Source organism: Kogia breviceps, chromosome 9 (genome assembly GCF_026419965.1).
Source record: "Kogia breviceps isolate mKogBre1 chromosome 9, mKogBre1 haplotype 1, whole genome shotgun sequence".
NCBI classification, from domain to species: domain Eukaryota; kingdom Metazoa; phylum Chordata; class Mammalia; order Artiodactyla; family Physeteridae; genus Kogia; species Kogia breviceps.
Window position 1 is genome coordinate 89,209,523 of NC_081318.1, and position 72,089 is coordinate 89,281,611.

Consider the following 72,089-nt stretch of genomic DNA (forward strand, 5'->3'; position numbering starts at 1 on the left):
TGATAACACTCGTCCAAAAACATACTGAGGTAAGGCCACGAAGGGGATTTGAACGCAAGGCAGAATTGCACGAAACGGAGTTCAGGAGGTAGATGGGAATGGCCTTCCCAGCACAGGAAAAGCGGCAGAACGTGGACAATGATGCAGTTGGCCAAAAAGGGCGTATGCGTTTTTTCCTGAATATATTCAGGAAAAAACGCATACGCCCTTTTTGGCCAACCAAGCACCCGGGGAGAGCAAATCGGCACTACAAAGAAATCTCACTCCCCCTCCCGGGCAAAAGAGCCATCCGGAAAATGTCTAAAAACCAGAAAGGCAGGACAGGCCAAGGAGATAAGGGAGCCTTGTTCAGTTGCCGGGAGGGACGCAAAATGCCAACAGCCACTCTGGAGAAGCGTATGCTCGTTCCTAAAACACGTACAGAACAGAACCACAGAGCATAGGGCACCTCCACACGTGGGCCTATATCTTGGGAAAACTAAAAATCAACCAGACGCAGGCACCCCAAAGTTTAGGGCTTCTCTCTTTACAACAACCTCGACTTCGGGACACCCTTCAAATGCCGGGGAAGAGAGAAATGGAGCAAGAATTTGTGCTACTTAGGTACGAGGGAATATCCCTCAGCCATGGAATCCATGTCATAAGGCTGCTTCCAGCATAATGAGTGGATTGAGGTACGATGATGCTAAGTGAAATCTGTCCCACAGAAAAAGAAACTTGGGATATCACTTAGAGAGGGAATGTACAAATCGCTACCCACGACCCGAATGACAAAAGAGAACAGACTCACGCTTTTCGAAAACACACTTAGGCCTGCTTAAGCGGAAAGGTGAGGTGGCGTGATGCATACAACACGACTTGGAAATGAGCACAGATACCGGTCGGAAAAGCAAATATATAATAGACACCACCTACTCCTTGCTCAGTGAACAGGACTCAACAGCTCCTATTCATCACAGAAGAATATATCAGACTCGTAAGCATCTGAAAACCTAAGTATTGATATCTCTCTGTAAGTGAATCAAGTGTGTGTCAAGCGGCATCAACACAGCACTGAAAATCAGCTAAAGCCCATTCTAAAAATACATTTCCAAAACACAGAAGAAAGAAGCACGGCGAGAGGGAGGGAAATTCTGCCAAAAAGCGTGCAGGGGCTGTGATGCAACCAGGATTGACCACATCGACACCCACAGCGGCAGAAGACATAAGGCTGGATACTCCTCAGGCTGAGAGGATTGCTGAGGTTGGAGGAGCAAAGGCAGAGCCTCTAGAGTTATCCTGCGTGCTACCCATTCCATGGGTCCCACCTCTCCAGGTTCAAGGCAACTTTCCTACAGCCAAACCACTCATGGGAATCCCAGGGGATGGTACACCGTGTGATCGGGAAAGCTTTCGAAAGCGCACCTCATTTTTCACCTCCGGGTGCTAGCGTCCGCCATTCCAGCCGCTTGACTAACAATTCCCCCACTTGCAGGATCAGCGTCTTGACACTCCTCTTTCGTAGGCTCTGCAAGTGGTCCGAAGGATGACCTGGAAGACGGGGAACCAATGAGAGACCAGCTGGCGGTGTTCGGACAGGCCCACGTCACTCTAATTTCCCATCACGAAGAGGAATTCACCAAAGGCTCGGCCTGCCTCGCCGCAAGCACAACAGGGCCTGAAGCAATCTGGCGCTATTGCGGCCAGCTCACACCAAAGCGAGCTGCCAAACGGAGCTCTGGGGCACTGCACTTCACAAACCTGCCGAGCTCTAAATGATAACACTCGTCCAAAAACATACTGAGGTAAGGCCACGAAGGGGATTTGAACGCAAGGCAGAATTGCACGAAACGGAGTTCAGGAGGTAGATGGGAATGGCCTTCCCAGCACAGGAAAAGCGGCAGAACGTGGACAATGATGCAGTTGGCCAAAAAGGGCGTATGCGTTTTTTCCTGAATATATTCAGGAAAAAACGCATACGCCCTTTTTGGCCAACCAAGCACCCGGGGAGAGCAAATCGGCACTACAAAGAAATCTCACTCCCCCTCCCGGGCAAAAGAGCCATCCGGAAAATGTCTAAAAACCAGAAAGGCAGGACAGGCCAAGGAGATAAGGGAGCCTTGTTCAGTTGCCGGGAGGGACGCAAAATGCCAACAGCCACTCTGGAGAAGCGTATGCTCGTTCCTAAAACACGTACAGAACAGAACCACAGAGCATAGGGCACTTCCACACGTGGGCCTATATCTTGGGAAAACTAAAAATCAACCAGACGCAGGCACCCCAAAGTTTAGGGCTTCTCTCTTTACAACAACCTCGACTTCGGGACACCCTTCAAATGCCGGGGAAGAGAGAAATGGAGCAAGAATTTGTGCTACTTAGGTACGAGGGAATATCCCTCAGCCATGGAATCCATGTCATAAGGCTGCTTCCAGCATAATGAGTGGATTGAGGTACGATGATGCTAAGTGAAATCTGTCCCACAGAAAAAGAAACTTGGGATATCACTTAGAGAGGGAATGTACAAATCGCTACCCACGACCCGAATGACAAAAGAGAACAGACTCACGCTTTTCGAAAACACACTTAGGCCTGCTTAAGCGGAAAGGTGAGGTGGCGTGATGCATACAACACGACTTGGAAATGAGCACAGATACCGGTCGGAAAAGCAAATATATAATAGACACCACCTACTCCTTGCTCAGTGAACAGGACTCAACAGCTCCTATTCATCACAGAAGAATATATCAGACTCGTAAGCATCTGAAAACCTAAGTATTGATATCTCTCTGTAAGTGAATCAAGTGTGTGTCAAGCGGCATCAACACAGCACTGAAAATCAGCTAAAGCCCATTCTAAAAATACATTTCCAAAACACAGAAGAAAGAAGCACGGCGAGAGGGAGGGAAATTCTGCCAAAAAGCGTGCAGGGGCTGTGATGCAACCAGGATTGACCACATCGACACCCACAGCGGCAGAAGACATAAGGCTGGATACTCCTCAGGCTGAGAGGATTGCTGAGGTTGGAGGAGCAAAGGCAGAGCCTCTAGAGTTATCCTGCGTGCTACCCATTCCATGGGTCCCACCTCTCCAGGTTCAAGGCAACTTTCCTACAGCCAAACCACTCATGGGAATCCCAGGGGATGGTACACCGTGTGATCGGGAAAGCTTTCGAAAGCGCACCTCATTTTTCACCTCCGGGTGCTAGCGTCCGCCATTCCAGCCGCTTGACTAACAATTCCCCCACTTGCAGGATCAGCGTCTTGACACTCCTCTTTCGTAGGCTCTGCAAGTGGTCCGAAGGATGACCTGGAAGACGGGGAACCAATGAGAGACCAGCTGGCGGTGTTCGGACAGGCCCACGTCACTCTAATTTCCCATCACGAAGAGGAATTCACCAAAGGCTCGGCCTGCCTCGCCGCAAGCACAACAGGGCCTGAAGCAATCTGGCGCTATTGCGGCCAGCTCACACCAAAGCGAGCTGCCAAACGGAGCTCTGGGGCACTGCACTTCACAAACCTGCCGAGCTCTAAATGATAACACTCGTCCAAAAACATACTGAGGTAAGGCCACGAAGGGGATTTGAACGCAAGGCAGAATTGCACGAAACGGAGTTCAGGAGGTAGATGGGAATGGCCTTCCCAGCACAGGAAAAGCGGCAGAACGTGGACAATGATGCAGTTGGCCAAAAAGGGCGTATGCGTTTTTTCCTGAATATATTCAGGAAAAAACGCATACGCCCTTTTTGGCCAACCAAGCACCCGGGGAGAGCAAATCGGCACTACAAAGAAATCTCACTCCCCCCCCGGGCAAAAGAGCCATCCGGAAAATGTCTAAAAACCAGAAAGGCAGGACAGCCCAAGGAGATAAGGGAGCCTTGTTCAGTTGCCGGGAGGGACGCAAAATGCCAACAGCCACTCTGGAGAAGCGTATGCTCGTTCCTAAAACACGTACAGAACAGAACCACAGAGCATAGGGCACCTCCACACGTGGGCCTATATCTTGGGAAAACTAAAAATCAACCAGACGCAGGCACCCCAAAGTTTAGGGCTTCTCTCTTTACAACAACCTCGACTTCGGGACACCCTTCAAATGCCGGGGAAGAGAGAAATGGACCAAGAATTTGTGCTACTTAGGTACGAGGGAATATCCCTCAGCCATGGAATCCATGTCATAAGGCTGCTTCCAGCATAATGAGTGGATTGAGGTACGATGATGCTAAGTGAAATCTGTCCCACAGAAAAAGAAACTTGGGATATCACTTAGAGAGGGAATGTACAAATCGCTACCCACGACCCGAATGACAAAAGAGAACAGACTCACGCTTTTCGAAAACACACTTAGGCCTGCTTAAGCGGAAAGGTGAGGTGGCGTGATGCATAAAACACGACTTGGAAATGAGCACAGATACCGGTCGGAAAAGCAAATATATAATAGACACCACCTACTCCTTGCTCAGTGAACAGGACTCAACAGCTCCTATTCATCACAGAAGAATATATCAGACTCGTAAGCATCTGAAAACCTAAGTATTGATATCTCTCTGTAAGTGAATCAAGTGTGTGTCAAGCGGCATCAACACAGCACTGAAAATCAGCTAAAGCCCATTCTAAAAATACATTTCCAAAACACAGAAGAAAGAAGCACGGCGAGAGGGAGGGAAATTCTGCCAAAAAGCGTGCAGGGGCTGTGATGCAACCAGGATTGACCACATCGACACCCACAGCGGCAGAAGACATAAGGCTGGATACTCCTCAGGCTGAGAGGATTGCTGAGGTTGGAGGAGCAAAGGCGGAGCCTCTAGAGTTATCCTGCGTGCTACCCATTCCATGGGTCCCACCTCTCCAGGTTCAAGGCAACTTTCCTACAGCCAAACCACTCATGGGAATCCCAGGGGATGGTACACCGTGTGATCGGGAAAGCTTTCGAAAGCGCACCTCATTTTTCACCTCCGGGTGCTAGCGTCCGCCATTCCAGCCGCTTGACTAACAATTCCCCCACTTGCAGGATCAGCGTCTTGACACTCCTCTTTCGTAGGCTCTGCAAGTGGTCCGAAGGATGACCTGGAAGACGGGGAACCAATGAGAGACCAGCTGGCGGTGTTCCGACAGGCCCACGTCACTCTAATTTCCCATCACGAAGAGGAATTCACCAAAGGCTCGGCCTGCCTCGCCGCAAGCACAACAGGGCCTGAAGCAATCTGGCGCTATTGCGGCCAGCTCACACCAAAGCGAGCTGCCAAACGGAGCCCTGGGGCACTGCACTTCACAAACCTGCCGAGCTCTAAATGATAACACTCGTCCAAAAACATACTGAGGTAATGCCACGAAGGGGATTTGAACGCAAGGCAGAATTGCACGAAACGGAGTTCAGGAGGTAGATGGGAATGGCCTTCCCAGCACAGGAAAAGCGGCAGAACGTGGACAATGATGCAGTTGGCCAAAAAGGGCGTATGCGTTTTTTCCTGAATATATTCAGGAAAAAACGCATACGCCCTTTTTGGCCAACCAAGCACCCGGGGAGAGCAAATCGGCACTACAAAGAAATCTCACTCCCCCCCCCAGGCAAAAGAGCCATCCGGAAAATGTCTAAAAACCAGAAAGGCAGGACAGGCCAAGGAGATAAGGGAGCCTTGTTCAGTTGCCGGGAGGGACGCAAAATGCCAACAGCCACTCTGGAGAAGCGTATGCTCGTTCCTAAAACACGTACAGAACAGAACCACAGAGCATAGGGCACCTCCACACGTGGGCCTATATCTTGGGAAAACTAAAAATCAACCAGACGCAGGCACCCCAAAGTTTAGGGCTTCTCTCTTTACAACAACCTCGACTTCGGGACACCCTTCAAATGCCGGGGAAGAGAGAAATGGACCAAGAATTTGTGCTACTTAGGTACGAGGGAATATCCCTCAGCCATGGAATCCATGTCATAAGGCTGGTTCCAGCATAATGAGTGGATTGAGGTACGATGATGCTAAGTGAAATCTGTCCCACAGAAAAAGAAACTTGGGATATCACTTAGAGAGGGAATGTACAAATCGCTACCCACGACCCGAATGACAAAAGAGAACAGACTCACGCTTTTCGAAAACACACTTAGGCCTGCTTAAGCGGAAAGGTGAGGTGGCGTGATGCATACAACACGACTTGGAAATGAGCACAGATACCGGTCGGAAAAGCAAATATATAATAGACACCACCTACTCCTTGCTCAGTGAACAGGACTCAACAGCTCCTATTCATCACAGAAGAATATATCAGACTCGTAAGCATCTGAAAACCTAAGTATTGATATCTCTCTGTAAGTGAATCAAGTGTGTGTCAAGCGGCATCAACACAGCACTGAAAATCAGCTAAAGCCCATTCTAAAAATACATTTCCAAAACACAGAAGAAAGAAGCACGGCGAGAGGGAGGGAAATTCTGCCAAAAAGCGTGCAGGGGCTGTGATGCAACCAGGATTGACCACATCGACACCCACAGCGGCAGAAGACATAAGGCTGGATACTCCTCAGGCTGAGAGGATTGCTGAGGTTGGAGGAGCAAAGGCAGAGCCTCTAGAGTTATCCTGCGTGCTACCCATTCCATGGGTCCCACCTCTCCAGGTTCAAGGCAACTTTCCTACAGCCAAACCACTCATGGGAATCCCAGGGGATGGTACACCGTGTGATCGGGAAAGCTTTCGAAAGCGCACCTCATTTTTCACCTCCGGGTGCTAGCGTCCGCCATTCCAGCCGCTTGACTAACAATTCCCCCACTTGCAGGATCAGCGTCTTGACACTCCTCTTTCGTAGGCTCTGCAAGTGGTCCGAAGGATGACCTGGAAGACGGGGAACCAATGAGAGACCAGCTGGCGGTGTTCGGACAGGCCCACGTCACTCTAATTTCCCATCACGAAGAGGAATTCACCAAAGGCTCGGCCTGCCTCGCCGCAAGCACAACAGGGCCTGAAGCAATCTGGCGCTATTGCGGCCAGCTCACACCAAAGCGAGCTGCCAAACGGAGCTCTGGGGCACTGCACTTCACAAACCTGCCGAGCTCTAAATGATAACACTCGTCCAAAAACATACTGAGGTAAGGCCACGAAGGGGATTTGAACGCAAGGCAGAATTGCACGAAACGGAGTTCAGGAGGTAGATGGGAATGGCCTTCCCAGCACAGGAAAAGCGGCAGAACGTGGACAATGATGCAGTTGGCCAAAAAGGGCGTATGCGTTTTTTCCTGAATATATTCAGGAAAAAACGCATACGCCCTTTTTGGCCAACCAAGCACCCGGGGAGAGCAAATCGGCACTACAAAGAAATCTCACTCCCCCCCCCGGGCAAAAGAGCCATCCGGAAAATGTCTAAAAACCAGAAAGGCAGGACAGGCCAAGGAGATAAGGGAGCCTTGTTCAGTTGCCGGGAGGGACGCAAAATGCCAACAGCCACTCTGGAGAAGCGTATGCTCCTTCCTAAAACACGTACAGAACAGAACCACAGAGCATAGGGCACCTCCACACGTGGGCCTATATCTTGGGAAAACTAAAAATCAACCAGACGCAGGCACCCCAAAGTTTAGGGCTTCTCTCTTTACAACAACCTCGACTTCGGGACACACTTCATCTGCCGGGGAAGAGAGAAATGGACCAAGAATTTGTGCTACTTAGGTACGAGGGAATATCCCTCAGCCATGGAATCCATGTCATAAGGCTGGTTCCAGCATAATGACTGGATTGAGGTACGATGATGCTAAGTGAAATCTGTCCCACAGAAAAAGAAACTTGGGATATCACTTAGAGAGGGAATGTACAAATCGCTACCCACGACCCGAATGACAAAAGAGAACAGACTCACGCTTTTCGAAAACACACTTAGGCCTGCTTAAGCGGAAAGGTGAGGTGGCGTGATGCATACAACACGACTTGGAAATGAGCACAGATACCGGTCGGAAAAGCAAATATATAATAGACACCACCTACTCCTTGCTCAGTGAACAGGACTCAACAGCTCCTATTCATCACAGAAGAATATATCAGACTCGTAAGCATCTGAAAACCTAAGTATTGATATCTCTCTGTAAGTGAATCAAGTGTGTGTCAAGCGGCATCAACACAGCACTGAAAATCAGCTAAAGCCCATTCTAAAAATACATTTCCAAAACACAGAAGAAAGAAGCACGGCGAGAGGGAGGGAAATTCTGCCAAAAAGCGTGCAGGGGCTGTGATGCAACCAGGATTGACCACATCGACACCCACAGCGGCAGAAGACATAAGGCTGGATACTCCTCAGGCTGAGAGGATTGCTGAGGTTGGAGGAGCAAAGGCAGAGCCTCTAGAGTTATCCTGCGTGCTACCCATTCCATGGGTCCCACCTCTCCAGGTTCAAGGCAACTTTCCTACAGCCAAACCACTCATGGGAATCCCAGGGGATGGTACACCGTGTGATCGGGAAAGCTTTCGAAAGCGCACCTCATTTTTCACCTCCGGGTGCTAGCGTCCGCCATTCCAGCCGCTTGACTAACAATTCCCCCACTTGCAGGATCAGCGTCTTGACACTCCTCTTTCGTAGGCTCTGCAAGTGGTCCGAAGGATGACCTGGAAGACGGGGAACCAATGAGAGACCAGCTGGCGGTGTTCGGACAGGCCCACGTCACTCTAATTTCCCATCACGAAGAGGAATTCACCAAAGGCTCGGCCTGCCTCGCCGCAAGCACAACAGGGCCTGAAGCAATCTGGCGCTATTGCGGCCAGCTCACACCAAAGCGAGCTGCCAAACGGAGCTCTGGGGCACTGCACTTCACAAACCTGCCGAGCTCTAAATGATAACACTCGTCCAAAAACATACTGAGGTAAGGCCACGAAGGGGATTTGAACGCAAGGCAGAATTGCACGAAACGGAGTTCAGGAGGTAGATGGGAATGGCCTTCCCAGCACAGGAAAAGCGGCAGAACGTGGACAATGATGCAGTTGGCCAAAAAGGGCGTATGCGTTTTTTCCTGAATATATTCAGGAAAAAACGCATACGCCCTTTTTGGCCAACCAAGCACCCGGGGAGAGCAAATCGGCACTACAAAGAAATCTCACTCCCCCTCCCGGGCAAAAGAGCCATCCGGAAAATGTCTAAAAACCAGAAAGGCAGGACAGGCCAAGGAGATAAGGGAGCCTTGTTCAGTTGCCGGGAGGGACGCAAAATGCCAACAGCCACTCTGGAGAAGCGTATGCTCGTTCCTAAAACACGTACAGAACAGAACCACAGAGCATAGGGCACCTCCACACGTGGGCCTATATCTTGGGAAAACTAAAAATCAACCAGACGCAGGCACCCCAAAGTTTAGGGCTTCTCTCTTTACAACAACCTCGACTTCGGGACACCCTTCAAATGCCGGGGAAGAGAGAAATGGAGCAAGAATTTGTGCTACTTAGGTACGAGGGAATATCCCTCAGCCATGGAATCCATGTCATAAGGCTGCTTCCAGCATAATGAGTGGATTGAGGTACGATGATGCTAAGTGAAATCTGTCCCACAGAAAAAGAAACTTGGGATATCACTTAGAGAGGGAATGTACAAATCGCTACCCACGACCCGAATGACAAAAGAGAACAGACTCACGCTTTTCGAAAACACACTTAGGCCTGCTTAAGCGGAAAGGTGAGGTGGTGTGATGCATACAACACGACTTGGAAATGAGCACAGATACCGGTCGGAAAAGCAAATATATAATAGACACCACCTACTCCTTGCTCAGTGAACAGGACTCAACAGCTCCTATTCATCACAGAAGAATATATCAGACTCGTAAGCATCTGAAAACCTAAGTATTGATATCTCTCTGTAAGTGAATCAAGTGTGTGTCAAGCGGCATCAACACAGCACTGAAAATCAGCTAAAGCCCATTCTAAAAATACATTTCCAAAACACAGAAGAAAGAAGCACGGCGAGAGGGAGGGAAATTCTGCCAAAAAGCGTGCAGGGGCTGTGATGCAACCAGGATTGACCACATCGACACCCACAGCGGCAGAAGACATAAGGCTGGATACTCCTCAGGCTGAGAGGATTGCTGAGGTTGGAGGAGCAAAGGCAGAGCCTCTAGAGTTATCCTGCGTGCTACCCATTCCATGGGTCCCACCTCTCCAGGTTCAAGGCAACTTTCCTACAGCCAAACCACTCATGGGAATCCCAGGGGATGGTACACCGTGTGATCGGGAAAGCTTTCGAAAGCGCACCTCATTTTTCACCTCCGGGTGCTAGCGTCCGCCATTCCAGCCGCTTGACTAACAATTCCCCCACTTGCAGGATCAGCGTCTTGACACTCCTCTTTCGTAGGCTCTGCAAGTGGTCCGAAGGATGACCTGGAAGACGGGGAACCAATGAGAGACCAGCTGGCGGTGTTCGGACAGGCCCACGTCACTCTAATTTCCCATCACGAAGAGGAATTCACCAAAGGCTCGGCCTGCCTCGCCGCAAGCACAACAGGGCCTGAAGCAATCTGGCGCTATTGCGGCCAGCTCACACCAAAGCGAGCTGCCAAACGGAGCTCTGGGGCACTGCACTTCACAAACCTGCCGAGCTCTAAATGATAACACTCGTCCAAAAACATACTGAGGTAAGGCCACGAAGGGGATTTGAACGCAAGGCAGAATTGCACGAAACGGAGTTCAGGAGGTAGATGGGAATGGCCTTCCCAGCACAGGAAAAGCGGCAGAACGTGGACAATGATGCAGTTGGCCAAAAAGGGCGTATGCGTTTTTTCCTGAATATATTCAGGAAAAAACGCATACGCCCTTTTTGGCCAACCAAGCACCCGGGGAGAGCAAATCGGCACTACAAAGAAATCTCACTCCCCCTCCCGGGCAAAAGAGCCATCCGGAAAATGTCTAAAAACCAGAAAGGCAGGACAGGCCAAGGAGATAAGGGAGCCTTGTTCAGTTGCCGGGAGGGACGCAAAATGCCAACAGCCACTCTGGAGAAGCGTATGCTCGTTCCTAAAACACGTACAGAACAGAACCACAGAGCATAGGGCACTTCCACACGTGGGCCTATATCTTGGGAAAACTAAAAATCAACCAGACGCAGGCACCCCAAAGTTTAGGGCTTCTCTCTTTACAACAACCTCGACTTCGGGACACCCTTCAAATGCCGGGGAAGAGAGAAATGGAGCAAGAATTTGTGCTACTTAGGTACGAGGGAATATCCCTCAGCCATGGAATCCATGTCATAAGGCTGCTTCCAGCATAATGAGTGGATTGAGGTACGATGATGCTAAGTGAAATCTGTCCCACAGAAAAAGAAACTTGGGATATCACTTAGAGAGGGAATGTACAAATCGCTACCCACGACCCGAATGACAAAAGAGAACAGACTCACGCTTTTCGAAAACACACTTAGGCCTGCTTAAGCGGAAAGGTGAGGTGGCGTGATGCATACAACACGACTTGGAAATGAGCACAGATACCGGTCGGAAAAGCAAATATATAATAGACACCACCTACTCCTTGCTCAGTGAACAGGACTCAACAGCTCCTATTCATCACAGAAGAATATATCAGACTCGTAAGCATCTGAAAACCTAAGTATTGATATCTCTCTGTAAGTGAATCAAGTGTGTGTCAAGCGGCATCAACACAGCACTGAAAATCAGCTAAAGCCCATTCTAAAAATACATTTCCAAAACACAGAAGAAAGAAGCACGGCGAGAGGGAGGGAAATTCTGCCAAAAAGCGTGCAGGGGCTGTGATGCAACCAGGATTGACCACATCGACACCCACAGCGGCAGAAGACATAAGGCTGGATACTCCTCAGGCTGAGAGGATTGCTGAGGTTGGAGGAGCAAAGGCAGAGCCTCTAGAGTTATCCTGCGTGCTACCCATTCCATGGGTCCCACCTCTCCAGGTTCAAGGCAACTTTCCTACAGCCAAACCACTCATGGGAATCCCAGGGGATGGTACACCGTGTGATCGGGAAAGCTTTCGAAAGCGCACCTCATTTTTCACCTCCGGGTGCTAGCGTCCGCCATTCCAGCCGCTTGACTAACAATTCCCCCACTTGCAGGATCAGCGTCTTGACACTCCTCTTTCGTAGGCTCTGCAAGTGGTCCGAAGGATGACCTGGAAGACGGGGAACCAATGAGAGACCAGCTGGCGGTGTTCGGACAGGCCCACGTCACTCTAATTTCCCATCACGAAGAGGAATTCACCAAAGGCTCGGCCTGCCTCGCCGCAAGCACAACAGGGCCTGAAGCAATCTGGCGCTATTGCGGCCAGCTCACACCAAAGCGAGCTGCCAAACGGAGCTCTGGGGCACTGCACTTCACAAACCTGCCGAGCTCTAAATGATAACACTCGTCCAAAAACATACTGAGGTAAGGCCACGAAGGGGATTTGAACGCAAGGCAGAATTGCACGAAACGGAGTTCAGGAGGTAGATGGGAATGGCCTTCCCAGCACAGGAAAAGCGGCAGAACGTGGACAATGATGCAGTTGGCCAAAAAGGGCGTATGCGTTTTTTCCTGAATATATTCAGGAAAAAACGCATACGCCCTTTTTGGCCAACCAAGCACCCGGGGAGAGCAAATCGGCACTACAAAGAAATCTCACTCCCCCCCCGGGCAAAAGAGCCATCCGGAAAATGTCTAAAAACCAGAAAGGCAGGACAGCCCAAGGAGATAAGGGAGCCTTGTTCAGTTGCCGGGAGGGACGCAAAATGCCAACAGCCACTCTGGAGAAGCGTATGCTCGTTCCTAAAACACGTACAGAACAGAACCACAGAGCATAGGGCACCTCCACACGTGGGCCTATATCTTGGGAAAACTAAAAATCAACCAGACGCAGGCACCCCAAAGTTTAGGGCTTCTCTCTTTACAACAACCTCGACTTCGGGACACCCTTCAAATGCCGGGGAAGAGAGAAATGGACCAAGAATTTGTGCTACTTAGGTACGAGGGAATATCCCTCAGCCATGGAATCCATGTCATAAGGCTGCTTCCAGCATAATGAGTGGATTGAGGTACGATGATGCTAAGTGAAATCTGTCCCACAGAAAAAGAAACTTGGGATATCACTTAGAGAGGGAATGTACAAATCGCTACCCACGACCCGAATGACAAAAGAGAACAGACTCACGCTTTTCGAAAACACACTTAGGCCTGCTTAAGCGGAAAGGTGAGGTGGCGTGATGCATAAAACACGACTTGGAAATGAGCACAGATACCGGTCGGAAAAGCAAATATATAATAGACACCACCTACTCCTTGCTCAGTGAACAGGACTCAACAGCTCCTATTCATCACAGAAGAATATATCAGACTCGTAAGCATCTGAAAACCTAAGTATTGATATCTCTCTGTAAGTGAATCAAGTGTGTGTCAAGCGGCATCAACACAGCACTGAAAATCAGCTAAAGCCCATTCTAAAAATACATTTCCAAAACACAGAAGAAAGAAGCACGGCGAGAGGGAGGGAAATTCTGCCAAAAAGCGTGCAGGGGCTGTGATGCAACCAGGATTGACCACATCGACACCCACAGCGGCAGAAGACATAAGGCTGGATACTCCTCAGGCTGAGAGGATTGCTGAGGTTGGAGGAGCAAAGGCGGAGCCTCTAGAGTTATCCTGCGTGCTACCCATTCCATGGGTCCCACCTCTCCAGGTTCAAGGCAACTTTCCTACAGCCAAACCACTCATGGGAATCCCAGGGGATGGTACACCGTGTGATCGGGAAAGCTTTCGAAAGCGCACCTCATTTTTCACCTCCGGGTGCTAGCGTCCGCCATTCCAGCCGCTTGACTAACAATTCCCCCACTTGCAGGATCAGCGTCTTGACACTCCTCTTTCGTAGGCTCTGCAAGTGGTCCGAAGGATGACCTGGAAGACGGGGAACCAATGAGAGACCAGCTGGCGGTGTTCCGACAGGCCCACGTCACTCTAATTTCCCATCACGAAGAGGAATTCACCAAAGGCTCGGCCTGCCTCGCCGCAAGCACAACAGGGCCTGAAGCAATCTGGCGCTATTGCGGCCAGCTCACACCAAAGCGAGCTGCCAAACGGAGCCCTGGGGCACTGCACTTCACAAACCTGCCGAGCTCTAAATGATAACACTCGTCCAAAAACATACTGAGGTAAGGCCACGAAGGGGATTTGAACGCAAGGCAGAATTGCACGAAACGGAGTTCAGGAGGTAGATGGGAATGGCCTTCCCAGCACAGGAAAAGCGGCAGAACGTGGACAATGATGCAGTTGGCCAAAAAGGGCGTATGCGTTTTTTCCTGAATATATTCAGGAAAAAACGCATACGCCCTTTTTGGCCAACCAAGCACCCGGGGAGAGCAAATCGGCACTACAAAGAAATCTCACTCCCCCCCCCAGGCAAAAGAGCCATCCGGAAAATGTCTAAAAACCAGAAAGGCAGGACAGGCCAAGGAGATAAGGGAGCCTTGTTCAGTTGCCGGGAGGGACGCAAAATGCCAACAGCCACTCTGGAGAAGCGTATGCTCGTTCCTAAAACACGTACAGAACAGAACCACAGAGCATAGGGCACCTCCACACGTGGGCCTATATCTTGGGAAAACTAAAAATCAACCAGACGCAGGCACCCCAAAGTTTAGGGCTTCTCTCTTTACAACAACCTCGACTTCGGGACACCCTTCAAATGCCGGGGAAGAGAGAAATGGACCAAGAATTTGTGCTACTTAGGTACGAGGGAATATCCCTCAGCCATGGAATCCATGTCATAAGGCTGGTTCCAGCATAATGAGTGGATTGAGGTACGATGATGCTAAGTGAAATCTGTCCCACAGAAAAAGAAACTTGGGATATCACTTAGAGAGGGAATGTACAAATCGCTACCCACGACCCGAATGACAAAAGAGAACAGACTCACGCTTTTCGAAAACACACTTAGGCCTGCTTAAGCGGAAAGGTGAGGTGGCGTGATGCATACAACACGACTTGGAAATGAGCACAGATACCGGTCGGAAAAGCAAATATATAATAGACACCACCTACTCCTTGCTCAGTGAACAGGACTCAACAGCTCCTATTCATCACAGAAGAATATATCAGACTCGTAAGCATCTGAAAACCTAAGTATTGATATCTCTCTGTAAGTGAATCAAGTGTGTGTCAAGCGGCATCAACACAGCACTGAAAATCAGCTAAAGCCCATTCTAAAAATACATTTCCAAAACACAGAAGAAAGAAGCACGGCGAGAGGGAGGGAAATTCTGCCAAAAAGCGTGCAGGGGCTGTGATGCAACCAGGATTGACCACATCTACACCCACAGCGGCATAACACATAAGGCTGGATACTCCTCAGGCTGAGAGGATTGCTGAGGTTGGAGGAGCAAAGGCAGAGCCTCTAGAGTTATCCTGCGTGCTACCCATTCCATGGGTCCCACCTCTCCAGGTTCAAGGCAACTTTCCTACAGCCAAACCACTCATGGGAATCCCAGGGGATGGTACACCGTGTGATCGGGAAAGCTTTCGAAAGCGCACCTCATTTTTCACCTCCGGGTGCTAGCGTCCGCCATTCCAGCCGCTTGACTAACAATTCCCCCACTTGCAGGATCAGCGTCTTGACACTCCTCTTTCGTAGGCTCTGCAAGTGGTCCGAAGGATGACCTGGAAGACGGGGAACCAATGAGAGACCAGCTGGCGGTGTTCGGACAGGCCCACGTCACTCTAATTTCCCATCACGAAGAGGAATTCACCAAAGGCTCGGCCTGCCTCGCCGCAAGCACAACAGGGCCTGAAGCAATCTGGCGCTATTGCGGCCAGCTCACACCAAAGCGAGCTGCCAAACGGAGCTCTGGGGCACTGCACTTCACAAACCTGCCGAGCTCTAAATGATAACACTCGTCCAAAAACATACTGAGGTAAGGCCACGAAGGGGATTTGAACGCAAGGCAGAATTGCACGAAACGGAGTTCAGGAGGTAGATGGGAATGGCCTTCCCAGCACAGGAAAAGCGGCAGAACGTGGACAATGATGCAGTTGGCCAAAAAGGGCGTATGCGTTTTTTCCTGAATATATTCAGGAAAAAACGCATACGCCCTTTTTGGCCAACCAAGCACCCGGGGAGAGCAAATCGGCACTACAAAGAAATCTCACTCCCCCCCCGGGCAAAAGAGCCATCCGGAAAATGTCTAAAAACCAGAAAGGCAGGACAGGCCAAGGAGATAAGGGAGCCTTGTTCAGTTGCCGGGAGGGACGCAAAATGCCAACAGCCACTCTGGAGAAGCGTATGCTCGTTCCTAAAACACGTACAGAACAGAACCACAGAGCATAGGGCACCTCCACACGTGGGCCTATATCTTGGGAAAACTAAAAATCAACCAGACGCAGGCACCCCAAAGTTTAGGGCTTCTCTCTTTACAACAACCTCGACTTCGGGACAACCTTCAAATGCCGGGGAAGAGAGAAATGGACCAAGAATTTGTGCTACTTAGGTACGAGGGAATATCCCTCAGCCATGGAATCCATGTCATAAGGCTGGTTCCAGCATAATGAGTGGATTGAGGTACGATGATGCTAAGTGAAATCTGTCCCACAGAAAAAGAAACTTGGGATATCACTTAGAGAGGGAATGTACAAATCGCTACCCACGACCCGAATGACAAAAGAGAACAGACTCACGCTTTTCGAAAACACACTTAGGCCTGCTTAAGCGGAAAGGTGAGGTGGCGTGATGCATACAACACGACTTGGAAATGAGCACAGATACCGGTCGGAAAAGCAAATATATAATAGACACCACCTACTCCTTGCTCAGTGAACAGGACTCAACAGCTCCTATTCATCACAGAAGAATATATCAGACTCGTAAGCATCTGAAAACCTAAGTATTGATATCTCTCTGTAAGTGAATCAAGTGTGTGTCAAGCGGCATCAACACAGCACTGAAAATCACCTAAAGCCCATTCTAAAAATACATTTCCAAAACACAGAAGAAAGAAGCACGGCGAGAGGGAGGGAAATTCTGCCAAAAAGCGTGCAGGGGCTGTGATGCAACCAGGATTGACCACATCCACACCCACAGCGGCAGAAGACATAAGGCTGGATACTCCTCAGGCTGAGAGGATTGCTGAGGTTGGAGGAGCAAAGGCAGAGCCTCTAGAGTTATCCTGCGTGCTACCCATTCCATGGGTCCCACCTCTCCAGGTTCAAGGCAACTTTCCTACAGCCAAACCACTCATGGGAATCCCAGGGGATGGTACACCGTGTGATCGGGAAAGCTTTCGAAAGCGCACCTCATTTTTCACCTCCGGGTGCTAGCGTCCGCCATTCCAGCCGCTTGACTAACAATTCCCCCACTTGCAGGATCAGCGTCTTGACACTCCTCTTTCGTAGGCTCTGCAAGTGGTCCGAAGGATGACCTGGAAGACGGGGAACCAATGAGAGACCAGCTGGCGGTGTTCGGACAGGCCCACGTCACTCTAATTTCCCATCACGAAGAGGAATTCACCAAAGGCTCGGCCTGCCTCGCCGCAAGCACAACAGGGCCTGAAGCAATCTGGCGCTATTGCGGCCAGCTCACACCAAAGCGAGCTGCCAAACGGAGCTCTGGGGCACTGCACTTCACAAACCTGCCGAGCTCTAAATGATAACACTCGTCCAAAAACATACTGAGGTAAGGCCACGAAGGGGATTTGAACGCAAGGCAGAATTGCACGAAACGGAGTTCAGGAGGTAGATGGGAATGGCCTTCCCAGCACAGGAAAAGCGGCAGAACGTGGACAATGATGCAGTTGGCCAAAAAGGGCGTATGCGTTTTTTCCTGAATATATTCAGGAAAAAACGCATACGCCCTTTTTGGCCAACCAAGCACCCGGGGAGAGCAAATCGGCACTACAAAGAAATCTCACTCCCCCCCCGGGCAAAAGAGCCATCCGGAAAATGTCTAAAAACCAGAAAGGCAGGACAGGCCAAGGAGATAAGGGAGCCTTGTTCAGTTGCCGGGATGGACGCAAAATGCCAACAGCCACTCTGGAGAAGCGTATGCTCGTTCCTAAAACACGTACAGAACAGAACCACAGAGCATAGGGCACCTCCACACGTGGGCCTATATCTTGGGAAAACTAAAAATCAACCAGACGCAGGCACCCCAAAGTTTAGGGCTTCTCTCTTTACAACAACCTCGACTTCGGGACACCCTTCAAATACCGGGGAAGAGAGAAATGGACCAAGAATTTGTGCTACTTAGGTACGAGGGAATATCCCTCAGCCATGGAATCCATGTCATAAGGCTGGTTCCAGCATAATGAGTGGATTGAGGTACGATGATGCTAAGTGAAATCTGTCCCACAGAAAAAGAAACTTGGGATATCACTTAGAGAGGGAATGTACAAATCGCTACCCACGACCCGAATGACAAAAGAGAACAGACTCACGCTTTTCGAAAACACACTTAGGCCTGCTTAAGCGGAAAGGTGAGGTGGCGTGATGCATACAACACGACTTGGAAATGAGCACAGATACCGGTCGGAAAAGCAAATATATAATAGACACCACCTACTCCTTGCTCAGTGAACAGGACTCAACAGCTCCTATTCATCACAGAAGAATATATCAGACTCGTAAGCATCTGAAAACCTAAGTATTGATATCTCTCTGTAAGTGAATCAAGTGTGTGTCAAGCGGCATCAACACAGCACTGAAAATCAGCTAAAGCCCATTCTAAAAATACATTTCCAAAACACAGAAGAAAGAAGCACGGCGAGAGGGAGGGAAATTCTGCCAAAAAGCGTGCAGGGGCTGTGATGCAACCAGGATTGACCACATCCACACCCACAGCGGCAGAAGACATAAGGCTGGATACTCCTCAGGCTGAGAGGATTGCTGAGGTTGGAGGAGCAAAGGCAGAGCCTCTAGAGTTATCCTGCGTGCTACCCATTCCATGGGTCCCACCTCTCCAGGTTCAAGGCAACTTTCCTACAGCCAAACCACTCATGGGAATCCCAGGGGATGGTACACCGTGTGATCGGGAAAGCTTTCGAAAGCGCACCTCATTTTTCACCTCCGGGTGCTAGCGTCCGCCATTCCAGCCGCTTGACTAACAATTCCCCCACTTGCAGGATCAGCGTCTTGACACTCCTCTTTCGTAGGCTCTGCAAGTGGTCCGAAGGATGACCTGGAAGACGGGGAACCAATGAGAGACCAGCTGGCGGTGTTCGGACAGGCCCACGTCACTCTAATTTCCCATCACGAAGAGGAATTCACCAAAGGCTCGGCCTGCCTCGCCGCAAGCACAACAGGGCCTGAAGCAATCTGGCGCTATTGCGGCCAGCTCACACCAAAGCGAGCTGCCAAACGGAGCTCTGGGGCACTGCACTTCACAAACCTGCCGAGCTCTAAATGATAACACTCGTCCAAAAACATACTGAGGTAAGGCCACGAAGGGGATTTGAACGCAAGGCAGAATTGCACGAAACGGAGTTCAGGAGGTAGATGGGAATGGCCTTCCCAGCACAGGAAAAGCGGCAGAACGTGGACAATGATGCAGTTGGCCAAAAAGGGCGTATGCGTTTTTTCCTGAATATATTCAGGAAAAAACGCATACGCCCTTTTTGGCCAACCAAGCACCCGGGGAGAGCAAATCGGCACTACAAAGAAATCTCACTCCCCCCCCGGGCAAAAGAGCCATCCGGAAAATGTCTAAAAACCAGAAAGGCAGGACAGGCCAAGGAGATAAGGGAGCCTTGTTCAGTTGCCGGGATGGACGCAAAATGCCAACAGCCACTCTGGAGAAGCGTATGCTCGTTCCTAAAACACGTACAGAACAGAACCACAGAGCATAGGGCACCTCCACACGTGGGCCTATATCTTGGGAAAACTAAAAATCAACCAGACGCAGGCACCCCAAAGTTTAGGGCTTCTCTCTTTACAACAACCTCGACTTCGGGACACCCTTCAAATACCGGGGAAGAGAGAAATGGACCAAGAATTTGTGCTACTTAGGTACGAGGGAATATCCCTCAGCCATGGAATCCATGTCATAAGGCTGGTTCCAGCATAATGAGTGGATTGAGGTACGATGATGCTAAGTGAAATCTGTCCCACAGAAAAAGAAACTTGGGATATCACTTAGAGAGGGAATGTACAAATCGCTACCCACGACCCGAATGACAAAAGAGAACAGACTCACGCTTTTCGAAAACACACTTAGGCCTGCTTAAGCGGAAAGGTGAGGTGGCGTGATGCATACAACACGACTTGGAAATGAGCACAGATACCGGTCGGAAAAGCAAATATATAATAGACACCACCTACTCCTTGCTCAGTGAACAGGACTCAACAGCTCCTATTCATCACAGAAGAATATATCAGACTCGTAAGCATCTGAAAACCTAAGTATTGATATCTCTCTGTAAGTGAATCAAGTGTGTGTCAAGCGGCATCAACACAGCACTGAAAATCAGCTAAAGCCCATTCTAAAAATACATTTCCAAAACACAGAAGAAAGAAGCACGGCGAGAGGGAGGGAAATTCTGCCAAAAAGCGTGCAGGGGCTGTGATGCAACCAGGATTGACCACATCTACACCCACAGCGGCAGAAGACATAAGGCTGGATACTCCTCAGGCTGAGAGGATTGCTGAGGTTGGAGGAGCAAAGGCAGAGCCTCTAGAGTTATCCTGCGTGCTACCCATTCCATGGGTCCCACCTCTCCAGGTTCAAGGCAACTTTCCTACAGCCAAACCACTCATGGGAATCCCAGGGGATGGTACACCGTGTGATCGGGAAAGCTTTCGAAAGCGCACCTCATTTTTCACCTCCGGGTGCTAGCGTCCGCCATTCCAGCCGCTTGACTAACAATTCCCCCACTTGCAGGATCAGCGTCTTGACACTCCTCTTTCGTAGGCTCTGCAAGTGGTCCGAAGGATGACCTGGAAGACGGGGAACCAATGAGAGACCAGCTGGCGGTGTTCGGACAGGCCCACGTCACTCTAATTTCCCATCACGAAGAGGAATTCACCAAAGGCTCGGCCTGCCTCGCCGCAAGCACAACAGGGCCTGAAGCAATCTGGCGCTATTGCGGCCAGCTCACACCAAAGCGAGCTGCCAAACGGAGCTCTGGGGCACTGCACTTCACAAACCTGCCGAGCTCTAAATGATAACACTCGTCCAAAAACATACTGAGGTAAGGCCACGAAGGGGATTTGAACGCAAGGCAGAATTGCACGAAACGGAGTTCAGGAGGTAGATGGGAATGGCCTTCCCAGCACAGGAAAAGCGGCAGAACGTGGACAATGATGCAGTTGGCCAAAAAGGGCGTATGCGTTTTTTCCTGAATATATTCAGGAAAAAACGCATACGCCCTTTTTGGCCAACCAAGCACCCGGGGAGAGCAAATCGGCACTACAAAGAAATCTCACTCCCCCCCCGGGCAAAAGAGCCATCCGGAAAATGTCTAAAAACCAGAAAGGCAGGACAGGCCAAGGAGATAAGGGAGCCTTGTTCAGTTGCCGGGAGGGACGCAAAATGCCAACAGCCACTCTGGAGAAGCGTATGCTCGTTCCTAAAACACGTACAGAACAGAACCACAGAGCATAGGGCACCTCCACACGTGGGCCTATATCTTGGGAAAACTAAAAATCAACCAGACGCAGGCACCCCAAAGTTTAGGGCTTCTCTCTTTACAACAACCTCGACTTCGGGACACCCTTCAAATACCGGGGAAGAGAGAAATGGACCAAGAATTTGTGCTACTTAGGTACGAGGGAATATCCCTCAGCCATGGAATCCATGTCATAAGGCTGGTTCCAGCATAATGAGTGGATTGAGGTACGATGATGCTAAGTGAAATCTGTCCCACAGAAAAAGAAACTTGGGATATCACTTAGAGAGGGAATGTACAAATCGCTACCCACGACCCGAATGACAAAAGAGAACAGACTCACGCTTTTCGAAAACACACTTAGGCCTGCTTAAGCGGAAAGGTGAGGTGGCGTGATGCATACAACACGACTTGGAAATGAGCACAGATACCGGTCGGAAAAGCAAATATATAATAGACACCACCTACTCCTTGCTCAGTGAACAGGACTCAACAGCTCCTATTCATCACAGAAGAATATATCAGACTCGTAAGCATCTGAAAACCTAAGTATTGATATCTCTCTGTAAGTGAATCAAGTGTGTGTCAAGCGGCATCAACACAGCACTGAAAATCAGCTAAAGCCCATTCTAAAAATACATTTCCAAAACACAGAAGAAAGAAGCACGGCGAGAGGGAGGGAAATTCTGCCAAAAAGCGTGCAGGGGCTGTGATGCAACCAGGATTGACCACATCTACACCCACAGCGGCAGAAGACATAAGGCTGGATACTCCTCAGGCTGAGAGGATTGCTGAGGTTGGAGGAGCAAAGGCAGAGCCTCTAGAGTTATCCTGCGTGCTACCCATTCCATGGGTCCCACCTCTCCAGGTTCAAGGCAACTTTCCTACAGCCAAACCACTCATGGGAATCCCAGGGGATGGTACACCGTGTGATCGGGAAAGCTTTCGAAAGCGCACCTCATTTTTCACCTCCGGGTGCTAGCGTCCGCCATTCCAGCCGCTTGACTAACAATTCCCCCACTTGCAGGATCAGCGTCTTGACACTCCTCTTTCGTAGGCTCTGCAAGTGGTCCGAAGGATGACCTGGAAGACGGGGAACCAATGAGAGACCAGCTGGCGGTGTTCGGACAGGCCCACGTCACTCTAATTTCCCATCACGAAGAGGAATTCACCAAAGGCTCGGCCTGCCTCGCCGGAAGCACAACAGGGCCTGAAGCAATCTGGCGCTATTGCGGCCAGCTCACACCAAAGCGAGCTGCCAAACGGAGCTCTGGGGCACTGCACTTCACAAACCTGCCGAGCTCTAAATGATAACACTCGTCCAAAAACATACTGAGGTAAGGCCACGAAGGGGATTTGAACGCAAGGCAGAATTGCACGAAACGGAGTTCAGGAGGTAGATGGGAATGGCCTTCCCAGCACAGGAAAAGCGGCAGAACGTGGACAATGATGCAGTTGGCCAAAAAGGGCGTATGCGTTTTTTCCTGAATATATTCAGGAAAAAACGCATACGCCCTTTTTGGCCAACCAAGCACCCGGGGAGAGCAAATCGGCACTACAAAGAAATCTCACTCCCCCCCCGGGCAAAAGAGCCATCCGGAAAATGTCTAAAAACCAGAAAGGCAGGACAGGCCAAGGAGATAAGGGATCCTTGTTCAGTTGCCGGGATGGACGGAAAATGCCAACAGCCACTCTGGAGAAGCGTATGCTCGTTCCTAAAACACGTACAGAACAGAACCACAGAGCATAGGGCACCTCCACACGTGGGCCTATATCTTGGGAAAACTAAAAATCAACCAGACGCAGGCACCCCAAAGTTTAGGGCTTCTCTCTTTACAACAACCTCGACTTCGGGACACCCTTCATCTGCCGGGGAAGAGAGAAATGGACCAAGAATTTGTGCTACTTAGGTACGAGGGAATATCCCTCAGCCATGGAATCCATGTCATAAGGCTGGTTCCAGCATAATGAGTGGATTGAGGTACGATGATGCTAAGTGAAATCTGTCCCACAGAAAAAGAAACTTGGGATATCACTTAGAGAGGGAATGTACAAATCGCTACCCACGACCCGAATGACAAAAGAGAACAGACTCACGCTTTTCGAAAACACACTTAGGCCTGCTTAAGCGGAAAGGTGAGGTGGCGTGATGCATACAACACGACTTGGAAATGAGCACAGATACCGGTCGGAAAAGCAAATATATAATAGACACCACCTACTCCTTGCTCAGTGAACAGGACTCAACAGCTCCTATTCATCACAGAAGAATATATCAGACTCGTAAGCATCTGAAAACCTAAGTATTGATATCTCTCTGTAAGTGAATCAAGTGTGTGTCAAGCGGCATCAACACAGCACTGAAAATCAGCTAAAGCCCATTCTAAAAATACATTTCCAAAACACAGAAGAAAGAAGCACGGCGAGAGGGAGGGAAATTCTGCCAAAAAGCGTGCAGGGGCTGTGATGCAACCAGGATTGACCACATCTACACCCACAGCGGCAGAAGACATAAGGCTGGATACTCCTCAGGCTGAGAGGATTGCTGAGGTTGGAGGAGCAAAGGCAGAGCCTCTAGAGTTATCCTGCGTGCTACCCATTCCATGGGTCCCACCTCTCCAGGTTCAAGGCAACTTTCCTACAGCCAAACCACTCATGGGAATCCCAGGGGATGGTACACCGTGTGATCGGGAAAGCTTTCGAAAGCGCACCTCATTTTTCACCTCCGGGTGCTAGCGTCCGCCATTCCAGCCGCTTGACTAACAATTCCCCCACTTGCAGGATCAGCGTCTTGACACTCCTCTTTCGTAGGCTCTGCAAGTGGTCCGAAGGATGACCTGGAAGACGGGGAACCAATGAGAGACCAGCTGGCGGTGTTCGGACAGGCCCACGTCACTCTAATTTCCCATCACGAAGAGGAATTCACCAAAGGCTCGGCCTGCCTCGCCGCAAGCACAACAGGGCCTGAAGCAATCTGGCGCTATTGCGGCCAGCTCACACCAAAGCGAGCTGCCAAACGGAGCTCTGGGGCACTGCACTTCACAAACCTGCCGAGCTCTAAATGATAACACTCGTCCAAAAACATACTGAGGTAAGGCCACGAAGGGGATTTGAACGCAAGGCAGAATTGCACGAAACGGAGTTCAGGAGGTAGATGGGAATGGCCTTCCCAGCACAGGAAAAGCGGCAGAACGTGGACAATGATGCAGTTGGCCAAAAAGGGCGTATGCGTTTTTTCCTGAATATATTCAGGAAAAAACGCATACGCCCTTTTTGGCCAACCAAGCACCCGGGGAGAGCAAATCGGCACTACAAAGAAATCTCACTCCCCCCCCGGGCAAAAGAGCCATCCGGAAAATGTCTAAAAACCAGAAAGGCAGGACAGGCCAAGGAGATAAGGGAGCCTTGTTCAGTTGCCGGGAGGGACGCAAAATGCCAACAGCCACTCTGGAGAAGCGTATGCTCCTTCCTAAAACACGTACAGAACAGAACCACAGAGCATAGGGCACCTCCACACGTGGGCCTATATCTTGGGAAAACTAAAAATCAACCAGACGCAGGCACCCCAAAGTTTAGGGCTTCTCTCTTTACAACAACCTCGACTTCGGGACACCCTTCATCTGCCGGGGAAGAGAGAAATGGACCAAGAATTTGTGCTACTTAGGTACGAGGGAATATCCCTCAGCCATGGAATCCATGTCATAAGGCTGGTTCCAGCATAATGAGTGGATTGAGGTACGATGATGCTAAGTGAAATCTGTCCCACAGAAAAAGAAACTTGGGATATCACTTAGAGAGGGAATGTACAAATCGCTACCCACGACCCGAATGACAAAAGAGAACAGACTCACGCTTTTCGAAAACACACTTAGGCCTGCTTAAGCGGAAAGGTGAGGTGGCGTGATGCATACAACACGACTTGGAAATGAGCACAGATACCGGTCGGAAAAGCAAATATATAATAGACACCACCTACTCCTTGCTCAGTGAACAGGACTCAACAGCTCCTATTCATCACAGAAGAATATATCAGACTCGTAAGCATCTGAAAACCTAAGTATTGATATCTCTCTGTAAGTGAATCAAGTGTGTGTCAAGCGGCATCAACACAGCACTGAAAATCAGCTAAAGCCCATTCTAAAAATACATTTCCAAAACACAGAAGAAAGAAGCACGGCGAGAGGGAGGGAAATTCTGCCAAAAAGCGTGCAGGGGCTGTGATGCAACCAGGATTGACCACATCTACACCCACAGAGGCAGAAGACATATGGCTGGATACTCCTCAGGCTGAGAGGATTGCTGAGGTTGGAGGAGCAAAGGCAGAGCCTCTAGAGTTATCCTGCGTGCTACCCATTCCATGGGTCCCACCTCTCCAGGTTCAAGGCAACTTTCCTACAGCCAAACCACTCATGGGAATCCCAGGGTATGGTACACCGTGTGATCGGGAAAGCTTTCGAAAGCGCACCTCATTTCTCACCTCCGGGTGCTAGCGTCCGCCATTCCAGCCGCTTGACTAACAATTCCCCCACTTGCAGGATCAGCGTCTTGACACTCCTCTTTCGTAGTCTCTGCAAGTGGTCCGAAGGATGACCTGGATGAGGGGCAACCAATGAGAGACCAGCTGGCGGTGTTCGGACAGGCCCACGTCACTCTAATTTCCCATCACGAAGAGGAATTCACCAAAGGCTCGGCCTGCCTCGCCGCAAGCACAACAGGGCCTGAAGCAATCTGGCGCTATTGCGGCCAGCTCACACCAAAGCGAGCTGCCAAACGGAGCTCTGGGGCACTGCACTTCACAAACCTGCCGAGCTCTAAATGATAACACTCGTCCAAAAACATACTGAGGTAAGGCCACGAAGGGGATTTGAACGCAAGGCAGAATTGCACGAAACGGAGTTCAGGAGGTAGATGGGAATGGCCTTCCCAGCACAGGAAAAGCGGCAGAACGTGGACAATGATGCAGTTGGCCAAAAAGGGCGTATGCGTTTTTTCCTGAATATATTCAGGAAAAAACGCATACGCCCTTTTTGGCCAACCAAGCACCCGGGGAGAGCAAATCGGCACTACAAAGAAATCTCACTCCCCCCCCGGGCAAAAGAGCCATCCGGAAAATGTCTAAAAACCAGAAAGGCAGGACAGGCCAAGGAGATAAGGGAGCCTTGTTCAGTTGCCGGGAGGGACGCAAAATGCCAACAGCCACTCTGGAGAAGCGTATGCTCCTTCCTAAAACACGTACAGAACAGAACCACAGAGCATAGGGCACCTCCACACGTGGGCCTATATCTTGGGAAAACTAAAAATCAACCAGACGCAGGCACCCCAAAGTTTAGGGCTTCTCTCTTTACAACAACCTCGACTTCGGGACACCCTTCATCTGCCGGGGAAGAGAGAAATGGACCAAGAATTTGTGCTACTTAGGTACGAGGGAATATCCCTCAGCCATGGAATCCATGTCATAAGGCTGGTTCCAGCATAATGAGTGGATTGAGGTACGATGATGCTAAGTGAAATCTGTCCCACAGAAAAAGAAACTTGGGATATCACTTAGAGAGGGAATGTACAAATCGCTACCCACGACCCGAATGACAAAAGAGAACAGACTCACGCTTTTCGAAAACACACTTAGGCCTGCTTAAGCGGAAAGGTGAGGTGGCGTGATGCATACAACACGACTTGGAAATGAGCACAGATACCGGTCGGAAAAGCAAATATATAATAGACACCACCTACTCCTTGCTCAGTGAACAGGACTCAACAGCTCCTATTCATCACAGAAGAATATATCAGACTCGTAAGCATCTGAAAACCTAAGTATTGATATCTCTCTGTAAGTGAATCAAGTGTGTGTCAAGCGGCATCAACACAGCACTGAAAATCAGCTAAAGCCCATTCTAAAAATACATTTCCAAAACACAGAAGAAAGAAGCACGGCGAGAGGGAGGGAAATTCTGCCAAAAAGCGTGCAGGGGCTGTGATGCAACCAGGATTGACCACATCGACACCCACAGCGGCAGAAGACATAAGGCTGGATACTCCTCAGGCTGAGAGGATTGCTGAGGTTGGAGGAGCAAAGGCAGAGCCTCTAGAGTTATCCTGCGTGCTACCCATTCCATGGGTCCCACCTCTCCAGGTTCAAGGCAACTTTCCTACAGCCAAACCACTCATGGGAATCCCAGGGGATGGTACACCGTGTGATCGGGAAAGCTTTCGAAAGCGCACCTCATTTTTCACCTCCGGGTGCTAGCGTCCGCCATTCCAGCCGCTTGACTAACAATTCCCCCACTTGCAGGATCAGCGTCTTGACACTCCTCTTTCGTAGGCTCTGCAAGTGGTCCGAAGGATGACCTGGAAGACGGGGAACCAATGAGAGACCAGCTGGCGGTGTTCGGACAGGCCCACGTCACTCTAATTTCCCATCACGAAGAGGAATTCACCAAAGGCTCGGCCTGCCTCGCCGCAAGCACAACAGGGCCTGAAGCAATCTGGCGCTATTGCGGCCAGCTCACACCAAAGCGAGCTGCCAAACGGAGCTCTGGGGCACTGCACTTCACAAACCTGCCGAGCTCTAAATGATAACACTCGTCCAAAAACATACTGAGGTAAGGCCACGAAGGGGATTTGAACGCAAGGCAGAATTGCACGAAACGGAGTTCAGGAGGTAGATGGGAATGGCCTTCCCAGCACAGGAAAAGCGGCAGAACGTGGACAATGATGCAGTTGGCCAAAAAGGGCGTATGCGTTTTTTCCTGAATATATTCAGGAAAAAACGCATACGCCCTTTTTGGCCAACCAAGCACCCGGGGAGAGCAAATCGGCACTACAAAGAAATCTCACTCCCCCCCCGGGCAAAAGAGCCATCCGGAAAATGTCTAAAAACCAGAAAGGCAGGACAGCCCAAGGAGATAAGGGAGCCTTGTTCAGTTGCCGGGAGGGACGCAAAATGCCAACAGCCACTCTGGAGAAGCGTATGCTCGTTCCTAAAACACGTACAGAACAGAACCACAGAGCATAGGGCACCTCCACACGTGGGCCTATATCTTGGGAAAACTAAAAATCAACCAGACGCAGGCACCCCAAAGTTTAGGGCTTCTCTCTTTACAACAACCTCGACTTCGGGACACCCTTCAAATGCCGGGGAAGAGAGAAATGGACCAAGAATTTGTGCTACTTAGGTACGAGGGAATATCCCTCAGCCATGGAATCCATGTCATAAGGCTGCTTCCAGCATAATGAGTGGATTGAGGTACGATGATGCTAAGTGAAATCTGTCCCACAGAAAAAGAAACTTGGGATATCACTTAGAGAGGGAATGTACAAATCGCTACCCACGACCCGAATGACAAAAGAGAACAGACTCACGCTTTTCGAAAACACACTTAGGCCTGCTTAAGCGGAAAGGTGAGGTGGCGTGATGCATAAAACACGACTTGGAAATGAGCACAGATACCGGTCGGAAAAGCAAATATATAATAGACACCACCTACTCCTTGCTCAGTGAACAGGACTCAACAGCTCCTATTCATCACAGAAGAATATATCAGACTCGTAAGCATCTGAAAACCTAAGTATTGATATCTCTCTGTAAGTGAATCAAGTGTGTGTCAAGCGGCATCAACACAGCACTGAAAATCAGCTAAAGCCCATTCTAAAAATACATTTCCAAAACACAGAAGAAAGAAGCACGGCGAGAGGGAGGGAAATTCTGCCAAAAAGCGTGCAGGGGCTGTGATGCAACCAGGATTGACCACATCGACACCCACAGCGGCAGAAGACATAAGGCTGGATACTCCTCAGGCTGAGAGGATTGCTGAGGTTGGAGGAGCAAAGGCGGAGCCTCTAGAGTTATCCTGCGTGCTACCCATTCCATGGGTCCCACCTCTCCAGGTTCAAGGCAACTTTCCTACAGCCAAACCACTCATGGGAATCCCAGGGGATGGTACACCGTGTGATCGGGAAAGCTTTCGAAAGCGCACCTCATTTTTCACCTCCGGGTGCTAGCGTCCGCCATTCCAGCCGCTTGACTAACAATTCCCCCACTTGCAGGATCAGCGTCTTGACACTCCTCTTTCGTAGGCTCTGCAAGTGGTCCGAAGGATGACCTGGAAGACGGGGAACCAATGAGAGACCAGCTGGCGGTGTTCCGACAGGCCCACGTCACTCTAATTTCCCATCACGAAGAGGAATTCACCAAAGGCTCGGCCTGCCTCGCCGCAAGCACAACAGGGCCTGAAGCAATCTGGCGCTATTGCGGCCAGCTCACACCAAAGCGAGCTGCCAAACGGAGCCCTGGGGCACTGCACTTCACAAACCTGCCGAGCTCTAAATGATAACACTCGTCCAAAAACATACTGAGGTAATGCCACGAAGGGGATTTGAACGCAAGGCAGAATTGCACGAAACGGAGTTCAGGAGGTAGATGGGAATGGCCTTCCCAGCACAGGAAAAGCGGCAGAACGTGGACAATGATGCAGTTGGCCAAAAAGGGCGTATGCGTTTTTTCCTGAATATATTCAGGAAAAAACGCATACGCCCTTTTTGGCCAACCAAGCACCCGGGGAGAGCAAATCGGCACTACAAAGAAATCTCACTCCCCCCCCCAGGCAAAAGAGCCATCCGGAAAATGTCTAAAAACCAGAAAGGCAGGACAGGCCAAGGAGATAAGGGAGCCTTGTTCAGTTGCCGGGAGGGACGCAAAATGCCAACAGCCACTCTGGAGAAGCGTATGCTCGTTCCTAAAACACGTACAGAACAGAACCACAGAGCATAGGGCACCTCCACACGTGGGCCTATATCTTGGGAAAACTAAAAATCAACCAGACGCAGGCACCCCAAAGTTTAGGGCTTCTCTCTTTACAACAACCTCGACTTCGGGACACCCTTCAAATGCCGGGGAAGAGAGAAATGGACCAAGAATTTGTGCTACTTAGGTACGAGGGAATATCCCTCAGCCATGGAATCCATGTCATAAGGCTGGTTCCAGCATAATGAGTGGATTGAGGTACGATGATGCTAAGTGAAATCTGTCCCACAGAAAAAGAAACTTGGGATATCACTTAGAGAGGGAATGTACAAATCGCTACCCACGACCCGAATGACAAAAGAGAACAGACTCACGCTTTTCGAAAACACACTTAGGCCTGCTTAAGCGGAAAGGTGAGGTGGCGTGATGCATACAACACGACTTGGAAATGAGCACAGATACCGGTCGGAAAAGCAAATATATAATAGACACCACCTACTCCTTGCTCAGTGAACAGGACTCAACAGCTCCTATTCATCACAGAAGAATATATCAGACTCGTAAGCATCTGAAAACCTAAGTATTGATATCTCTCTGTAAGTGAATCAAGTGTGTGTCAAGCGGCATCAACACAGCACTGAAAATCAGCTAAAGCCCATTCTAAAAATACATTTCCAAAACACAGAAGAAAGAAGCACGGCGAGAGGGAGGGAAATTCTGCCAAAAAGCGTGCAGGGGCTGTGATGCAACCAGGATTGACCACATCTACACCCACAGCGGCATAACACATAAGGCTGGATACTCCTCAGGCTGAGAGGATTGCTGAGGTTGGAGGAGCAAAGGCAGAGCCTCTAGAGTTATCCTGCGTGCTACCCATTCCATGGGTCCCACCTCTCCAGGTTCAAGGCAACTTTCCTACAGCCAAACCACTCATGGGAATCCCAGGGGATGGTACACCGTGTGATCGGGAAAGCTTTCGAAAGCGCACCTCATTTTTCACCTCCGGGTGCTAGCGTCCGCCATTCCAGCCGCTTGACTAACAATTCCCCCACTTGCAGGATCAGCGTCTTGACACTCCTCTTTCGTAGGCTCTGCAAGTGGTCCGAAGGATGACCTGGAAGACGGGGAACCAATGAGAGACCAGCTGGCGGTGTTCGGACAGGCCCACGTCACTCTAATTTCCCATCACGAAGAGGAATTCACCAAAGGCTCGGCCTGCCTCGCCGCAAGCACAACAGGGCCTGAAGCAATCTGGCGCTATTGCGGCCAGCTCACACCAAAGCGAGCTGCCAAACGGAGCTCTGGGGCACTGCACTTCACAAACCTGCCGAGCTCTAAATGATAACACTCGTCCAAAAACATACTGAGGTAAGGCCACGAAGGGGATTTGAACGCAAGGCAGAATTGCACGAAATGGAGTTCAGGAGGTAGATGGGAATGGCCTTCCCAGCACAGGAAAAGCGGCAGAACGTGGACAATGATGCAGTTGGCCAAAAAGGGCGTATGCGTTTTTTCCTGAATATATTCAGGAAAAAACGCATACGCCCTTTTTGGCCAACCAAGCACCCGGGGAGAGCAAATCGGCACTACAAAGAAATCTCACTCCCCCCCCCCGGGCAAAAGAGCCATCCGGAAAATGTCTAAAAACCAGAAAGGCAGGACAGGCCAAGGAGATAAGGGAGCCTTGTTCAGTTGCCGGGAGGGACGCAAAATGCCAACAGCCACTCTGGAGAAGCGTATGCTCGTTCCTAAAACACGTACAGAACAGAACCACAGAGCATAGGGCACCTCCACACGTGGGCCTATATCTTGGGAAAACTAAAAATCAACCAGACGCAGGCACCCCAAAGTTTAGGGCTTCTCTCTTTACAACAACCTCGACTTCGGGACAACCTTCAAATGCCGGGGAAGAGAGAAATGGACCAAGAATTTGTGCTACTTAGGTACGAGGGAATATCCCTCAGCCATGGAATCCATGTCATAAGGCTGGTTCCAGCATAATGAGTGGATTGAGGTACGATGATGCTAAGTGAAATCTGTCCCACAGAAAAAGAAACTTGGGATATCACTTAGAGAGGGAATGTACAAATCGCTACCCACGACCCGAATGACAAAAGAGAACAGACTCACGCTTTTCGAAAACACACTTAGGCCTGCTTAAGCGGAAAGGTGAGGTGGCGTGATGCATACAACACGACTTGGAAATGAGCACAGATACCGGTCGGAAAAGCAAATATATAATAGACACCACCTACTCCTTGCTCAGTGAACAGGACTCAACAGCTCCTATTCATCACAGAAGAATATATCAGACTCGTAAGCATCTGAAAACCTAAGTATTGATATCTCTCTGTAAGTGAATCAAGTGTGTGTCAAGCGGCATCAACACAGCACTGAAAATCACCTAAAGCCCATTCTAAAAATACATTTCCAAAACACAGAAGAAAGAAGCACGGCGAGAGGGAGGGAAATTCTGCCAAAAAGCGTGCAGGGGCTGTGATGCAACCAGGATTGACCACATCCACACCCACAGCGGCAGAAGACATAAGGCTGGATACTCCTCAGGCTGAGAGGATTGCTGAGGTTGGAGGAGCAAAGGCAGAGCCTCTAGAGTTATCCTGCGTGCTACCCATTCCATGGGTCCCACCTCTCCAGGTTCAAGGCAACTTTCCTACAGCCAAACCACTCATGGGAATCCCAGGGGATGGTACACCGTGTGATCGGGAAAGCTTTCGAAAGCGCACCTCATTTTTCACCTCCGGGTGCTAGCGTCCGCCATTCCAGCCGCTTGACTAACAATTCCCCCACTTGCAGGATCAGCGTCTTGACACTCCTCTTTCGTAGGCTCTGCAAGTGGTCCGAAGGATGACCTGGAAGACGGGGAACCAATGAGAGACCAGCTGGCGGTGTTCGGACAGGCCCACGTCACTCTAATTTCCCATCACGAAGAGGAATTCACCAAAGGCTCGGCCTGCCTCGCCGCAAGCACAACAGGGCCTGAAGCAATCTGGCGCTATTGCGGCCAGCTCACACCAAAGCGAGCTGCCAAACGGAGCTCTGGGGCACTGCACTTCACAAACCTGCCGAGCTCTAAATGATAACACTCGTCCAAAAACATACTGAGGTAAGGCCACGAAGGGGATTTGAACGCAAGGCAGAATTGCACGAAACGGAGTTCAGGAGGTAGATGGGAATGGCCTTCCCAGCACAGGAAAAGCGGCAGAACGTGGACAATGATGCAGTTGGCCAAAAAGGGCGTATGCGTTTTTTCCTGAATATATTCAGGAAAAAACGCATACGCCCTTTTTGGCCAACCAAGCACCCGGGGAGAGCAAATCGGCACTACAAAGAAATCTCACTCCCCCCCCGGGCAAAAGAGCCATCCGGAAAATGTCTAAAAACCAGAAAGGCAGGACAGGCCAAGGAGATAAGGGAGCCTTGTTCAGTTGCCGGGATGGACGCAAAATGCCAACAGCCACTCTGGAGAAGCGTATGCTCGTTCCTAAAACACGTACAGAACAGAACCACAGAGCATAGGGCACCTCCACACGTGGGCCTATATCTTGGGAAAACTAAAAATCAACCAGACGCAGGCACCCCAAAGTTTAGGGCTTCTCTCTTTACAACAACCTCGACTTCGGGACACCCTTCAAATACCGGGGAAGAGAGAAATGGACCAAGAATTTGTGCTACTTAGGTACGAGGGAATATCCCTCAGCCATGGAATCCATGTCATAAGGCTGGTTCCAGCATAATGAGTGGATTGAGGTACGATGATGCTAAGTGAAATCTGTCCCACAGAAAAAGAAACTTGGGATATCACTTAGAGAGGGAATGTACAAATCGCTACCCACGACCCGAATGACAAAAGAGAACAGACTCACGCTTTTCGAAAACACACTTAGGCCTGCTTAAGCGGAAAGGTGAGGTGGCGTGATGCATACAACACGACTTGGAAATGAGCACAGATACCGGTCGGAAAAGCAAATATATAATAGACACCACCTACTCCTTGCTCAGTGAACAGGACTCAACAGCTCCTATTCATCACAGAAGAATATATCAGACTCGTAAGCATCTGAAAACCTAAGTATTGATATCTCTCTGTAAGTGAATCAAGTGTGTGTCAAGCGGCATCAACACAGCACTGAAAATCAGCTAAAGCCCATTCTAAAAATACATTTCCAAAACACAGAAGAAAGAAGCACGGCGAGAGGGAGGGAAATTCTGCCAAAAAGCGTGCAGGGGCTGTGATGCAACCAGGATTGACCACATCCACACCCACAGCGGCAGAAGACATAAGGCTGGATACTCCTCAGGCTGAGAGGATTGCTGAGGTTGGAGGAGCAAAGGCAGAGCCTCTAGAGTTATCCTGCGTGCTACCCATTCCATGGGTCCCACCTCTCCAGGTTCAAGGCAACTTTCCTACAGCCAAACCACTCATGGGAATCCCAGGGGATGGTACACCGTGTGATCGGGAAAGCTTTCGAAAGCGCACCTCATTTTTCACCTCCGGGTGCTAGCGTCCGCCATTCCAGCCGCTTGACTAACAATTCCCCCACTTGCAGGATCAGCGTCTTGACACTCCTCTTTCGTAGGCTCTGCAAGTGGTCCGAAGGATGACCTGGAAGACGGGGAACCAATGAGAGACCAGCTGGCGGTGTTCGGACAGGCCCACGTCACTCTAATTTCCCATCACGAAGAGGAATTCACCAAAGGCTCGGCCTGCCTCGCCGCAAGCACAACAGGGCCTGAAGCAATCTGGCGCTATTGCGGCCAGCTCACACCAAAGCGAGCTGCCAAACGGAGCTCTGGGGCACTGCACTTCACAAACCTGCCGAGCTCTAAATGATAACACTCGTCCAAAAACATACTGAGGTAAGGCCACGAAGGGGATTTGAACGCAAGGCAGAATTGCACGAAACGGAGTTCAGGAGGTAGATGGGAATGGCCTTCCCAGCACAGGAAAAGCGGCAGAACGTGGACAATGATGCAGTTGGCCAAAAAGGGCGTATGCGTTTTTTCCTGAATATATTCAGGAAAAAACGCATACGCCCTTTTTGGCCAACCAAGCACCCGGGGAGAGCAAATCGGCACTACAAAGAAATCTCACTCCCCCCCCGGGCAAAAGAGCCATCCGGAAAATGTCTAAAAACCAGAAAGGCAGGACAGGCCAAGGAGATAAGGGAGCCTTGTTCAGTTGCCGGGATGGACGCAAAATGCCAACAGCCACTCTGGAGAAGCGTATGCTCGTTCCTAAAACACGTACAGAACAGAACCACAGAGCATAGGGCACCTCCACACGTGGGCCTATATCTTGGGAAAACTAAAAATCAACCAGACGCAGGCACCCCAAAGTTTAGGGCTTCTCTCTTTACAACAACCTCGACTTCGGGACACCCTTCAAATACCGGGGAAGAGAGAAATGGACCAAGAATTTGTGCTACTTAGGTACGAGGGAATATCCCTCAGCCATGGAATCCATGTCATAAGGCTGGTTCCAGCATAATGAGTGGATTGAGGTACGATGATGCTAAGTGAAATCTGTCCCACAGAAAAAGAAACTTGGGATATCACTTAGAGAGGGAATGTACAAATCGCTACCCACGACCCGAATGACAAAAGAGAACAGACTCACGCTTTTCGAAAACACACTTAGGCCTGCTTAAGCGGAAAGGTGAGGTGGCGTGATGCATACAACACGACTTGGAAATGAGCACAGATACCGGTCGGAAAAGCAAATATATAATAGACACCACCTACTCCTTGCTCAGTGAACAGGACTCAACAGCTCCTATTCATCACAGAAGAATATATCAGACTCGTAAGCATCTGAAAACCTAAGTATTGATATCTCTCTGTAAGTGAATCAAGTGTGTGTCAAGCGGCATCAACACAGCACTGAAAATCAGCTAAAGCCCATTCTAAAAATACATTTCCAAAACACAGAAGAAAGAAGCACGGCGAGAGGGAGGGAAATTCTGCCAAAAAGCGTGCAGGGGCTGTGATGCAACCAGGATTGACCACATCTACACCCACAGCGGCAGAAGACATAAGGCTGGATACTCCTCAGGCTGAGAGGATTGCTGAGGTTGGAGGAGCAAAGGCAGAGCCTCTAGAGTTATCCTGCGTGCTACCCATTCCATGGGTCCCACCTCTCCAGGTTCAAGGCAACTTTCCTACAGCCAAACCACTCATGGGAATCCCAGGGGATGGTACACCGTGTGATCGGGAAAGCTTTCGAAAGCGCACCTCATTTTTCACCTCCGGGTGCTAGCGTCCGCCATTCCAGCCGCTTGACTAACAATTCCCCCACTTGCAGGATCAGCGTCTTGACACTCCTCTTTCGTAGGCTCTGCAAGTGGTCCGAAGGATGACCTGGAAGACGGGGAACCAATGAGAGACCAGCTGGCGGTGTTCGGACAGGCCCACGTCACTCTAATTTCCCATCACGAAGAGGAATTCACCAAAGGCTCGGCCTGCCTCGCCGCAAGCACAACAGGGCCTGAAGCAATCTGGCGCTATTGCGGCCAGCTCACACCAAAGCGAGCTGCCAAACGGAGCTCTGGGGCACTGCACTTCACAAACCTGCCGAGCTCTAAATGATAACACTCGTCCAAAAACATACTGAGGTAAGGCCACGAAGGGGATTTGAACGCAAGGCAGAATTGCACGAAACGGAGTTCAGGAGGTAGATGGGAATGGCCTTCCCAGCACAGGAAAAGCGGCAGAACGTGGACAATGATGCAGTTGGCCAAAAAGGGCGTATGCGTTTTTTCCTGAATATATTCAGGAAAAAACGCATACGCCCTTTTTGGCCAACCAAGCACCCGGGGAGAGCAAATCGGCACTACAAAGAAATCTCACTCCCCCCCCGGGCAAAAGAGCCATCCGGAAAATGTCTAAAAACCAGAAAGGCAGGACAGGCCAAGGAGATAAGGGAGCCTTGTTCAGTTGCCGGGAGGGACGCAAAATGCCAACAGCCACTCTGGAGAAGCGTATGCTCGTTCCTAAAACACGTACAGAACAGAACCACAGAGCATAGGGCACCTCCACACGTGGGCCTATATCTTGGGAAAACTAAAAATCAACCAGACGCAGGCACCCCAAAGTTTAGGGCTTCTCTCTTTACAACAACCTCGACTTCGGGACACCCTTCAAATACCGGGGAAGAGAGAAATGGACCAAGAATTTGTGCTACTTAGGTACGAGGGAATATCCCTCAGCCATGGAATCCATGTCATAAGGCTGGTTCCAGCATAATGAGTGGATTGAGGTACGATGATGCTAAGTGAAATCTGTCCCACAGAAAAAGAAACTTGGGATATCACTTAGAGAGGGAATGTACAAATCGCTACCCACGACCCGAATGACAAAAGAGAACAGACTCACGCTTTTCGAAAACACACTTAGGCCTGCTTAAGCGGAAAGGTGAGGTGGCGTGATGCATACAACACGACTTGGAAATGAGCACAGATACCGGTCGGAAAAGCAAATATATAATAGACACCACCTACTCCTTGCTCAGTGAACAGGACTCAACAGCTCCTATTCATCACAGAAGAATATATCAGACTCGTAAGCATCTGAAAACCTAAGTATTGATATCTCTCTGTAAGTGAATCAAGTGTGTGTCAAGCGGCATCAACACAGCACTGAAAATCAGCTAAAGCCCATTCTAAAAATACATTTCCAAAACACAGAAGAAAGAAGCACGGCGAGAGGGAGGGAAATTCTGCCAAAAAGCGTGCAGGGGCTGTGATGCAACCAGGATTGACCACATCTACACCCACAGCGGCAGAAGACATAAGGCTGGATACTCCTCAGGCTGAGAGGATTGCTGAGGTTGGAGGAGCAAAGGCAGAGCCTCTAGAGTTATCCTGCGTGCTACCCATTCCATGGGTCCCACCTCTCCAGGTTCAAGGCAACTTTCCTACAGCCAAACCACTCATGGGAATCCCAGGGGATGGTACACCGTGTGATCGGGAAAGCTTTCGAAAGCGCACCTCATTTTTCACCTCCGGGTGCTAGCGTCCGCCATTCCAGCCGCTTGACTAACAATTCCCCCACTTGCAGGATCAGCGTCTTGACACTCCTCTTTCGTAGGCTCTGCAAGTGGTCCGAAGGATGACCTGGAAGACGGGGAACCAATGAGAGACCAGCTGGCGGTGTTCGGACAGGCCCACGTCACTCTAATTTCCCATCACGAAGAGGAATTCACCAAAGGCTCGGCCTGCCTCGCCGGAAGCACAACAGGGCCTGAAGCAATCTGGCGCTATTGCGGCCAGCTCACACCAAAGCGAGCTGCCAAACGGAGCTCTGGGGCACTGCACTTCACAAACCTGCCGAGCTCTAAATGATAACACTCGTCCAAAAACATACTGAGGTAAGGCCACGAAGGGGATTTGAACGCAAGGCAGAATTGCACGAAACGGAGTTCAGGAGGTAGATGGGAATGGCCTTCCCAGCACAGGAAAAGCGGCAGAACGTGGACAATGATGCAGTTGGCCAAAAAGGGCGTATGCGTTTTTTCCTGAATATATTCAGGAAAAAACGCATACGCCCTTTTTGGCCAACCAAGCACCCGGGGAGAGCAAATCGGCACTACAAAGAAATCTCACTCCCCCCCCGGGCAAAAGAGCCATCCGGAAAATGTCTAAAAACCAGAAAGGCAGGACAGGCCAAGGAGATAAGGGAGCCTTGTTCAGTTGCCGGGATGGACGCAAAATGCCAACAGCCACTCTGGAGAAGCGTATGCTCGTTCCTAAAACACGTACAGAACAGAACCACAGAGCATAGGGCACCTCCACACGTGGGCCTATATCTTGGGAAAACTAAAAATCAACCAGACGCAGGCACCCCAAAGTTTAGGGCTTCTCTCTTTACAACAACCTCGACTTCGGGACACCCTTCATCTGCCGGGGAAGAGAGAAATGGACCAAGAATTTGTGCTACTTAGGTACGAGGGAATATCCCTCAGCCATGGAATCCATGTCATAAGGCTGGTTCCAGCATAATGAGTGGATTGAGGTACGATGATGCTAAGTGAAATCTGTCCCACAGAAAAAGAAACTTGGGATATCACTTAGAGAGGGAATGTACAAATCGCTACCCACGACCCGAATGACAAAAGAGAACAGACTCACGCTTTTCGAAAACACACTTAGGCCTGCTTAAGCGGAAAGGTGAGGTGGCGTGATGCATACAACACGACTTGGAAATGAGCACAGATACCGGTCGGAAAAGCAAATATATAATAGACACCACCTACTCCTTGCTCAGTGAACAGGACTCAACAGCTCCTATTCATCACAGAAGAATATATCAGACTCGTAAGCATCTGAAAACCTAAGTATTGATATCTCTCTGTAAGTGAATCAAGTGTGTGTCAAGCGGCATCAACACAGCACTGAAAATCAGCTAAAGCCCATTCTAAAAATACATTTCCAAAACACAGAAGAAAGAAGCACGGCGAGAGGGAGGGAAATTCTGCCAAAAAGCGTGCAGGGGCTGTGATGCAACCAGGATTGACCACATCGACACCCACAGCGGCAGAAGACATAAGGCTGGATACTCCTCAGGCTGAGAGGATTGCTGAGGTTGGAGGAGCAAAGGCAGAGCCTCTAGAGTTATCCTGCGTGCTACCCATTCCATGGGTCCCACCTCTCCAGGTTCAAGGCAACTTTCCTACAGCCAAACCACTCATGGGAATCCCAGGGGATGGTACACCGTGTGATCGGGAAAGCTTTCGAAAGCGCACCTCATTTTTCACCTCCGGGTGCTAGCGTCCGCCATTCCAGCCGCTTGACTAACAATTCCCCCACTTGCAGGATCAGCGTCTTGACACTCCTCTTTCGTAGGCTCTGCAAGTGGTCCGAAGGATGACCTGGAAGACGGGGAACCAATGAGAGACCAGCTGGCGGTGTTCGGACAGGCCCACGTCACTCTAATTTCCCATCACGAAGAGGAATTCACCAAAGGCTCGGCCTGCCTCGCCGCAAGCACAACAGGGCCTGAAGCAATCTGGCGCTATTGCGGCCAGCTCACACCAAAGCGAGCTGCCAAACGGAGCTCTGGGGCACTGCACTTCACAAACCTGCCGAGCTCTAAATGATAACACTCGTCCAAAAACATACTGAGGTAAGGCCACGAAGGGGATTTGAACGCAAGGCAGAATTGCACGAAACGGAGTTCAGGAGGTAGATGGGAATGGCCTTCCCAGCACAGGAAAAGCGGCAGAACGTGGACAATGATGCAGTTGGCCAAAAAGGGCGTATGCGTTTTTTCCTGAATATATTCAGGAAAAAACGCATACGCCCTTTTTGGCCAACCAAGCACCCGGGGAGAGCAAATCGGCACTACAAAGAAATCTCACTCCCCCCCCGGGCAAAAGAGCCATCCGGAAAATGTCTAAAAACCAGAAAGGCAGGACAGGCCAAGGAGATAAGGGAGCCTTGTTCAGTTGCCGGGAGGGACGCAAAATGCCAACAGCCACTCTGGAGAAGCGTATGCTCCTTCCTAAAACACGTACAGAACAGAACCACAGAGCATAGGGCACCTCCACACGTGGGCCTATATCTTGGGAAAACTAAAAATCAACCAGACGCAGGCACCCCAAAGTTTAGGGCTTCTCTCTTTACAACAACCTCGACTTCGGGACACCCTTCATCTGCCGGGGAAGAGAGAAATGGACCAAGAATTTGTGCTACTTAGGTACGAGGGAATATCCCTCAGCCATGGAATCCATGTCATAAGGCTGGTTCCAGCATAATGAGTGGATTGAGGTACGATGATGCTAAGTGAAATCTGTCCCACAGAAAAAGAAACTTGGGATATCACTTAGAGAGGGAATGTACAAATCGCTACCCACGACCCGAATGACAAAAGAGAACAGACTCACGCTTTTCGAAAACACACTTAGGCCTGCTTAAGCGGAAAGGTGAGGTGGCGTGATGCATACAACACGACTTGGAAATGAGCACAGATACCGGTCGGAAAAGCAAATATATAATAGACACCACCTACTCCTTGCTCAGTGAACAGGACTCAACAGCTCCTATTCATCACAGAAGAATATATCAGACTCGTAAGCATCTGAAAACCTAAGTATTGATATCTCTCTGTAAGTGAATCAAGTGTGTGTCAAGCGGCATCAACACAGCACTGAAAATCAGCTAAAGCCCATTCTAAAAATACATTTCCAAAACACAGAAGAAAGAAGCACGGCGAGAGGGAGGGAAATTCTGCCAAAAAGCGTGCAGGGGCTGTGATGCAACCAGGATTGACCACATCTACACCCACAGAGGCAGAAGACATATGGCTGGATACTCCTCAGGCTGAGAGGATTGCTGAGGTTGGAGGAGCAAAGGCAGAGCCTCTAGAGTTATCCTGCGTGCTACCCATTCCATGGGTCCCACCTCTCCAGGTTCAAGGCAACTTTCCTACAGCCAAACCACTCATGGGAATCCCAGGGTATGGTACACCGTGTGATCGGGAAAGCTTTCGAAAGCGCACCTCATTTCTCACCTCCGGGTGCTAGCGTCCGCCATTCCAGCCGCTTGACTAACAATTCCCCCACTTGCAGGATCAGCGTCTTGACACTCCTCTTTCGTAGTCTCTGCAAGTGGTCCGAAGGATGACCTGGATGAGGGGCAACCAATGAGAGACCAGCTGGCGGTGTTCGGACAGGCCCACGTCACTCTAATTTCCCATCACGAAGAGGAATTCACCAAAGGCTCGGCCTGCCTCGCCGCAAGCACAACAGGGCCTGAAGCAATCTGGCGCTATTGCGGCCAGCTCACACCAAAGCGAGCTGCCAAACGGAGCTCTGGGGCACTGCACTTCACAAACCTGCCGAGCTCTAAATGATAACACTCGTCCAAAAACATACTGAGGTAAGGCCACGAAGGGGATTTGAACGCAAGGCAGAATTGCACGAAACGGAGTTCAGGAGGTAGATGGGAATGGCCTTCCCAGCACAGGAAAAGCGGCAGAACGTGGACAATGATGCAGTTGGCCAAAAAGGGCGTATGCGTTTTTTCCTGAATATATTCAGGAAAAAACGCATACGCCCTTTTTGGCCAACCAAGCACCCGGGGAGAGCAAATCGGCACTACAAAGAAATCTCACTCCCCCCCCGGGCAAAAGAGCCATCCGGAAAATGTCTAAAAACCAGAAAGGCAGGACAGGCCAAGGAGATAAGGGAGCCTTGTTCAGTTGCCGGGAGGGACGCAAAATGCCAACAGCCACTCTGGAGAAGCGTATGCTCCTTCCTAAAACACGTACAGAACAGAACCACAGAGCATAGGGCACCTCCACACGTGGGCCTATATCTTGGGAAAACTAAAAATCAACCAGACGCAGGCACCCCAAAGTTTAGGGCTTCTCTCTTTACAACAACCTCGACTTCGGGACACCCTTCATCTGCCGGGGAAGAGAGAAATGGACCAAGAATTTGTGCTACTTAGGTACGAGGGAATATCCCTCAGCCATGGAATCCATGTCATAAGGCTGGTTCCAGCATAATGAGTGGATTGAGGTACGATGATGCTAAGTGAAATCTGTCCCACAGAAAAAGAAACTTGGGATATCACTTAGAGAGGGAATGTACAAATCGCTACCCACGACCCGAATGACAAAAGAGAACAGACTCACGCTTTTCGAAAACACACTTAGGCCTGCTTAAGCGGAAAGGTGAGGTGGCGTGATGCATAAAACACGACTTGGAAATGAGCACAGATACCGGTCGGAAAAGCAAATATATAATAGACACCACCTACTCCTTGCTCAGTGAACAGGACTCAACAGCTCCTATTCATCACAGAAGAATATATCAGACTCGTAAGCATCTGAAAACCTAAGTATTGATATCTCTCTGTAAGTGAATCAAGTGTGTGTCAAGCGGCATCAACACAGCACTGAAAATCAGCTAAAGCCCATTCTAAAAATACATTTCCAAAACACAGAAGAAAGAAGCACGGCGAGAGGGAGGGAAATTCTGCCAAAAAGCGTGCAGGGGCTGTGATGCAACCAGGATTGACCACATCTACACCCACAGAGGCAGAAGACATATGGCTGGATACTCCTCAGGCTGAGAGGATTGCTGAGGTTGGAGGAGCAAAGGCAGAGCCTCTAGAGTTATCCTGCGTGCTACCCATTCCATGGGTCCCACCTCTCCAGGTTCAAGGCAACTTTCCTACAGCCAAACCACTCATGGGAATCCCAGGGTATGGTACACCGTGTGATCGGGAAAGCTTTCGAAAGCGCACCTCATTTCTCACCTCCGGGTGCTAGCGTCCGCCATTCCAGCCGCTTGACTAACAATTCCCCCACTTGCAGGATCAGCGTCTTGACACTCCTCTTTCGTAGTCTCTGCAAGTGGTCCGAAGGATGACCTGGATGAGGGGCAACCAATGAGAGACCAGCTGGCGGTGTTCGGACAGGCCCACGTCACTCTAATTTCCCATCACGAAGAGGAATTCACCAAAGGCTCGGCCTGCCTCGCCGCAAGCACAACAGGGCCTGAAGCAATCTGGCGCTATTGCGGCCAGCTCACACCAAAGCGAGCTGCCAAACGGAGCTCTGGGGCACTGCACTTCACAAACCTGCCGAGCTCTAAATGATAACACTCGTCCAAAAACATACTGAGGTAAGGCCACGAAGGGGATTTGAACGCAAGGCAGAATTGCACGAAACGGAGTTCAGGAGGTAGATGGGAATGGCCTTCCCAGCACAGGAAAAGCGGCAGAACGTGGACAATGATGCAGTTGGCCAAAAAGGGCGTATGCGTTTTTTCCTGAATATATTCAGGAAAAAACGCATACGCCCTTTTTGGCCAACCAAGCACCCGGGGAGAGCAAATCGGCACTACAAAGAAATCTCACTCCCCCCCCGGGCAAAAGAGCCATCCGGAAAATGTCTAAAAACCAGAAAGGCAGGACAGGCCAAGGAGATAAGGGAGCCTTGTTCAGTTGCCGGGAGGGACGCAAAATGCCAACAGCCACTCTGGAGAAGCGTATGCTCCTTCCTAAAACACGTACAGAACAGAACCACAGAGCATAGGGCACCTCCACACGTGGGCCTATATCTTGGGAAAACTAAAAATCAACCAGACGCAGGCACCCCAAAGTTTAGGGCTTCTCTCTTTACAACAACCTCGACTTCGGGACACCCTTCATCTGCCGGGGAAGAGAGAAATGGACCAAGAATTTGTGCTACTTAGGTACGAGGGAATATCCCTCAGCCATGGAATCCATGTCATAAGGCTGGTTCCAGCATAATGACTGGATTGAGGTACGATGATGCTAAGTGAAATCTGTCCCACAGAAAAAGAAACTTGGGATATCACTTAGAGAGGGAATGTACAAATCGCTACCCACGACCCGAATGACAAAAGAGAACAGACTCACGCTTTTCGAAAACACACTTAGGCCTGCTTAAGCGGAAAGGTGAGGTGGCGTGATGCATACAACACGACTTGGAAATGAGCACAGATACCGGTCGGAAAAGCAAATATATAATAGACACCACCTACTCCTTGCTCAGTGAACAGGACTCAACAGCTCCTATTCATCACAGAAGAATATATCAGACTCGTAAGCATCTGAAAACCTAAGTATTGATATCTCTCTGTAAGTGAATCAAGTGTGTGTCAAGCGGCATCAACACAGCACTGAAAATCAGCTAAAGCCCATTCTAAAAATACATTTCCAAAACACAGAAGAAAGAAGCACGGCGAGAGGGAGGGAAATTCTGCCAAAAAGCGTGCAGGGGCTGTGATGCAACCAGGATTGACCACATCTACACCCACAGCGGCAGAAGACATAAGGCTGGATACTCCTCAGGCTGAGAGGATTGCTGAGGTTGGAGGAGCAAAGGCAGAGCCTCTAGAGTTATCCTGCGTGCTACCCATTCCATGGGTCCCACCTCTCCAGGTTCAAGGCAACTTTCCTACAGCCAAACCACTCATGGGAATCCCAGGGGATGGTACACCGTGTGATCGGGAAAGCTTTCGAAAGCGCACCTCATTTTTCACCTCCGGGTGCTAGCGTCCGCCATTCCAGCCGCTTGACTAACAATTCCCCCACTTGCAGGATCAGCGTCTTGACACTCCTCTTTCGTAGGCTCTGCAAGTGGTCCGAAGGATGACCTGGAAGACGGGGAACCAATGAGAGACCAGCTGGCGGTGTTCGGACAGGCCCACGTCACTCTAATTTCCCATCACGAAGAGGAATTCACCAAAGGCTCGGCCTGCCTCGCCGCAAGCACAACAGGGCCTGAAGCAATCTGGCGCTATTGCGGCCAGCTCACACCAAAGCGAGCTGCCAAACGGAGCTCTGGGGCACTGCACTTCACAAACCTGCCGAGCTCTAAATGATAACACTCGTCCAAAAACATACTGAGGTAAGGCCACGAAGGGGATTTGAACGCAAGGCAGAATTGCACGAAACGGAGTTCAGGAGGTAGATGGGAATGGCCTTCCCAGCACAGGAAAAGCGGCAGAACGTGGACAATGATGCAGTTGGCCAAAAAGGGCGTATGCGTTTTTTCCTGAATATATTCAGGAAAAAACGCATACGCCCTTTTTGGCCAACCAAGCACCCGGGGAGAGCAAATCGGCACTACAAAGAAATCTCACTCCCCCCCCGGGCAAAAGAGCCATCCGGAAAATGTCTAAAAACCAGAAAGGCAGGACAGGCCAAGGAGATAAGGGAGCCTTGTTCAGTTGCCGGGAGGGACGCAAAATGCCAACAGCCACTCTGGAGAAGCGTATGCTCGTTCCTAAAACACGTACAGAACAGAACCACAGAGCATAGGGCACCTCCACACGTGGGCCTATATCTTGGGAAAACTAAAAATCAACCAGACGCAGGCACCCCAAAGTTTAGGGCTTCTCTCTTTACAACAACCTCGACTTCGGGACACCCTTCAAATGCCGGGGAAGAGAGAAATGGACCAAGAATTTGTGCTACTTAGGTACGAGGGAAAATCCCTCAGCCATGGAATCCATGTCATAAGGCTGGTTCCAGCATAATGACTGGATTGAGGTACGATGATGCTAAGTGAAATCTGTCCCACAGAAAAAGAAACTTGGGATATCACTTAGAGAGGGAATGTACAAATCGCTACCCACGACCCGAATGACAAAAGAGAACAGACTCACGCTTTTCGAAAACACACTTAGGCCTGCTTAAGCGGAAAGGTGAGGTGGCGTGATGCATACAACACGACTTGGAAATGAGCACAGATACCGGTCGGAAAAGCAAATATATAATAGACACCACCTACTCCTTGCTCAGTGAACAGGACTCAACAGCTCCTATTCATCACAGAAGAATATATCAGACTCGTAAGCATCTGAAAACCTAAGTATTGATATCTCTCTGTAAGTGAATCAAGTGTGTGTCAAGCGGCATCAACACAGCACTGAAAATCAGCTAAAGCCCATTCTAAAAATACATTTCCAAAACACAGAAGAAAGAAGCACGGCGAGAGGGAGGGAAATTCTGCCAAAAAGCGTGCAGGGGCTGTGATGCAACCAGGATTGACCACATCTACACCCACAGCGGCAGAAGACATAAGGCTGGATACTCCTCAGGCTGAGAGGATTGCTGAGGTTGGAGGAGCAAAGGCAGAGCCTCTAGAGTTATCCTGCGTGCTACCCATTCCATGGGTCCCACCTCTCCAGGTTCAAGGCAACTTTCCTACAGCCAAACCACTCATGGGAATCCCAGGGGATGGTACACCGTGTGATCGGGAAAGCTTTCGAAAGCGCACCTCATTTTTCACCTCCGGGTGCTAGCGTCCGCCATTCCAGCCGCTTGACTAACAATTCCCCCACTTGCAGGATCAGCGTCTTGACACTCCTCTTTCGTAGGCTCTGCAAGTGGTCCGAAGGATGACCTGGAAGACGGGGAACCAATGAGAGACCAGCTGGCGGTGTTCGGACAGGCCCACGTCACTCTAATTTCCCATCACGAAGAGGAATTCACCAAAGGCTCGGCCTGCCTCGCCGCAAGCACAACAGGGCCTGAAGCAATCTGGCGCTATTGCGGCCAGCTCACACCAAAGCGAGCTGCCAAACGGAGCTCTGGGGCACTGCACTTCACAAACCTGCCGAGCTCTAAATGATAACACTCGTCCAAAAACATACTGAGGTAAGGCCACGAAGGGGATTTGAACGCAAGGCAGAATTGCACGAAACGGAGTTCAGGAGGTAGATGGGAATGGCCTTCCCAGCACAGGAAAAGCGGCAGAACGTGGACAATGATGCAGTTGGCCAAAAAGGGCGTATGCGTTTTTTTCCTGAATATATTCAGGAAAAAACGCATACGCCCTTTTTGGCCAACCAAGCACCCGGGGAGAGCAAATCGGCACTACAAAGAAATCTCACTCCCCCCCCGGGCAAAAGAGCCATCCGGAAAATGTCTAAAAACCAGAAAGGCAGGACAGGCCAAGGAGATAAGGGAGCCTTGTTCAGTTGCCGGGAGGGACGCAAAATGCCAACAGCCACTCTGGAGAAGCGTATGCTCGTTCCTAAAACACGTACAGAACAGAACCACAGAGCATAGGGCACCTCCACACGTGGGCCTATATCTTGGGAAAACTAAAAATCAACCAGACGCAGGCACCCCAAAGTTTAGGGCTTCTCTCTTTACAACAACCTCGACTTCGGGACACCCTTCATCTGCCGGGGAAGAGAGAAATGGACCAAGAATTTGTGCTACTTAGGTACGAGGGAATATCCCTCAGCCATGGAATCCATGTCATAAGGCTGGTTCCAGCATAATGACTGGATTGAGGTACGATGATGCTAAGTGAAATCTGTCCCACAGAAAAAGAAACTTGGGATATCACTTAGAGAGGGAATGTACAAATCGCTACCCACGACCCGAATGACAAAAGAGAACAGACTCACGCTTTTCGAAAACACACTTAGGCCTGCTTAAGCGGAAAGGTGAGGTGGCGTGATGCATACAACACGACTTGGAAATGAGCACAGATACCGGTCGGAAAAGCAAATATATAATAGACACCACCTACTCCTTGCTCAGTGAACAGGACTCAACAGCTCCTATTCATCACAGAAGAATATATCAGACTCGTAAGCATCTGAAAACCTAAGTATTGATATCTCTCTGTAAGTGAATCAAGTGTGTGTCAAGCGGCATCAACACAGCACTGAAAATCAGCTAAAGCCCATTCTAAAAATACATTTCCAAAACACAGAAGAAAGAAGCACGGCGAGAGGGAGGGAAATTCTGCCAAAAAGCGTGCAGGGGCTGTGATGCAACCAGGATTGACCACATCGACACCCACAGCGGCAGAAGACATAAGGCTGGATACTCCTCAGGCTGAGAGGATTGCTGAGGTTGGAGGAGCAAAGGCAGAGCCTCTAGAGTTATCCTGCGTGCTACCCATTCCATGGGTCCCACCTCTCCAGGTTCAAGGCAACTTTCCTACAGCCAAACCACTCATGGGAATCCCAGGGGATGGTACACCGTGTGATCGGGAAAGCTTTCGAAAGCGCACCTCATTTTTCACCTCCGGGTGCTAGCGTCCGCCATTCCAGCCGCTTGACTAACAATTCCCCCACTTGCAGGATCAGCGTCTTGACACTCCTCTTTCGTAGGCTCTGCAAGTGGTCCGAAGGATGACCTGGAAGACGGGGAACCAATGAGAGACCAGCTGGCGGTGTTCGGACAGGCCCACGTCACTCTAATTTCCCATCACGAAGAGGAATTCACCAAAGGCTCGGCCTGCCTCGCCGCAAGCACAACAGGGCCTGAAGCAATCTGGCCCTATTGCGGCCAGCTCACACCAAAGCGAGCTGCCAAACGGAGCTCTGGGGCACTGCACTTCACAAACCTGCCGAGCTCTAAATGATAACACTCGTCCAAAAACATACTGAGGTAAGGCCACGAAGGGGATTTGAACGCAAGGCAGAATTGCACGAAACGGAGTTCAGGAGGTAGATGGGAATGGCCTTCCCAGCACAGGAAAAGCGGCAGAACGTGGACAATGATGCAGTTGGCCAAAAAGGGCGTATGCGTTTTTTCCTGAATATATTCAGGAAAAAACGCATACGCCCTTTTTGGCCAACCAAGCACCCGGGGAGAGCAAATCGGCACTACAAAGAAATCTCACTCCCCCCCCGGGCAAAAGAGCCATCCGGAAAATGTCTAAAAACCAGAAAGGCAGGACAGGCCAAGGAGATAAGGGAGCCTTGTTCAGTTGCCGGGAGGGACGCAAAATGCCAACAGCCACTCTGGAGAAGCGTATGCTCGTTCCTAAAACACGTACAGAACAGAACCACAGAGCATAGGGCACCTCCACACGTGGGCCTATATCTTGGGAAAACTAAAAATCAACCAGACACAGGCACCCCATAGTTTAGGGCTTCTCTCTTTACAACAACCTCGACTTCGGGACACCCTTCAAATGCCAGGGAAGAGAGAAATGGACCAAGAATTTGTGCTACTTAGGTACGAGGGAATATCCCTCAGCCATGGAATCCATGTCATAAGGCTGGTTCCAGCATAATGAGTGGATTGAGGTACGATGATGCTAAGTGAAATCTGTCCCACAGAAAAAGAAACTTGGGATATCACTTAGAGAGGGAATGTACAAATCGCTACCCACGACCCGAATGACAAAAGAGAACAGACTCACGCTTTTCGAAAACACACTTAGGCCTGCTTAAGCGGAAAGGTGAGGTGGCGTGATGCATACAACACGACTTGGAAATGAGCACAGATACCGGTCGGAAAAGCAAATATATAATAGACACCACCTACTCCTTGCTCAGTGAACAGGACTCAACAGCTCCTATTCATCACAGAAGAATATATCAGACTCGTAAGCATCTGAAAACCTAAGTATTGATATCTCTCTGTAAGTGAATCAAGTGTGTGTCAAGCGGCATCAACACAGCACTGAAAATCAGCTAAAGCCCATTCTAAAAATACATTTCCAAAACACAGAAGAAAGAAGCACGGCGAGAGGGAGGGAAATTCTGCCAAAAAGCGTGCAGGGGCTGTGATGCAACCAGGATTGACCACATCGACACCCACAGCGGCAGAAGACATAAGGCTGGATACTCCTCAGGCTGAGAGGATTGCTGAGGTTGGAGGAGCAAAGGCAGAGCCTCTAGAGTTATCCTGCGTGCTACCCATTCCATGGGTCCCACCTCTCCAGGTTCAAGGCAACTTTCCTACAGCCAAACCACTCATGGGAATCCCAGGGGATGGTACACCGTGTGATCGGGAAAGCTTTCGAAAGCGCACCTCATTTTTCACCTCCGGGTGCTAGTGTCCGCCATTCCAGCCGCTTGACTAACAATTCCCCCACTTGCAGGATCAGCGTCTTGACACTCCTCTTTCGTAGTCTCTGCAAGTGGTCCAAAGGATGACCTGGAAGACGGGCAACCAATGAGAGACCAGCTGGCGGTGTTCGGACAGGCCCACGTCACTCTAATTTCCCATCACGAAGAGGAATTCACCAAAGGCTCGGCCTGCCTCGCCGCAAGCACAACAGGGCCTGAAGCAATCTGGCGCTATTGCGGCCAGCTCACACCAAAGCGAGCTGCCAAACGGAGCTCTGGGGCACTGCACTTCACAAACCTGCCGAGCTCTAAATGATAACACTCGTCCAAAAACATACTGAGGTAAGGCCACGAAGGGGATTTGAACGCAAGGCAGAATTGCACGAAACGGAGTTCAGGAGGTAGATGGGAATGGCCTTCCCAGCACAGGAAAAGCGGCAGAACGTGGACAATGATGCAGTTGGCCAAAAAGGGCGTATGCGTTTTTTCCTGAATATATTCAGGAAAAAACGCATACGCCCTTTTTGGCCAACCAAGCACCCGGGGAGAGCAAATCGGCACTACAAAGAAATCTCACTCCCCCCCCCAGGCAAAAGAGCCATCCGGAAAATGTCTAAAAACCAGAAAGGCAGGACAGGCCAAGGAGATAAAGGAGCCTTGTTCAGTTGCCGGGAGGGACGCAAAATGCCAACAGCCACTCTGGAGAAGCGTATGCTCGTTCCTAAAACACGTACAGAACAGAACCACAGAGCATAGGGCACCTCCACACGTGGGCCTATATCTTGGGAAAACTAAAAATCAACCAGACGCAGGCACCCCAAAGTTTAGGGCTTCTCTCTTTACAACAACCTCGACTTCGGGACACCCTTCAAATGCCGGGGAAGAGAGAAATGGACCAAGAATTTGTGCTACTTAGGTACGAGGGAATATCCCTCAGCCATGGAATCCATGTCATAAGGCTGGTTCCAGCATAATGAGTGGATTGAGGTACGATGATGCTAAGTGAAATCTGTCCCACAGAAAAAGAAACTTGGGATATCACTTAGAGAGGGAATGTACAAATCGCTACCCACGACCCGAATGACAAAAGAGAACAGACTCACGCTTTTCGAAAACACACTTAGGCCTGCTTAAGCGGAAAGGTGAGGTGGCGTGATGCATACAACACGACTTGGAAATGAGCACAGATACCGGTCGGAAAAGCAAATATATAATAGACACCACCTACTCCTTGCTCAGTGAACAGGACTCAACAGCTCCTATTCATCACAGAAGAATATATCAGACTCGTAAGCATCTGAAAACCTAAGTATTGATATCTCTCTGTAAGTGAATCAAGTGTGTGTCAAGCGGCATCAACACAGCACTGAAAATCAGCTAAAGCCCATTCTAAAAATACATTTCCAAAACACAGAAGAAAGAAGCACGGCGAGAGGGAGGGAAATTCTGCCAAAAAGCGTTCAGGGGCTGTGATGCAACCAGGATTGACCACATCTACACCCACAGCGGCAGAAGACATAAGGCTGGATACTCCTCAGGCTGAGAGGATTGCTGAGGTTGGAGGAGCAAAGGCAGAGCCTCTAGAGTTATCCTGCGTGCTACCCATTCCATGGGTCCCACCTCTCCAGGTTCAAGGCAACTTTCCTACAGCCAAACCACTCATGGGAATCCCAGGGGATGGTACACCGTGTGATCGGGAAAGCTTTCGAAAGCGCACCTCATTTTTCACCTCCGGGTGCTAGCGTCCGCCATTCCAGCCGCTTGACTAACAATTCCCCCACTTGCAGGATCAGCGTCTTGACACTCCTCTTTCGTAGTCTCTGCAAGTGGTCCGAAGGATGACCTGGAAGACGGGGAACCAATGAGAGACCAGCTGGCGGTGTTCGGACAGGCCCACGTCACTCTAATTTCCCATCACAAAGAGGAATTCACCAAAGGCTCGGCCTGCCTCGCCGCAAGCACAACAGGGCCTGAAGCAATCTGGCGCTATTGCGGCCAGCTCACACCAAAGCGAGCTGCCAAACGGAGCTCTGGGGCACTGCACTTCACAAACCTGCCGAGCTCTAAATGATAACACTCGTCCAAAAACATACTGAGGTAAGGCCACGAAGGGGATTTGAACGCAAGGCAGAATTGCACGAAATGGAGTTCAGGAGGTAGATGGGAATGGCCTTCCCAGCACAGGAAAAGCGGCAGAATGTGGACAATGATGCAGTTGGCCAAAAAGGGCGTATGCGTTTTTTCCTGAATATATTCAGGAAAAAACGCATACGCCCTTTTTGGCCAACCAAGCACCCGGGGAGAGCAAATCGGCACTACAAAGAAATCTCACTCCCCCCCCGGGCAAAAGAGCCATCCGGAAAATGTCTAAAAACCAGAAAGGCAGGACAGGCCAAGGAGATAAGGGAGCCTTGTTCAGTTGCCGGGAGGGACGCAAAATGCCAACAGCCACTCTGGAGAAGCGTATGCTCCTTCCTAAAACACGTACAGAACAGAACCACAGAGCATAGGGCACCTCCACACGTGGGCCTATATCTTGGGAAAACTAAAAATCAACCAGACGCAGGCACCCCATAGTTTAGGGCTTCTCTCTTTACAACAACCTCGACTTCGGGACACCCTTCAAATGCCGGGGAAGAGAGATATGGACCAAGAATTTGTGCTACTTAGGTACGAGGGAATATCCCTCAGCCATGGAATCCATGTCATAAGGCTGGTTCCAGCATAATGAGTGGATTGAGGTACGATGATGCTAAGTGAAATCTGTCCCACAGAAAAAGAAACTTGGGATATCACTTAGAGAGGGAATGTACAAATCGCTACCCACGACCCGAATGACAAAAGAGAACAGACTCACGCTTTTCGAAAACACACTTAGGCCTGCTTAAGCGGAAAGGTGAGGTGGCGTGATGCATACAACACGACTTGGAAATGAGCACAGATACCGGTCGGAAAAGCAAATATATAATAGACACCACCTACTCCTTGCTCAGTGAACAGGACTCAACAGCTCCTATTCATCACAGAAGAATATATCAGACTCGTAAGCATCTGAAAACCTAAGTATTGATATCTCTCTGTAAGTGAATCAAGTGTGTGTCAAGCGGCATCAACACAGCACTGAAAATCAGCTAAAGCCCATTCTAAAAATACATTTCCAAAACACAGAAGAAAGAAGCACGGCGAGAGGGAGGGAAATTCTGCCAAAAAGCGTGCAGGGGCTGTGATGCAACCAGGATTGACCACATCTACACCCACAGCGGCAGAAGACATAAGGCTGGATACTCCTCAGGCTGAGAGGATTGCTGAGGTTGGAGGAGCAAAGGCAGAGCCTCTAGAGTTATCCTGCGTGCTACCCATTCCATGGGTCCCACCTCTCCAGGTTCAAGGCAACTTTCCTACAGCCAAACCACTCATGGGAATCCCAGGGGATGGTACACCGTGTGATCGGGAAAGCTTTCGAAAGCGCACCTCATTTTTCACCTCCGGGTGCTAGCGTCCGCCATTCCAGCCGCTTGACTAACAATTCCCCCACTTGCAGGATCAGCGTCTTGACACTCCTCTTTCGTAGGCTCTGCAAGTGGTCCGAAGGATGACCTGGAAGACGGGGAACCAATGAGAGACCAGCTGGCGGTGTTCGGACAGGCCCACGTCACTCTAATTTCCCATCACGAAGAGGAATTCACCAAAGGCTCGGCCTGCCTCGCCGCAAGCACAACACGGCCTGAAGCAATCTGGCGCTATTGCGGCCAGCTCACACCAAAGCGAGCTGCCAAACGGAGCTCTGGGGCACTGCACTTCACAAACCTGCCGAGCTCTAAATGATAACACTCGTCCAAAAACATACTGAGGTAAGGCCACGAAGGGGATTTGAACGCAAGGCAGAATTGCACGAAACGGAGTTCAGGAGGTAGATGGGAATGGCCTTCCCAGCACAGGAAAAGCGGCAGAACGTGGACAATGATGCAGTTGGCCAAAAAGGGCGTATGCGTTTTTTCCTGAATATATTCAGGAAAAAACGCATACGCCCTTTTTGGCCAACCAAGCACCCGGGGAGAGCAAATCGGCACTACAAAGAAATCTCACTCCCCCCCCGGGCAAAAGAGCCATCCGGAAAATGTCTAAAAACCAGAAAGGCAGGACAGGCCAAGGAGATAAGGGAGCCTTGTTCAGTTGCCGGGAGGGACGCAAAATGCCAACAGCCACTCTGGAGAAGCGTATGCTCGTTCCTAAAACACGTACAGAACAGAACCACAGAGCATAGGGCACCTCCACACGTGGGCTTATATCTTGGGAAAACTAAAAATCAACCAGACGCAGGCACCCCAAAGTTTAGGGCTTCTCTCTTTACAACAACCTCGACTTCGGGACACCCTTCATCTGCCGGGGAAGAGAGAAATGGACCAAGAATTTGTGCTACTTAGGTACGAGGGAATATCCCTCAGCCATGGAATCCATGTCATAAGGCTGGTTCCAGCATAATGAGTGGATTGAGGTACGATGATGCTAAGTGAAATCTGTCCCACAGAAAAAGAAACTTGGGATATCACTTAGAGAGGGAATGTACAAATCGCTACCCACGACCCGAATGACAAAAGAGAACAGACTCACGCTTTTCGAAAACACACTTAGGCCTGCTTAAGCGGAAAGGTGAGGTGGCGTGATGCATAAAACACGACTTGGAAATGAGCACAGATACCGGTCGGAAAAGCAAATATACAATAGACACCACCTACTCCTTGCTCAGTGAACAGGACTCAACAGCTCCTATTCATCACAGAAGAATATATCAGACTCGTAAGCATCTGAAAACCTAAGTATTGATATCTCTCTGTAAGTGAATCAAGTGTGTGTCAAGCGGCATCAACACAGCACTGAAAATCAGCTAAAACCCATTCTAAAAATACATTTCCAAAACACAGAAGAAAGAAGCACGGCGAGAGGGAGGGAAATTCTGCCAAAAAGCGTGCAGGGGCTGTGATGCAACCAGGATTGACCACATCGACACCCACAGCGGCAGAAGACATAAGGCTGGATACTCCTCAGGCTGAGAGGATTGCTGAGGTTGGAGGAGCAAAGGCAGAGCCTCTAGAGTTATCCTGCGTGCTACCCATTCCATGGGTCCCACCTCTCCAGGTTCAAGGCAACTTTCCTACAGCCAAACCACTCATGGGAATCCCAGGTTATGGTACACCGTGTGATCGGGAAAGCTTTCGAAAGCGCACCTCATTTTTCACCTCCGGGTGCTAGCGTCCGCCATTCCAGCCGCTTGACTAACAATTCCCCCACTTGCAGGATCAGCGCCTTGACACTCCTCTTTCGTAGGCTCTGCAAGTGGTCCGAAGGATGACCTGGAAGACGGGGAACCAATGAGAGACCAGCTGGCGGTGTTCGGACAGGCCCACGTCACTCTAATTTCCCATCACGAAGAGGAATTCACCAAAGGCTCGGCCTGCCTCGCCGCAAGCACAACAGGGCCTGAAGCAATCTGGCGCTATTGCGGCCAGCTCACACCAAAGCGAGCTGCCAAACGGAGCTCTGGGGCACTGCACTTCACAAACCTGCCGAGCTCTAAATGATAACACTCGTCCAAAAACATACTGAGGTAAGGCCACGAAGGGGATTTGAACGCAAGGCAGAATTGCACGAAACGGAGTTCAGGAGGTAGATGGGAATGGCCTTCCCAGCACAGGAAAAGCGGCAGAACGTGGACAATGATGCAGTTGGCCAAAAAGGGCGTATGCGTTTTTTCCTGAATATATTCAGGAAAAAACGCATACGCCCTTTTTGGCCAACCAAGCACCCGGGGAGAGCAAATCGGCACTACAAAGAAATCTCACTCCCCCCCCGGGCAAAAGAGCCATCCGGAAAATGTCTAAAAACCAGAAAGGCAGGACAGGCCAAGGAGATAAGGGAGCCTTGTTCAGTTGCCGGGAGGGACGCAAAATGCCAACAGCCACTCTGGAGAAGCGTATGCTCGTTCCTAAAACACGTACAGAACAGAACCACAGAGCATAGGGCACCTCCACACGTGGGCCTATATCTTGGGAAAACTAAAAATCAACCAGACGCAGGCACCCCAAAGTTTAGGGCTTCTCTCTTTACAACAACCTCGACTTCGGGACACCCTTCAAATACCGGGGAAGAGAGAAATGGACCAAGAATTTGTGCTACTTAGGTACGAGGGAATATCCCTCAGCCATGGAATCCATGTCATAAGGCTGCTTCCAGCATAATGAGTGGATTGAGGTACGATGATGCTAAGTGAAATCTGTCCCACAGAAAAAGAAACTTGGGATATCACTTAGAGAGGGAATGTACAAATCGCTACCCACGACCCGAATGACAAAAGAGAACAGACTCACGCTTTTCGAAAACACACTTAGGCCTGCTTAAGCGGAAAGGTGAGGTGGCGTGATGCATAAAACACGACTTGGAAATGAGCACAGATACCGGTCGGAAAAGCAAATATATAATAGACACCACCTACTCCTTGCTCAGTGAACAGGACTCAACAGCTCCTATTCATCACAGAAGAATATATCAGACTCGTAAGCATCTGAAAACCTAAGTATTGATATCTCTCTGTAAGTGAATCAAGTGTGTGTCAAGCGGCATCAACACAGCACTGAAAATCAGCTAAAGCCCATTCTAAAAATACATTTCCAAAACACAGAAGAAAGAAGCACGGCGAGAGGGAGGGAAATTCTGCCAAAAAGCGTGCAGGGGCTGTGATGCAACCAGGATTGACCACATCGACACCCACAGCGGCAGAAGACATAAGGCTGGATACTCCTCAGGCTGAGAGGATTGCTGAGGTTGGAGGAGCAAAGGCAGAGCCTCTAGAGTTATCCTGCGTGCTACCCATTCCATGGGTCCCACCTCTCCAGGTTCAAGGCAACTTTCCTACAGCCAAACCACTCATGGGAATCCCAGGGGATGGTACACCGTGTGATCGGGAAAGCTTTCGAAAGCGCACCTCATTTTTCACCTCCGGGTGCTAGCGTCCGCCATTCCAGCCGCTTGACTAACAATTCCCCCACTTGCAGGATCAGCGTCTTGACACTCCTCTTTCGTAGGCTCTGCAAGTGGTCCGAAGGATGACCTGGAAGACGGGGAACCAATGAGAGACCAGCTGGCGGTGTTCGGACAGGCCCACGTCACTCTAATTTCCCATCACGAAGAGGAATTCACCAAAGGCTCGGCCTGCCTCGCCGCAAGCACAACAGGGCCTGAAGCAATCTGGCGCTATTGCGGCCAGCTCACACCAAAGCGAGCTGCCAAACGGAGCTCTGGGGCACTGCACTTCACAAACCTGCCGAGCTCTAAATGATAACACTCGTCCAAAAACATACTGAGGTAAGGCCACGAAGGGGATTTGAACGCAAGGCAGAATTGCACGAAACGGAGTTCAGGAGGTAGATGGGAATGGCCTTCCCAGCACAGGAAAAGCGGCAGAACGTGGACAATGATGCAGTTGGCCAAAAAGGGCGTATGCGTTTTTTTCCTGAATATATTCAGGAAAAAACGCATACGCCCTTTTTGGCCAACCAAGCACCCGGGGAGAGCAAATCGGCACTACAAAGAAATCTCACTCCCCCCCCGGGCAAAAGAGCCATCCGGAAAATGTCTAAAAACCAGAAAGGCAGGACAGGCCAAGGAGATAAGGGAGCCTTGTTCAGTTGCCGGGAGGGACGCAAAATGCCAACAGCCACTCTGGAGAAGCGTATGCTCGTTCCTAAAACACGTACAGAACAGAACCACAGAGCATAGGGCACCTCCACACGTGGGCCTATATCTTGGGAAAACTAAAAATCAACCAGACGCAGGCACCCCAAAGTTTAGGGCTTCTCTCTTTACAACAACCTCGACTTCGGGACACCCTTCATCTGCCGGGGAAGAGAGAAATGGACCAAGAATTTGTGCTACTTAGGTACGAGGGAATATCCCTCAGCCATGGAATCCATGTCATAAGGCTGGTTCCAGCATAATGACTGGATTGAGGTACGATGATGCTAAGTGAAATCTGTCCCACAGAAAAAGAAACTTGGGATATCACTTAGAGAGGGAATGTACAAATCGCTACCCACGACCCGAATGACAAAAGAGAACAGACTCACGCTTTTCGAAAACACACTTAGGCCTGCTTAAGCGGAAAGGTGAGGTGGCGTGATGCATACAACACGACTTGGAAATGAGCACAGATACCGGTCGGAAAAGCAAATATATAATAGACACCACCTACTCCTTGCTCAGTGAACAGGACTCAACAGCTCCTATTCATCACAGAAGAATATATCAGACTCGTAAGCATCTGAAAACCTAAGTATTGATATCTCTCTGTAAGTGAATCAAGTGTGTGTCAAGCGGCATCAACACAGCACTGAAAATCAGCTAAAGCCCATTCTAAAAATACATTTCCAAAACACAGAAGAAAGAAGCACGGCGAGAGGGAGGGAAATTCTGCCAAAAAGCGTGCAGGGGCTGTGATGCAACCAGGATTGACCACATCGACACCCACAGCGGCAGAAGACATAAGGCTGGATACTCCTCAGGCTGAGAGGATTGCTGAGGTTGGAGGAGCAAAGGCAGAGCCTCTAGAGTTATCCTGCGTGCTACCCATTCCATGGGTCCCACCTCTCCAGGTTCAAGGCAACTTTCCTACAGCCAAACCACTCATGGGAATCCCAGGGGATGGTACACCGTGTGATCGGGAAAGCTTTCGAAAGCGCACCTCATTTTTCACCTCCGGGTGCTAGCGTCCGCCATTCCAGCCGCTTGACTAACAATTCCCCCACTTGCAGGATCAGCGTCTTGACACTCCTCTTTCGTAGGCTCTGCAAGTGGTCCGAAGGATGACCTGGAAGACGGGGAACCAATGAGAGACCAGCTGGCGGTGTTCGGACAGGCCCACGTCACTCTAATTTCCCATCACGAAGAGGAATTCACCAAAGGCTCGGCCTGCCTCGCTGCAAGCACAACAGGGCCTGAAGCAATCTGGCCCTATTGCGGCCAGCTCACACCAAAGCGAGCTGCCAAACGGAGCTCTGGGGCACTGCACTTCACAAACCTGCCGAGCTCTAAATGATAACACTCGTCCAAAAACATACTGAGGTAAGGCCACGAAGGGGATTTGAACGCAAGGCAGAATTGCACGAAACGGAGTTCAGGAGGTAGATGGGAATGGCCTTCCCAGCACAGGAAAAGCGGCAGAACGTGGACAATGATGCAGTTGGCCAAAAAGGGCGTATGCGTTTTTTCCTGAATATATTCAGGAAAAAACGCATACGCCCTTTTTGGCCAACCAAGCACCCGGGGAGAGCAAATCGGCACTACAAAGAAATCTCACTCCCCCCCCGGGCAAAAGAGCCATCCGGAAAATGTCTAAAAACCAGAAAGGCAGGACAGGCCAAGGAGATAAGGGAGCCTTGTTCAGTTGCCGGGAGGGACGCAAAATGCCAACAGCCACTCTGGAGAAGCGTATGCTCGTTCCTAAAACACGTACAGAACAGAACCACAGAGCATAGGGCACCTCCACACGTGGGCCTATATCTTGGGAAAACTAAAAATCAACCAGATACAGGCACCCCATAGTTTAGGGCTTCTCTCTTTACAACAACCTCGACTTCGGGACACCCTTCAAATGCCAGGGAAGAGAGAAATGGACCAAGAATTTGTGCTACTTAGGTACGAGGGAATATCCCTCAGCCATGGAATCCATGTCATAAGGCTGGTTCCAGCATAATGAGTGGATTGAGGTACGATGATGCTAAGTGAAATCTGTCCCACAGAAAAAGAAACTTGGGATATCACTTAGAGAGGGAATGTACAAATCGCTACCCACGACCCGAATGACAAAAGAGAACAGACTCACGCTTTTCGAAAACACACTTAGGCCTGCTTAAGCGGAAAGGTGAGGTGGCGTGATGCATACAACACGACTTGGAAATGAGCACAGATACCGGTCGGAAAAGCAAATATATAATAGACACCACCTACTCCTTGCTCAGTGAACAGGACTCAACAGCTCCTATTCATCACAGAAGAATATATCAGACTCGTAAGCATCTGAAAACCTAAGTATTGATATCTCTCTGTAAGTGAATCAAGTGTGTGTCAAGCGGCATCAACACAGCACTGAAAATCAGCTAAAGCCCATTCTAAAAATACATTTCCAAAACACAGAAGAAAGAAGCACGGCGAGAGGGAGGGAAATTCTGCCAAAAAGCGTGCAGGGGCTGTGATGCAACCAGGATTGACCACATCGACACCCACAGCGGCAGAAGACATAAGGCTGGATACTCCTCAGGCTGAGAGGATTGCTGAGGTTGGAGGAGCAAAGGCAGAGCCTCTAGAGTTATCCTGCGTGCTACCCATTCCATGGGTCCCACCTCTCCAGGTTCAAGGCAACTTTCCTACAGCCAAACCACTCATGGGAATCCCAGGGGATGGTACACCGTGTGATCGGGAAAGCTTTCGAAAGCGCACCTCATTTTTCACCTCCGGGTGCTAGTGTCCGCCATTCCAGCCGCTTGACTAACAATTCCCCCACTTGCAGGATCAGCGTCTTGACACTCCTCTTTCGTAGTCTCTGCAAGTGGTCCGAAGGATGACCTGGAAGACGGGCAACCAATGAGAGACCAGCTGGCGGTGTTCGGACAGGCCCACGTCACTCTAATTTCCCATCACGAAGAGGAATTCACCAAAGGCTCGGCCTGCCTCGCCGCAAGCACAACAGGGCCTGAAGCAATCTGGCGCTATTGCGGCCAGCTCACACCAAAGCGAGCTGCCAAACGGAGCTCTGGGGCACTGCACTTCACAAACCTGCCGAGCTCTAAATGATAACACTCGTCCAAAAACATACTGAGGTAATGCCACGAAGGGGATTTGAACGCAAGGCAGAATTGCACGAAACGGAGTTCAGGAGGTAGATGGGAATGGCCTTCCCAGCACAGGAAAAGCGGCAGAACGTGGACAATGATGCAGTTGGCCAAAAAGGGCGTATGCGTTTTTTCCTGAATATATTCAGGAAAAAACGCATACGCCCTTTTTGGCCAACCAAGCACCCGGGGAGAGCAAATCGGCACTACAAAGAAATCTCACTCCCCCCCCCAGGCAAAAGAGCCATCCGGAAAATGTCTAAAAACCAGAAAGGCAGGACAGGCCAAGGAGATAAAGGAGCCTTGTTCAGTTGCCGGGAGGGACGCAAAATGCCAACAGCCACTCTGGAGAAGCGTATGCTCGTTCCTAAAACACGTACAGAACAGAACCACAGAGCATAGGGCACCTCCACACGTGGGCCTATATCTTGGGAAAACTAAAAATCAACCAGACGCAGGCACCCCAAAGTTTAGGGCTTCTCTCTTTACAACAACCTCGACTTCGGGACACCCTTCAAATGCCGGGGAAGAGAGAAATGGACCAAGAATTTGTGCTACTTAGGTACGAGGGAATATCCCTCAGCCATGGAATCCATGTCATAAGGCTGGTTCCAGCATAATGAGTGGATTGAGGTACGATGATGCTAAGTGAAATCTGTCCCACAGAAAAAGAAACTTGGGATATCACTTAGAGAGGGAATGTACAAATCGCTACCCACGACCCGAATGACAAAAGAGAACAGACTCACGCTTTTCGAAAACACACTTAGGCCTGCTTAAGCGGAAAGGTGAGGTGGCGTGATGCATAAAACACGACTTGGAAATGAGCACAGATACCGGTCGGAAAAGCAAATATATAATAGACACCACCTACTCCTTGCTCAGTGAACAGGACTCAACAGCTCCTATTCATCACAGAAGAATATATCAGACTCGTAAGCATCTGAAAACCTAAGTATTGATATCTCTCTGTAAGTGAATCAAGTGTGTGTCAAGCGGCATCAACACAGCACTGAAAATCAGCTAAAGCCCATTCTAAAAATACATTTCCAAAACACAGAAGAAAGAAGCACGGCGAGAGGGAGGGAAATTCTGCCAAAAAGCGTGCAGGGGCTGTGATGCAACCAGGATTGACCACATCGACACCCACAGCGGCAGAAGACATAAGGCTGGATACTCCTCAGGCTGAGAGGATTGCTGAGGTTGGAGGAGCAAAGGCAGAGCCTCTAGAGTTATCCTGCGTGCTACCCATTCCATGGGTCCCACCTCTCCAGGTTCAAGGCAACTTTCCTACAGCCAAACCACTCATGGGAATCCCAGGGGATGGTACACCGTGTGATCGGGAAAGCTTTCGAAAGCGCACCTCATTTTTCACCTCCGGGTGCTAGCGTCCGCCATTCCAGCCGCTTGACTAACAATTCCCCCACTTGCAGGATCAGCGTCTTGACACTCCTCTTTCGTAGTCTCTGCAAGTGGTCCGAAGGATGACCTGGAAGACGGGGAACCAATGAGAGACCAGCTGGCGGTGTTCGGACAGGCCCACGTCACTCTAATTTCCCATCACAAAGAGGAATTCACCAAAGGCTCGGCCTGCCTCGCCGCAAGCACAACAGGGCCTGAAGCAATCTGGCGCTATTGCGGCCAGCTCACACCAAAGCGAGCTGCCAAACGGAGCTCTGGGGCACTGCACTTCACAAACCTGCCGAGCTCTAAATGATAACACTCGTCCAAAAACATACTGAGGTAAGGCCACGAAGGGGATTTGAACGCAAGGCAGAATTGCACGAAATGGAGTTCAGGAGGTAGATGGGAATGGCCTTCCCAGCACAGGAAAAGCGGCAGAATGTGGACAATGATGCAGTTGGCCAAAAAGGGCGTATGCGTTTTTTCCTGAATATATTCAGGAAAAAACGCATACGCCCTTTTTGGCCAACCAAGCACCCGGGGAGAGCAAATCGGCACTACAAAGAAATCTCACTCCCCCCCCGGGCAAAAGAGCCATCCGGAAAATGTCTAAAAACCAGAAAGGCAGGACAGGCCAAGGAGATAAGGGAGCCTTGTTCAGTTGCCGGGAGGGACGCAAAATGCCAACAGCCACTCTGGAGAAGCGTATGCTCGTTCCTAAAACACGTACAGAACAGAACCACAGAGCATAGGGCACCTCCACACGTGGGCCTATATCTTGGGAAAACTAAAAATCAACCAGACGCAGGCACCCCATAGTTTAGGGCTTCTCTCTTTACAACAACCTCGACTTCGGGACACCCTTCAAATGCCGGGGAAGAGAGATATGGACCAAGAATTTGTGCTACTTAGGTACGAGGGAATATCCCTCAGCCATGGAATCCATGTCATAAGGCTGGTTCCAGCATAATGAGTGGATTGAGGTACGATGATGCTAAGTGAAATCTGTCCCACAGAAAAAGAAACTTGGGATATCACTTAGAGAGGGAATGTACAAATCGCTACCCACGACCCGAATGACAAAAGAGAACAGACTCACGCTTTTCGAAAACACACTTAGGCCTGCTTAAGCGGAAAGGTGAGGTGGCGTGATGCATACAACACGACTTGGAAATGAGCACAGATACCGGTCGGAAAAGCAAATATATAATAGACACCACCTACTCCTTGCTCAGTGAACAGGACTCAACAGCTCCTATTCATCACAGAAGAATATATCAGACTCGTAAGCATCTGAAAACCTAAGTATTGATATCTCTCTGTAAGTGAATCAAGTGTGTGTCAAGCGGCATCAACACAGCACTGAAAATCAGCTAAAGCCCATTCTAAAAATACATTTCCAAAACACAGAAGAAAGAAGCACGGCGAGAGGGAGGGAAATTCTGCCAAAAAGCGTGCAGGGGCTGTGATGCAACCAGGATTGACCACATCTACACCCACAGCGGCAGAAGACATAAGGCTGGATACTCCTCAGGCTGAGAGGATTGCTGAGGTTGGAGGAGCAAAGGCAGAGCCTCTAGAGTTATCCTGCGTGCTACCCATTCCATGGGTCCCACCTCTCCAGGTTCAAGGCAACTTTCCTACAGCCAAACCACTCATGGGAATCCCAGGGGATGGTACACCGTGTGATCGGGAAAGCTTTCGAAAGCGCACCTCATTTTTCACCTCCGGGTGCTAGCGTCCGCCATTCCAGCCGCTTGACTAACAATTCCCCCACTTGCAGGATCAGCGTCTTGACACTCCTCTTTCGTAGGCTCTGCAAGTGGTCCGAAGGATGACCTGGAAGACGGGGAACCAATGAGAGACCAGCTGGCGGTGTTCGGACAGGCCCACGTCACTCTAATTTCCCATCACGAAGAGGAATTCACCAAAGGCTCGGCCTGCCTCGCCGCAAGCACAACAGGGCCTGAAGCAATCTGGCGCTATTGCGGCCAGCTCACACCAAAGCGAGCTGCCAAACGGAGCTCTGGGGCACTGCACTTCACAAACCTGCCGAGCTCTAAATGATAACACTCGTCCAAAAACATACTGAGGTAATGCCACGAAGGGGATTTGAACGCAAGGCAGAATTGCACGAAACGGAGTTCAGGAGGTAGATGGGAATGGCCTTCCCAGCACAGGAAAAGCGGCAGAACGTGGACAATGATGCAGTTGGCCAAAAAGGGCGTATGCGTTTTTTCCTGAATATATTCAGGAAAAAACGCATACGCCCTTTTTGGCCAACCAAGCACCCGGGGAGAGCAAATCGGCACTACAAAGAAATCTCACTCCCCCCCCGGGCAAAAGAGCCATCCGGAAAATGTCTAAAAACCAGAAAGGCAGGACAGGCCAAGGAGATAAGGGAGCCTTGTTCAGTTGCCGGGAGGGACGCAAAATGCCAACAGCCACTCTGGAGAAGCGTATGCTCGTTCCTAAAACACGTACAGAACAGAACCACAGAGCATAGGGCACCTCCACACGTGGGCCTATATCTTGGGAAAACTAAAAATCAACCAGACGCAGGCACCCCAAAGTTTAGGGCTTCTCTCTTTACAACAACCTCGACTTCGGGACACCCTTCATCTGCCGGGGAAGAGAGAAATGGACCAAGAATTTGTGCTACTTAGGTACGAGGGAATATCCCTCAGCCATGGAATCCATGTCATAAGGCTGGTTCCAGCATAATGAGTGGATTGAGGTACGATGATGCTAAGTGAAATCTGTCCCACAGAAAAAGAAACTTGGGATATCACTTAGAGAGGGAATGTACAAATCGCTACCCACGACCCGAATGACAAAAGAGAACAGACTCACGCTTTTCGAAAACACACTTAGGCCTGCTTAAGCGGAAAGGTGAGGTGGCGTGATGCATAAAACACGACTTGGAAATGAGCACAGATACCGGTCGGAAAAGCAAATATACAATAGACACCACCTACTCCTTGCTCAGTGAACAGGACTCAACAGCTCCTATTCATCACAGAAGAATATATCAGACTCGTAAGCATCTGAAAACCTAAGTATTGATATCTCTCTGTAAGTGAATCAAGTGTGTGTCAAGCGGCATCAACACAGCACTGAAAATCAGCTAAAACCCATTCTAAAAATACATTTCCAAAACACAGAAGAAAGAAGCACGGCGAGAGGGAGGGAAATTCTGCCAAAAAGCGTGCAGGGGCTGTGATGCAACCAGGATTGACCACATCGACACCCACAGCGGCAGAAGACATAAGGCTGGATACTCCTCAGGCTGAGAGGATTGCTGAGGTTGGAGGAGCAAAGGCAGAGCCTCTAGAGTTATACTGCGTGCTACCCATTCCATGGGTCCCACCTCTCCAGGTTCAAGGCAACTTTCCTACAGCCAAACCACTCATGGGAATCCCAGGTTATGGTACACCGTGTGATCGGGAAAGCTTTCGAAAGCGCACCTCATTTTTCACCTCCGGGTGCTAGCGTCCGCCATTCCAGCCGCTTGACTAACAATTCCCCCACTTGCAGGATCAGCGCCTTGACACTCCTCTTTCGTAGGCTCTGCAAGTGGTCCGAAGGATGACCTGGAAGACGGGGAACCAATGAGAGACCAGCTGGCGGTGTTCGGACAGGCCCACGTCACTCTAATTTCCCATCACAAAGAGGAATTCACCAAAGGCTCGGCCTGCCTCGCCGCAAGCACAACAGGGCCTGAAGCAATCTGGCGCTATTGCGGCCAGCTCACACCAAAGCGAGCTGCCAAACGGAGCTCTGGGGCACTGCACTTCACAAACCTGCCGAGCTCTAAATGATAACACTCGTCCAAAAACATACTGAGGTAAGGCCACGAAGGGGATTTGAACGCAAGGCAGAATTGCACGAAACGTAGTTCAGGAGGTAGATGGGAATGGCCTTCCCAGCACAGGAAAAGCGGCAGAACGTGGACAATGATGCAGTTGGCCAAAAAGGGCGTATGCGTTTTTTCCTGAATATATTCAGGAAAAAACGCATACGCCCTTTTTGGCCAACCAAGCACCCGGGGAGAGCAAATCGGCACTACAAAGAAATCTCACTCCCCCCCCAGGCAAAAGAGCCATCCGGAAAATGTCTAAAAACCAGAAAGGCAGGACAGGCCAAGGAGATAAGGGAGCCTTGTTCAGTTGCCGGGAGGGACGCAAAATGCCAACAGCCACTCTGGAGAAGCGTATGCTCCTTCCTAAAACACGTACAGAACAGAACCACAGAGCATAGGGCACCTCCACACGTGGGCCTATATCTTGGGAAAACTAAAAATCAACCAGACGCAGGCACCCCAAAGTTTAGGGCTTCTCTCTTTACAACAACCTCGACTTCGGGACACCCTTCAAATGCCGGGGAAGAGAGAAATGGACCAAGAATTTGTGCTACTTAGGTACGAGGGAATATCCCTCAGCCATGGAATCCATGTCATAAGGCTGGTTCCAGCATAATGAGTGGGTTGAGGTACGATGATGCTAAGTGAAATCTGTCCCACAGAAAAAGAAACTTGGGATATCACTTAGAGAGGGAATGTACAAATCGCTACCCACGACCCGAATGACAAAAGAGAACAGACTCACGCTTTTCGAAAACACACTTAGGCCTGCTTAAGCGGAAAGGTGAGGTGGCGTGATGCATAAAACACGACTTGGAAATGAGCACAGATACCGGTCGGAAAAGCAAATATATAATAGACACCACCTACTCCTTGCTCAGTGAACAGGACTCAACAGCTCCTATTCATCACAGAAGAATATATCAGACTCGTAAGCATCTGAAAACCTAAGTATTGATATCTCTCTGTAAGTGAATCAAGTGTGTGTCAAGCGGCATCAACACAGCACTGAAAATCAGCTAAAGCCCATTCTAAAAATACATTTCCAAAACACAGAAGAAAGAAGCACGGCGAGAGGGAGGGAAATTCTGCCAAAAAGCGTGCAGGGGCTGTGATGCAACCAGGATTGACCACATCTACACCCACAGCGGCAGAAGACATAAGGCTGGATACTCCTCAGGCTGAGAGGATTGCTGAGGTTGGAGGAGCAAAGGCAGAGCCTCTAGAGTTATCCTGCGTGCTACCCATTCCATGGGTCCCACCTCTCCAGGTTCAAGGCAACTTTCCTACAGCCAAACCACTCATGGGAATCCCAGGGGATGGTACACCGTGTGATCGGGAAAGCTTTCGAAAGCGCACCTCATTTTTCACCTCCGGGTGCTAGCGTCCGCCATTCCAGCCGCTTGACTAACAATTCCCCCACTTGCAGGATCAGCGTCTTGACACTCCTCTTTCGTAGGCTCTGCAAGTGGTCCGAAGGATGACCTGGAAGACGGGGAACCAATGAGAGACCAGCTGGCGGTGTTCGGACAGGCCCACGTCACTCTAATTTCCCATCACGAAGAGGAATTCACCAAAGGCTCGGCCTGCCTCGCCGCAAGCACAACAGGGCCTGAAGCAATCTGGCGCTATTGCGGCCAGCTCACACCAAAGCGAGCTGCCAAACGGAGCTCTGGGGCACTGCACTTCACAAACCTGCCGAGCTCTAAATGATAACACTCGTCCAAAAACATACTGAGGTAAGGCCACGAAGGGGATTTGAACGCAAGGCAGAATTGCACGAAACGGAGTTCAGGAGGTAGATGGGAATGGCCTTCCCAGCACAGGAAAAGCGGCAGAACGTGGACAATGATGCAGTTGGCCAAAAAGGGCGTATGCGTTTTTTCCTGAATATATTCAGGAAAAAACGCATACGCCCTTTTTGGCCAACCAAGCACCCGGGGAGAGCAAATCGGCACTACAAAGAAATCTCACTCCCCCCCCGGGCAAAAGAGCCATCCGGAAAATGTCTAAAAACCAGAAAGGCAGGACAGGCCAAGGAGATAAGGGAGCCTTGTTCAGTTGCCGGGAGGGACGCAAAATGCCAACAGCCACTCTGGAGAAGCGTATGCTCGTTCCTAAAACACGTACAGAACAGAACCACAGAGCATAGGGCACCTCCACACGTGGGCCTATATCTTGGGAAAACTAAAAATCAACCAGACGCAGGCACCCCAAAGTTTAGGGCTTCTCTCTTTACAACAACCTCGACTTCGGGACACCCTTCAAATGCCGGGGAAGAGAGAAATGGACCAAGAATTTGTGCTACTTAGGTACGAGGGAATATCCCTCAGCCATGGAATCCATGTCATAAGGCTGGTTCCAGCATAATGAGTGGATTGAGGTACGATGATGCTAAGTGAAATCTGTCCCACAGAAAAAGAAACTTGGGATATCACTTAGAGAGGGAATGTACAAATCGCTACCCACGACCCGAATGACAAAAGAGAACAGACTCACGCTTTTCGAAAACACACTTAGGCCTGCTTAAGCGGAAAGGTGAGGTGGCGTGATGCATACAACACGACTTGGAAATGAGCACAGATACCGGTCGGAAAAGCAAATATATAATAGACACCACCTACTCCTTGCTCAGTGAACAGGACTCAACAGCTCCTATTCATCACAGAAGAATATATCAGACTCGTAAGCATCTGAAAACCTAAGTATTGATATCTCTCTGTAAGTGAATCAAGTGTGTGTCAAGCGGCATCAACACAGCACTGAAAATCAGCTAAAGCCCATTCTAAAAATACATTTCCAAAACACAGAAGAAAGAAGCACGGCGAGAGGGAGGGAAATTCTGCCAAAAAGCGTGCAGGGGCTGTGATGCAACCAGGATTGACCACATCTACACCCACAGCGGCAGAAGACATAAGGCTGGATACTCCTCAGGCTGAGAGGATTGCTGAGGTTGGAGGAGCAAAGGCAGAGCCTCTAGAGTTATCCTGCGTGCTACCCATTCCATGGGTCCCACCTCTCCAGGTTCAAGGCAACTTTCCTACAGCCAAACCACTCATGGGAATCCCAGGGGATGGTACACCGTGTGATCGGGAAAGCTTTCGAAAGCGCACCTCATTTTTCACCTCCGGGTGCTAGCGTCCGCCATTCCAGCCGCTTGACTAACAATTCCCCCACTTGCAGGATCAGCGTCTTGACACTCCTCTTTCGTAGGCTCTGCAAGTGGTCCGAAGGATGACCTGGAAGACGGGGAACCAATGAGAGACCAGCTGGCGGTGTTCGGACAGGCCCACGTCACTCTAATTTCCCATCACGAAGAGGAATTCACCAAAGGCTCGGCCTGCCTCGCCGCAAGCACAACAGGGCCTGAAGCAATCTGGCGCTATTGCGGCCAGCTCACACCAAAGCGAGCTGCCAAACGGAGCTCTGGGGCACTGCACTTCACAAACCTGCCGAGCTCTAAATGATAACACTCGTCCAAAAACATACTGAGGTAAGGCCACGAAGGGGATTTGAACGCAAGGCAGAATTGCACGAAACGGAGTTCAGGAGGTAGATGGGAATGGCCTTCCCAGCACAGGAAAAGCGGCAGAACGTGGACAATGATGCAGTTGGCCAAAAAGGGCGTATGCGTTTTTTCCTGAATATATTCAGGAAAAAACGCATACGCCCTTTTTGGCCAACCAAGCACCCGGGGAGAGCAAATCGGCACTACAAAGAAATCTCACTCCCCCCCCGGGCAAAAGAGCCATCCGGAAAATGTCTAAAAACCAGAAAGGCAGGACAGGCCAAGGAGATAAGGGAGCCTTGTTCAGTTGCCGGGAGGGACGCAAAATGCCAACAGCCACTCTGGAGAAGCGTATGCTCGTTCCTAAAACACGTACAGAACAGAACCACAGAGCATAGGGCACCTCCACACGTGGGCCTATATCTTGGGAAAACTAAAAATCAACCAGACGCAGGCACCCCAAAGTTTAGGGCTTCTCTCTTTACAACAACCTCGACTTCGGGACACCCTTCAAATGCCGGGGAAGAGAGAAATGGACCAAGAATTTGTGCTACTTAGGTACGAGGGAATATCCCTCAGCCATGGAATCCATGTCATAAGGCTGGTTCCAGCATAATGAGTGGATTGAGGTACGATGATGCTAAGTGAAATCTGTCCCACAGAAAAAGAAACTTGGGATATCACTTAGAGAGGGAATGTACAAATCGCTACCCACGACCCGAATGACAAAAGAGAACAGACTCACGCTTTTCGAAAACACACTTAGGCCTGCTTAAGCGGAAAGGTGAGGTGGCGTGATGCATACAACACGACTTGGAAATGAGCACAGATACCGGTCGGAAAAGCAAATATATAATAGACACCACCTACTCCTTGCTCAGTGAACAGGACTCAACAGCTCCTATTCATCACAGAAGAATATATCAGACTCGTAAGCATCTGAAAACCTAAGTATTGATATCTCTCTGTAAGTGAATCAAGTGTGTGTCAAGCGGCATCAACACAGCACTGAAAATCAGCTAAAGCCCATTCTAAAAATACATTTCCAAAACACAGAAGAAAGAAGCACGGCGAGAGGGAGGGAAATTCTGCCAAAAAGCGTGCAGGGGCTGTGATGCAACCAGGATTGACCACATCGACACCCACAGCGGCAGAAGACATAAGGCTGGATACTCCTCAGGCTGAGAGGATTGCTGAGGTTGGAGGAGCAAAGGCAGAGCCTCTAGAGTTATCCTGCGTGCTACCCATTCCATGGGTCCCACCTCTCCAGGTTCAAGGCAACTTTCCTACAGCCAAACCACTCATGGGAATCCCAGGGGATGGTACACCGTGTGATCGGGAAAGCTTTCGAAAGCGCACCTCATTTTTCACCTCCGGGTGCTAGCGTCCGCCATTCCAGCCGCTTGACTAACAATTCCCCCACTTGCAGGATCAGCGTCTTGACACTCCTCTTTCGTAGGCTCTGCAAGTGGTCCGAAGGATGACCTGGAAGACGGGGAACCAATGAGAGACCAGCTGGCGGTGTTCGGACAGGCCCACGTGACTCTAATTTCCCATCACGAAGAGGAATTCACCAAAGGCTCGGCCTGCCTCTCCGCAAGCACAACACGGCCTGAAGCAATCTGGCGCTATTGCGGCCAGCTCACACCAAAGCGAGCTGCCAAACGGAGCTCTGGGGCACTGCACTTCACAAACCTGCCGAGCTCTAAATGATAACACTCGTCCAAAAACATACTGAGGTAAGGCCACGAAGGGGATTTGAACGCAAGGCAGAATTGCACGAAACGGAGTTCAGGAGGTAGATGGGAATGGCCTTCCCAGCACAGGAAAAGCGGCAGAACGTGGACAATGATGCAGTTGGCCAAAAAGGG